This window comes from Megascapheus bottae, chromosome 16, assembly GCF_031878675.1.
Source record: "Megascapheus bottae isolate mThoBot1 chromosome 16, mThoBot2.hap1, whole genome shotgun sequence".
NCBI lineage: Eukaryota > Metazoa > Chordata > Mammalia > Rodentia > Geomyidae > Megascapheus > Megascapheus bottae.
This window is the reverse complement of record NC_143524.1, coordinates 8,885,305-8,946,252: the sequence shown is the minus strand read 5'-3', so window position 1 is coordinate 8,946,252 and position 60,948 is coordinate 8,885,305. Positions and strand designations below refer to the sequence as shown.

The window sequence follows — 60,948 nt, the reverse complement described above, 5'->3', positions numbered from 1 at the left end:
CAAATTTAATTAAAATTAATTTTTTAATTCATTCTAGACTCTTAGACGTTGTTACCACTTGGCATGGTTAAAGGTGGCATAAATCTAGGACAGGGCTGGCAATTGATTTCATGTAAATGTGAGTAAATCACTCAACATTTTGTACTTCATAACATGTTAATCATCTGAGAGGGACAGTAAATGCACATCTAAATGTCTACAGCCACTATTGGCATGCATGTAACTTGCGAATGTCAGTTTGCTGAGCTCAGGAGAAGTGAATTGGAAGATAGATTCAATTACACAAGTCCCTTTTTCATGAGTTTTCCAAATTTTCTACATTATCACTTCAAAAATGTATGAAAAGTTTAAACTGATTAAATGATCCATTAAGATTCAGTGATATGTAACCCTATATACGATTAATCTACCCACTTGGATTTCAAGCCCAGAGAAACTCAAAGTTCAGCTTGTTAAGAATATGATAAAAATAATTGCGCATGTACTCACGCAATACTGATGGACAACAGGACAGACGTGAGTCAGTTCACTGTGCTGGGACTGACCAGTGACCCGGACCTGCAGGTCCCTCTCTTTATCACCTTTCTCATCATCTACATCGTCAGCCATCACTGGAGACCAGGTCATTTCCCACAATGCTTGTGCCACTCAGATGTTCTGCTTTTCAGGCTTTGTTACTGTAGAAAATTACCTGTTGGTCTCAACGGCCTATGATCGCTACACTGCAGTGTGCAAGCCTCTCCATTACACCACCACCATGACAACCAGTAGGTGTGCATTTCTGGTCATGAGCTCTTATGCTTGTGGCTGTCTGAATGCCACCATTTACAGTGGGAACACATTCAGCCTCTCCTTCTGTAATTCCAGTGTGGTCCATTATCTCTTCTGTGATATGCCAGCAGTTATGTTTCCATCTTGCTCTGATACAGGGGGTCCATGAGTTCATTCTTATCTATGTGGCCACCTTCAATGACCTTTTTTTTTTGTTCTACTAGTAATCTTAATCTTCTGCACTATCATTTTCTCAAACCATCTGAAAAATGTGTTCTGTTTTAGGACGTCAAAAAACCATCTCCCCCTGTGCGTCTCACCTCACGGCTGTCTCCATATTCTATGCAACGCTCATATTCATGTACTTAAGGCCCAGTTCCAATTACTCCATGGACACTGACAAATTTCCATCTGTGTTTTATACCACAATTGTCCTCGTGCTGAACCCTATGGTCTACTGTCTAAGGAACAAGGAGGAAAAGAGGGCCCTCACAAAGCTTATGTTTAAAGCAGTTATTCTTGTGATTTTAGATGGTTTACATGGTTGTAGATGGACAGTATCTGAGAGTCTTCCATGGCCTTCTCTGTACTGGGACACATTTAACTATGACATTATATTATCAGTCTTCTATAGTAATAGCTTACTGTTGCAATCTATCTCTAAGGTAATAACATGTCCAGAAACATAATACCTGAAAGCAGAAAGTATATGATATCTTTGAGCCTCTTAGTAGACTGTCTTATTATTAACTACCTCGATGCATTCAGCCAATTTCCCTGCCACTTTTTCTATCACATTCAATACAATTTTTAAAGCAGTACCTAACATGCCCATGAACATAATAATTCCATGCAGGTGTCTTATGGGGACACATCCATCCATGGAGTCAGCACCCAGGCCCTGAATTCAAGCCCCAGGGCTGGCAAAAAAAGAGAACTGAAATAAAAGTGGAAAACACAGGAAAAGGAAGAATTCACTTTATTTATCAAGAGTTGGTAAGGAAAAGTAGGTGGAAGGGACTAATACTTCATATTGCAAAGGTCAAGCAACTTTTGGGGACCCTTCTTTTTGTATTTAATTTGATTTTGTTGTAAAGGTGATGTTTAGAGGGGTTACAGTTACACAAGTAAGGTACTAAGTGCATTTCTTGTCACACTGCATTCTCTTTCTTGCCTTTTGACTTAATATCCAGTATAATTTGTGATGTTCAATACAGAATGAAAGGAGGCATGAAAATATAGCTGTGTACTTTTTTGGGGGTGGCATTTCAGACACTGCTTTAATGTAATGTATCCAAATAATCGATCCTTTATGTTCTGGCGTGACTGGACCAGGAGAGGTTGTTAAGGGAGCCATCCACCAGGAAATTGCTTTCTCCTCTAATATTTCCTTGAAATGGGAGGCATTTTAAATCTATTGTTAAATCCTAAGCTATAGCCAGAATGACGAAGAAGAGTGTGTCATTCTTCTCCTTACCCCCCCTGTGAAATCAGCTTGAAAATTGAAATCGTATGAAAAGAAGTTTTGAAACAAAAAAGAATAAACCAAAGAGTAGGTCTGAAAGTAGGTATAACCCCAAAAGTGGATTTAAGCTGTGATGATGGGAGGTTTATGAGCCAAGTAAATCTACATGAATTTCATATGTTTTTCCATATATTTTATTGTAATTAATAGAAAGGTTACATTATAGTCACCAGATAGAAGGTACATTACTTCACATAAATTGATACCCTTTCTCATGTCTTGGTCCCCATTTCCCTCCACCCACCACTGCCCCTCATCTTGTTTTCCCCCCTTCCCTATCCTATTTCAAATAACCAAATACACATATATCCAATATATCAGCTAACAAGGTGAAATACTGTAACAATATGAGATAACCAAGGAACAGCGAAAGAGATGAGAGATAACATAGTCCATTAAGGACAACAATCACTCATTATATGGCTTTTGTTTTAATATCCTAGAGGTCATTTCATTTAGTGTCATACTATGGCCTTATGTTGTCTAGGTTTTGTTCTATTGTAAATGTCTGCTAGGAGAGCCCAAGATTTCTACTGATTATGACAAATGAGGGAAACCATTGAGCCTATGTTCCTTTGAGTCTGGCTGACTTCACTTAATATGATTTTTTTTCTAAGTCTTTCCATTTCCTTACAAATGGAGCGATGTCATTCTTTCTGACAGCAGCATAGAATTCCATTCTTGTCTGATGATAAGAAGAGAGTCTTACTTTAGGAAATATGCAGAATTCACCAATGAATAAAGAAGAAAAACAAGGCCGGGCACAGCGGCTAACGTCTGTAATCCTAGCTACTCAGGAAGCTGAGATCTGAGGATGGAGGTTCAAAGCCAGCCTGGACACTGAATTCCATGAGACACTTATCTCCAGTTATCCACCAGAATACCAAGTGATGCTGAAGCTCAAGGAGTAGGATGGTAGCCTTGAGCTGAAGAGCTCAGAAACAGCGCCCAGGCCTAGAGTTCAAGCCCCCCGACTGACAGGAAAAAAAAAAAGAAAAATATTTAAAATCCATAATCATACAAATTACTGGTACTCTTTCTATTATAATTCCCACGTATGTACACATATACAGGTTTATTAAATTGGGTGACTGGTACTGGAGTATTTATGGTCAATGGTAGAGAACTTGCTAATCATGGATAAGGCTCTGACTTCTAACCCTAACAAGGAAAAAATGCAAACAAATATGAGGTTGTATTATAAATGCAAATTTGAATCCTGACTTTGTGGCTTACATCGATCCCTCTTAATCAGCAACTATTTTAAGTAATACCGCACATCTGTAGTGCTAATGGCTGGGTTCATTTCTTAGAGCTCAGCTTTGAGTGACTTTTCACCCTGTGGGTTGAGAGACTGCCTCATGTTCTCAGGTTTGTCTGTTAATTTTCTGAGACCTTTGCCATTTTGACTCTTACGGAGTTTGGAAGGGTTGTGCTAGACTCTTAGGTCAGCTTCAATATCCACACGAGACAATTTTGATCTCTTTCCCTGTGGTTTACTGCTATCAGTTTATGGGCTGGACCCAGCAGCCTTCCATAGCTGTTCTAGGAGAGGTAAGCATTTTGGTAACAATGCTCTCCGAAGCTTTCTTCGCCTGGCTGTTTCTGAGGGTACAGAAGGATGAACAGCAGAGTGTGTGTTGACAACACCGCAGAGGGAAGTGGATTCCATCAGGTGGCTTACCTGGCACTGGGACGCAATGACGTTGAGGTCCTGTGGCAGCACAATCCTGAGATGGGAGGCATCTACCACCACCTGCTGGATGCATTTCGTAACAGCAGGCATCAAGAAGGCTTGGGTGGTCTAGAGAAATGAAGTGTGAAGGAAGGCCGCTGTGGTGCTCTGTACACACTGTGGTGAATATGAACTACACAACCTGCCTTTATAATAACAATTTAAAAACAAAGAATAACGTGACATTAGCACCAGGGTGTCATGTGGTTGGTGCTGGCAATGCCAGTTCTAGGTAACTTAGGGCGTTTGTCACATAGGTGTACTCAATAGAGCTAATTCCTATCCTTTTCCTGGATCTGTAGAATGAAAGAAAATGGTGGGAATCCATTTGAAGGAAATGGGGGTGGGATGCAGACATAATTTTCAATTTTACCTATGTGAAAATGGACCTAGGTACAATGGGTGGAGTTGGAAGAGATGGAAGAGAATGGTGATCAAGGCAGATTCTATTCACAAACTCACATGTTGAACTGAAATCCTTCTGCATTTAAGGATAATAATAAAATTATATGTATACATATAAATAACAAATCCCCAGTACTGTTAAGTAAGTAAAATAATGAAAATAACAATTGACTGATTAAAAACAGTTGGAGGGGGGGAAGGAGTTTGGCCTAGTGGTAGAGGGCTTGCCTAGCATACATGAAGACCCAGGTTTGATTCCTTGGTACCACATACATAGAAAAAAGCTGGAAATGGTGTTGAGGCTCAAGTGGTAGAGCTCTATCCTCGAGAAAGTCCAAGGACAGTGCTTAGGCCCTGAGCTCAAGCCCAGGACTGGCAAAAAAAAGTTGGAGGCTGAAGCATTAAAAACTTAGGGATCACTATATTAAACACGGGAAAGTAGGCTCCTTCCAGTAAATATACGTGTTAATGAATTTCCCTTACTTAAGGCATTGGTCAAAGGACACATCACAATCACTGCGTGCCTCCTTAAGGGACTGCTACAGACTTAGAGGTGTTGATCTTTGCTCACAGCAATGCAGAAGGGGCCTAATAGAGCACGAATCCTAAGAAGAGCTAAGTAGAATGACTATATCGAAAATCACGCTCACAACTTTTCTGAAAACTAATTTTATTACTATTGTAAAGGTGATGTACAGAGGGGTTACGGTTACATAAGCCAGGGAATATGACTTATAAGCACGTTTCTTTTTCAACAATGTCACCCTTCCTCCCCTCTCTCCCAGGTTTTCTCTCCCCTCCCTACCGATACGTTATATTGTCGAGTTTGCACACAAGGTCCAGTGAGTACCATTGCTACAGGTGTTCATCCTTTGTCCTCCATTCCCGTGTCCCCTCCTAACTCCCCCAAAGACAGACAAAGAAAACAACAGCAACACAAACCTCTCTTGTTCCTCTTTCCTGGAGCTCATGTCAGTAATGTTCACATTCTTAAGACTTCCTCAAAGCAGTCAAAAAGAAAAGGGATGTGGATGAGGACAATGCAAAGTCTGGGAAATTAATCGCCTTCATCTCTTAGAGGTCATTGACTTAACAACCGATGGGCCTCTCTCTCCCCTTTCCCGTCCCCCAGGCTCGGGCTTTTTTCCCTCTGTCTCCCCCAGTGTGGAAGCCCTGGCCAGACAGATGCCTCTTTACTGGAGACCCCAGGCCTAGGACAGCCTTGACATCCTTGTTCCTGGGGGTGTAAATCAAGGGGTTGAGTAAGTGCGTGACGAGCACAGGCGGGGGGGGGGGTACTGTCATCTTGGTGGATGCCTACCACGTCGAGCAGCGCCTGTGTGCTCTGGTGTCCACGCATGCCAGGAGCAGCACGGGTGGCACATGACAGAGGAAGTGGTGGATTTCCCGCAGGCACCAGCAGAAGGCAAGTGAGCTACAGGGCCAAGAAGATGGCCAGGCCCAGGGAGCCCCCCCCTACCCCCCCCAACCCTCTGCACACACAGCTTCTGGGTCATGATGAGGCTGTGGAGAGAGAGTGCCAGGTGCACCACCAATGAGGTGTAGCAGATTTCCAGGAAAGAGAGGAACTCTGAGCTTCAGTGTGGATTTGGAATTACCTGAGGAGGGTTCAGTTTTCAGGCACAACGCTTGAATCTGACTTCTAGCAAGCGGTCTGGCATGTTTCCCCCTGGCTTTCATTATGGATGGATAGTCATTCATTGAAGAATTCTTCAGAAATAAAATGGGTAGATGTTCCTAACGAAATGTGCCTTTTCAATTCTAGAGTGTTTTGCTTTTTGTTTGTATGTATGCCTGCATTGGGACATGCACTGGGGTTCTGGTGGCACTCTCCACCATGTATCCAGTCTCAATTTTGTTGGTAAATTGTTTTTTTTTTTACAATGTCCACTATAGGTAGCTTATTTATTTATTTTTCATATATTTTTATTGTAACTAATAGAAGGGTTACATTATATTCACCAGATAGAAGGTGCATTACTTCAAATACATTGATACTCTTTCTTATGTCTTGGTCCCCATTTCCCTCCCCCACTCCCCGCCCCTCATCTTGTTTTCCCCCCTTCCCTATCCGATTTCAAATAACCAAATACACATATATCTAATATATCAGATAAAGTGAAATACTGTAACAATATGAGATAACTAAGGGACAGAAAAAGAGATGAGAGATGACATAGTACATTAAGGACAACAATCACTCATTATATGGCTTTTGTTTCTATATCCTGGAGGTCCTTTCATTTAGTGTCATTCTATATGGATTTATGTATCTAGGTTTTGTTCTATTGTAAATGTCTGCTAGGAGAGCCCAAGGTTTCTACTGATTATGATAAATGAGGGAAACCATTGAGCCTACGTTCCTTTGAGTCTGGCTTACTTCACTTAATATGATTTTTTTCTAAGTCTTTCCATTTCCTAACAAATGGGGTGATGTAGTGATAGCAGCATAGAATTCCATTGTGTACAAATACCACATCTTGTTGATCCACTCATCAACTGAGGGGCATCTGGGTTGGTTCCATATCTTTGCTATGGTGAATAGTGCTGCAATGAACATCATTGTGCTAGTGGATTTAGTATGTCCTTGTTTCTGGACGACTGGGTAAATGCCAAGTAGTGGAATTGCTGGGTCATAGGGGAGCTCTATGTTTAGTCTTTTGAAGCACTGCCATACTGCTTTCCACAGTAGTTGAACGAGTTTGCACTCCCACCAACAGTGTAGTAGTGATCCCTCCTGGCCACATCCCCACCAGATCTGTTTTTATTATATCTCTTGATCCTGGCCATTCTAACTGGAGTGAGGTGGAATCTTAGTTGTTTGATTTGCATTTCTTTTATGGCCAGAGATGTCGAGTATTTCGTGTGTCTGTAGTCCATTCTTATTTCTTGTTCAGAGAAGACTCTCTTTAAGTCTTTGGCCCATCTTTTAATGGGATGGAGATTAGTTTTGGAGTGATGCAATTTTTCTTAGCTGTTGATATATTTTAGATATGAGGTCTTTGTCTGTTGTATGGTTAGTGAAGATCTTCTCCCATTGTGTAGGCTTTCTAGTTAATTTGTTAGCTATGTCCTTTGCCATACAGAAGCTCTGCAGTTTAATGCAGTTCCACTTATCCAGCCTTTCTCTTATTTGTTGTGTTTCTTGATCCTTATTAAGAAAGTTTCAACCTGTGCCAAGAAGACCTAGTGTATCTCCTATTCCTTCTTGTAAAGTTTTCTTGTAAAGTTTTCAGTGTATCTGCTTTTACCTTGAGGTCTTTGATCCATTTGGAGTTAATCCTGGTGCAGTGTGACAAAGAAGGATCCAACTTTAGTTTTCTGCAGGTGCTTAACCAGTTCTGCCAGCACCACTTGTTGAAGAGGCTATCTTTCTTCCATTCTATTTTTTTGGCTCCCTTATCAAAGATTAGGTGGCTATAGGTCCGTGGATTAATATCTGGGTCTTCAGTTCTATTCCATTGGTCTTCAGGCCAGTTCTGTGCCAGTACCAAGCATTTTGGTCACTATAGCTCTGTAATAGAGTCTATTGAAATCCCTCTTGTGCTGTTCTTTCTGTTAAGAATTGTTTTTGCTAAATGGGGTCTTTTATTATTACATATGAAATTTTGGATTGCCTCTTTTATTTCTTTAAAGAATGACATTGAGATATTGATGGGTATTGCATTAAATTTGTAGATAGCCCTTGGCACGATTGCCATTTTCACAATATTAATTTTTCCAATCCAGAAGCGTGGGAGGTTTTTCCATTTCTTCAGTTCTGCTTTAATTTCCTTTTTCAGGCTTTTAAAGTTTTCATCAAAAAAGTCCTTTACATTCTTAGTTAAGTTAACTCGTAGGTACTTTATTTCTTCAAGGCTATTGCCAAAGGAGTTGCTTTCCTGATTGTTGCCTCGTTCCTCTCACTGTTGGCATATAGGAAGGCAGTTAATTTTTGAGGGTTAATTTTATACCCTGCTACCTTGCTAAAGTTTTGAATCAGCTCAAGCAGCTTGGGAGTGGAGTCTATAGGATTCTTTAAATACAGGATCATGTCATCTGCAAAGAGGGAAAGTTTCACTTCTTCTTTCCCTATTTGGATCCCCTTTATGCTTGCTTCTTGCCTTATTGCTCTGGCTAGGAATTCTAATTCTATGTTAAAGAGGAGTGGAGAGAGTGGGCATCCTTGTCTCATTCCTGATTTTAGAGGGAATGGCTTTTTGCTGGTAAATTTTAAGAAAGAATCTTACTGGATATTTGTTCCAAGCTGGCTTTGAACCATGATCCTCAAATCTCAGCTAACTGAGTATATGACAGAATTTCCAATCTAGCCAAGGGTAAATCTAATGACATAAAATGACCAGACAGCTTTTGTTTAGTGGCAAGACGTGGAAAAAGAGAGTCTTACCTTACTAGGAACACAAAAGTATCAAATGAGGAATTGGAATCCACAAGATACTCACAATGGAAAGCTGTCTCACATGAAAAGCAGTGTGGAGTCTCTTAACTAAATTGGGTCAACCACGTTTCCTCATTGAGTCTACTCCATGTTACCGGGAAATACAGCTTCTCTCCAGCATATCGACTGTGTTTCCCTACTTACATATTTTGTTCTCTGGGAATAGTATAATTTCATTAAATCTTATTATGAAGTGAAAGGTATTTTGTTAAAACTGCTTGATAATTACAGGTTGCTTCAATTTCTGTGAGCACACTATAAAACAGGGCTTTGTGAAAAACGTTTGATTTTACATTAATATTTGGACGTTATTTCTTTCACTGCAATTAGCAACCCATTTCACAATGGCCTATTGAGAAGGGCTCTTATATTGACATGGGAGGAAACGGAAAAGAGGTGAAGTAGCTTGCCTAAGATCACCCTTAATGCATTACAATGGAAATTTAAATTTAGATAGAGTCTCTTGTCTCACTCTCTTTATGAGGTGAATATGGAACTGTCTATTATATGCACCAGTTTCATTAAATGTGAAATGAAACTGAAAGAGGGTTTTGGGGGATAAGACTTGAAGCAGTGATTCTGTGGACAGAAAACTTTTGACACAGAATATACATTCAATGTAAATTAACTATCATTATTGTTCCAAATCAGTTATAAAGAATCAATTTTCTAACATGGTTTTAGGACATCATCATTTTTGTGATTATTTTCCTAATGCAAACAGGAAGGTTTCCTTCTCAGGGATTTCCCAAACAAACATTTTGAAAAGTGGAAGAAAATTCCAAAATAGCAAACCTGATAAATTCACAAGTCTCTCAGTAAATATTTACAACCAAGTGATCAAAAGTCAGCATCTATATAAACATTGATGTTTTGGAAAAATTATCCTGTGGCTGAAAAAAAACAAGCACATTGAATATGAAAGCACCTTTTACAATTTAGCAAAATGCTTGATTAGAAAAAACAATAAAGTAGATTCAAAAATAAAAGCAAGGAAATGTGTAAAAATAAAATTTGTTTAGTATTGAAAGAAATATTTGAGCATGGTAGGAGACTCCTCTCTGTTTATAAACTAACAGTGAAGGTAAAAAGGTAAATTCTTGGTATTGTTAATGTTGCAATGGTATTAATGTTTCAGATTCTAGTGGAAGTATAAATTGTGATAAAAATCTGTGGAATGTAATTTCCTAATGGAAAATGCCTGTAGTTTGATTTGGCAATACTGATGAAAATTGTGAATAAAATCATTCATTGAAGAAATGTGTCTGTCAGTTTGTAACGTAGTGGTGAAAGGTTGTATCAATGAAATCTCACAGTAGAATGCTTATTAATTGAGGTCTATCCCTGTGATATTATGCTGTAAAATCCTTAAAAAATGATACCACGGAAACATTTAGCAAAATTTTGAAGACATGATAAAGAAGAGTATAAGATAGTATCATAATTTCATTAAAGATAATAATATCCATTCATACAAATAAAGGAACATACCTAGAGATATTAACAATGGGTATTGTTAAATTGGTGTGATTATGTACCTTTCTGTCTGTGGCTTATTTACCTGTATATAAAGTTTTACAATGAACATACAAAACTTGCATTATGACTTGGAGTTTGGCCTAGTGGTAGAGTGCTTGCATCACATGCTCAAAGACCCAGGTTTGATTCCTCAGTATCATATACATAGAAAAAAGCTGGAAGTGGTGCTTTGGCTCAAGTGGTAGATAGAGCACTAGCTTTGAAAAAGCCCAAGGACAATGCTTAGGCCCTGAGTTCAAGCCCCAGCGCTGGAAAAGTGTTATTGAAATTGTATAGTTACTAATGTTCCTGTATTGTTTGATATTTCATTAAAACATTAGGAGACAAGGATGATAAAGCATTGCTTACATGGATTTTGCTGATTTAATTATCCCAATGATAATCTCACTTGACATAATGTGTGCTTGGATATGTTAATATGGTGTTGTATAATGAATTGACCAAGATCAAATATTTGTAATTAATAATGATCCCAAGCCTCACATAGGTATACCTAGTGCAATGCACTTGCTTGGCTGTTTTTTAAGTTATTTTTTATATATTTTATTCCATAGAAAATTATGCAGAATGAATCTAGGAGGGAAATTGACATATAAATGCAAAAAATATAGTAAAAAATAAATAAACTGACACATTTGCAACCTAGTTGACTAGATCAAAATTAACATAAACACAATTTCCTTTTGCTAAGAACAGTTTGTTCAGTTTTTAACATTGGGAAAACTGAATATTCATTTACAGAAGAATAAACCTAGGTTCTTGTGACCACATTAAAATTCACCTCAACATTTACTAAAGAGTGCAAATGTGAGACTCAAACCTAAAGTACCACCATACTAAGAAGAGAGGGAGGTTTTCAAGGCATTTTTCTGATTAGATAATTCTAAGGGTGAAACCTTAAGAGCCCATGAGAAAAATAAAAATTATAAGTGTAATCATACTTAAAACAGTTTCTCCATAGCAAATAAGTAATTAATAGTCAAGAAACAAGCAATAGAATGAGAGAAAACATTTACAAACTCTGTCTCAGGGGTGCTTAGAGGCTAGTTGACAAGAAGAATTCAAAAAATTCAATTGCACAAAATCAAATCATCTAATACAAATTAATACATCCAAAGAAAAATTTTATAAGAAAAGCTATACAATGGTAAATATACATGAAGTAATAGTATATAATCAGGGAAAGAAATTTAAGAGTACAGTGAGATAACCCTGAATCCCAATAGAGTGGCTATTATCAAAAAGACAAAACTAAAAACATCTTTGGCTGGTTTTTATTGAGATAGTGCATTGCCCTTGGATACTTACTGTTCCGTTGTTGTCTGAAGTAGAGAGTGAGGTTTCTTTCTGCATCCTTCCGAATCATGCAGTTGCTCTGCTAAACTGAACAATAAGAAAAATACTGTAAGAAAGAAGAGCAAGTACAATACAATGAAATGGAAGAGAGCCAGTAAAATAAGTATAATTATAAAACATTAAAATGGATGTGCTAGAACTTGTTTTAGAAACCTCTTCAGAGAGGATTCTGTCTCACACACGAAGGCAAAGGAGGATAACAGAGGAGTGGTGGGCAAAGGCTTAATAGATGTGTGCAGATGATCATATAAATAATATTTTATGAAATGAACTTCAAGAAAAGGAACCAAGAGATATTTTTAGTTGCTCGTTTAGTTTGTGTTTCCTCTTACTTTTGTCTTGTTTGTTTGTTTGCTTGTATTTGGGAGGGTGAGGGGTCACAGAAGAAGAAGAATAAACAGTGAGTAAATTCAACACTGGTATTCACTAGACACTGGGTGGAAAATGAACTGTTCATCTTGTGAATGAGGATGGGGGAATATTTGGGTGGAAGTGAGCATTGTTCAAAAAGAATTATGCTCATTGTCTTTTTAAGACATGAACACCAAAAGAGTAACACTGTACCTACACAGAGCAGTCTAAATATGGTACAAAATTGATTCCCAGTGTGTGGACCAAGCAAGACATAGTGCTGGGGGGCCAGATATTGGTCAGAACAAATAATTAACGGTAATTCTTAAGGAAAGAAATAGCACATATCTTCAGTGTAAGGATCTAATCCTCAAAAAGAAATGCCTTATAATCAAGATTTATATTTACAAACTAGTATTTTCTTTTAAGGTTGCCAATTTTGAAAGGCTTTTGACTTATTTTTGTGACTTGCTCTATGATTTTTCTTCTATAAAGCTATTTTTCCTTGGAACTCCTTTTTTTAGTATATCAGTTATAGCACATAGTCACACTGGGATAGTCTTTTTCCTTAATAGAAAATAATTTAAAACACACAGAGAGGAAATAGAGGATTATATTAATAAACCAGAGGATTGTACTTTTCATTACGGGATTTGGTCAAAGTAGGCGCTGGTGAGGTTAGTTATTGTGCAGCAGAAACATCCAGTTCCCCCAGCTTTAGAGAAATATAGGAATAAATATAATCATTTGTATTGGATTTATTATTCAAAATGTACTTGTGAGGCATAATTTTTTTTGAGAATTTCTCAAGTTTAACAGTAGATTCTATCATTTATGTTCTACCATCCAACTCATTTGGCCACTCATCTTGAAGTATTCTACCCATTGGCAAAAATGGAATTTCTCACCATTCCAGCATGTCTGGCCAAAGATCAAGAGGCTGATTGAATGTTCATAAGAGAAGCGTTCTATTCAATGAACATTCTATTCGTGTCTTCAAGAACGTGGTTCAAATTGTTTTCTATTCTGGCTCTGCTGATCCAAAAGAAGATGCACTCAATGCTTAATTTCTTCGTCACCTAATGGCTCATGAAACTCTATAAGAGGCATTTATTCTTCTAACAGTCAATTGTGCTCCATAAGCTTGTTCTCAGAGTCCTTCTCAACCCTGCCCTGGTCTTTATGTATCGAACACTTTTGATTTCTGGATGACCATATTGTCCGCAAGGAGCGTTGATGAAGAAAAACACCAAACTCCTAGAAAAGCAGGTTTGATAAGCATTTCAAGTTTATTTCAATTAAAAATTACACTATATTTAAACTTACCAAAATCAAGAATGATGGTTTTGCTCATTCCCTTATCCCCTTTTGAACAGAATGGAATTAATTTGTGATTCAATTTCATGTCCTTTAAGCTTTTTTCCAATGCATATATTTGGTGTCTCTTTCTACTGACCCAGTTACATGATAATTACTTTAGTCCTACATAGACTGCTGCTTTCGTATGCCCAAAGATTATTTGTATATATTTGATTGCAACCTAGAATAAATAAGAACTTGGATTAGGTGGTTGCAGCCTATTTGCAGGACCTGATAAGTGTTGTAATACTGTAGTGGTTTTCCCTCAGAAATCTCTCAGGGAAAGTGGAAAATATGAATGAAGCATGAATGCATGATGTATGCCTATGCACACCTATGTGAATGCATAATCACTGTCTGTGGAAACAAACCTGTAGATGTGGAGGAGTGGCACAAATGGTAGAGCGGGAGTCTTGAACACAAAATCTGAGCTGAAGAGTAAGGTCCTAAAGTCAAGCCACAGGACCAACACACACAGCCAAACAGCAACCACAACAAACACCAAAACATTCTTGAAAATGTCTGGGAAATCATGGAACCATAGAATATTTCATTCAAATGTGTGTTCCTCTAACTGAGTCTTTATGGTGGGGAAAGTCTGAGGCATGCAAGAGAAATCCAGCCTCATCTTTTCCTATATGACATACAAAAACTGAGTTCCCAGATATAAAGCCTTATCCAAAGGCATTTGGTAGATACTTGGAATGCCTGAGCCAGGTTCTACAGTCTACTGGATAAGTTGGCAGAGTGGCTTCCATATAAAAAGTAAGTTTTATAACCTCTTCTCTAAGATCTCCTACAGAAAGAATATTGAGAAAAAGGCAGAAGATTTTAATTTCTTCCTGGCTAGCTACTTATAAAGTGCTGGGCAATTTGACCATTTATCAGATCTTCCTCTTCTGCATGTGCAAAAATGGATAGTAATACATTAACAATTCATTTTCTTGCCTACCATACAACTCAATATTGCCATTTAAGATTATTTCTCTTACTATAAAGCATTATGGGAAGTAGTGAGCTGTAACTCTTATCAGAAGAAAATAGAAATCAAATGAAAGAGATAAAGTGTCTTAAGATGTATTCTTACAGATCTGAAATTTGCTTCTTTCTATTAGCCATGTAAGAAAATGCACTAAAGTGCAAGTTCACCTTTCTGCTGAAATATTCAGAGTTCCTGCCACGAGGAGGGAGCCCTCTCAGGGAGACCCTGTCTATCTTCCTCATAAGGTAAGGAAGAATGAAGGTCCATGTGCTTTGTGTAGCATCATCCAGGGTGAACAAATAGGCAGCATAATATGTCATCATAATACCAGATCACAGTGGGAGAGTGTCCTTTGTATGTTGACACTCAGGAGAGATACATAGAAGATAGTGAGTAAGGCAGTGTGAGAAGGACATCCTTAAGAATAGCATTAGAATGGAACAATCCAAAGTTGATTCATGGCAGAGAAAGATCTGAATTCTCCTCATCTCAGTAGTCCTAAATAGATTCCATTACATTTATCTAGAGTCCAGTCTTACTTGGCCTAGCCAGAGTATTTAGTATCCGTTAAGAAAAATCCTTAAAATTAATGAGTCCCTCAAGAGGAGGAGTTTTCCCAGTGGATCTCATTTAACAAAATCCAAATAGAGAAAATACTTGAATAAAAAAATATCAACTAAGTCTGGCCTGGTGGGTCATGCCTGTGATCCTAGCTATTCAGGAAGCTGAGATGTGAGGATCAAGGTTCAAAGCCAGCCAGGGCACAAAAGGACCCGAGACTCCAATTAACCTCTAGAAAATGGGAAGTGGAACTTGGCTCAAGGGTAGGGTGGTGGCCTTGAGCTGAAGAACTCAGGGACAGCTCCCAGGCCGAGTTTAAGCCCCATGACACCCCCCAACACCCGCCCAAAATCATCAATGAAGACAATGAGTTGGTCGCTGTGGAAAGTTCTTGCCTGGAGATTCCAGGAAAGTATCCTCATAATTTTCTCTACTCAACAGGGACTCATTAACATTATGTTACAGAAAGAATCTTCAATGAGAGATACTGTCAGGAAATTGCACATTGAAGATAAAGTTAAGCATGTGGCTAGATAATACTTTGCCAGTGGTTTGGAAAAATGAAATGACCAGGACATTTATTTACTTAGAGGGATTCTTGGAAAAATTAAGGTGTGTAAGCCATAGAATTGCTGAGCCTTCTTCATAGGAACTAAAGTTATAGATTGGATTATCCAAGAAAGATTTGTGTAGGACCCTATTATGATAGTAATTATTATGCTGAAGGTGGAAAATCTGTGATGTTTTTGAGAATATAAAGTTGACAGAAGTGTTGTCAGCATGTACTGAGAGAAACCAAGAAAAGAAACGAAAGACTGTTTATAGACTCACTGAAGGTCTACTAACAGAAATTAGTCTGCTAGAACTGCTCAGATGAGTATATTTTCTGTCTTCCATACAAATGGAGGATTTTCTCTGGAGGCAAAGTCATGAACCTGCTTAACACTGTGACTTCTTTGATCACTGAAGGAGCAGTGTGTGTGTGTGTGTGTGTGTGTGTAAAAGAGAGACAGAGGCACAGAGAGAGACACAGAGAGAGACAGAGACAGAGAGAGACTGGGGGTTTGAACCTAATGATCTATGAGGGAGTCAGCCCAGCCATTTCTTACTTAGGTACTCAACTGGACCTAATTTGTAAACCAAATGCAGTAGAACAACATTAAAAAAGAGATTATAGGAAGGATAATTGTTTCTAGAATTTTAGAAAAGAATTCTTTAAGTTAAAATGTGAGAGAGTACTTAAAAATGTAAAAGTATGTTTTCCATCCAACTAAAAAAATTCTATCTCTGATGAAATTCATGGATGACTTATAGCTTGGAAAATAAGATCCCCAAAATGGAAGGAATATAAATGAGATCACGTTCTTGAAAGCTCTGTACATATTTGCTGTAGTTGCTTCCCAAAGATTTATAATAGATGATAAAATTCCAGCCATGAAAACAATTCAAAAGATACACTTAAAAGTAAATGCTTTAGAAATCCAAAAAACAGGGCCGGGAGTTTGACCTAGTGGTAGAGTGCTTGCCTAGCATTCACAAAGACCCAGATTCAATTCCTCAGTATCACATACATTTAAAAAAAAAGGCAGAAGTGGGGCTGTGGCTCAAGTGATAGAGCTGTAGCCTTGAGAAAGCCCAAGGACAGTGCTCAGGCTCTGAGTTTAACCACCTGGACTGGCAAAAAAAAGTCAAAAGTGTTTGAAAAGTGAAATTACACAACAAAGATGATGAGAGATAAACAAGAAAACAGAGAAGATGGTATATATAACTTTCCACTCATGCTGGATTAAAAATGGGGGGGAAATAAATTATATTTTCTTCAGAAGAGGCACATTTTACATACGATGAAGCAGGTAGAAATTGTAGGAAAAACATGTATCATGAAAATATCAGTCACAGAAGAGACAATGTGATAGACAAGCTCAGACAAGAATTCTGGGTCAAAAATTAAAAAAAGGAATTCTGGGTCAGGGATATTGCCAGCATCAGAAAAGAATGCTGCTTTGTGACAAAAATGATTAATTAATCAGCAATATATGACAATGCCAATCATTTTTACATTTGATAACAAGGCTCCAAAATAAAGAAAACAAAGACCGCTAAAACAAACACGAGAGATGAACAAATCTATCACTACAAGTATGGATTTTAACCCTCTTTCATGAGTAATTGATAACACACACAGGCAAAAATCTATGCAAAGATATTGAATGTTAAACTTGTACTGTTTGTACACTAAACCTTATTGACTTCACTTGTCACGTATAGGGTTCACATTCTTTCCAAAAGCACATGGGGACATTACACTAAAACACATGCTACATTATGAACCAAATTTTGGTGGTAAAAATGATAATCCAGGCTCAAAATCCAGGATTTTATCATTAGAATCAGCCTGTGTGTAGATCATAAAAGTTTTACCCAAAAGGCAAAGAAGTAGAAGCACATTGCAGCCATTTGGTCAGAACCCATTGCAAACCTGTCCACCTGGACATATTGACAGCGTCCTCTGGAGCAGTAGCCAAGAACACTTCTTTACTTCTATTTCAGCCCAGTTATGGTCCCTAGAATTTATTTCTTGATCCATTATTATCTGCTAATACTGACTCCCTCTTGGTTTTTCATCTTAGAAACACCTCCATTTCTGTAAAGAAATGTAGACATTTTCCATCTTGATTTATATGCATGCATTACCAATTAGGTGCATGATGTATATATTCGGGCACAAAGTAACCATATGAACCAGAAAAATATGTATGTTTATTAGCATGTATATGTTATCTGTATTATATACATGTGTGGTGGACAGCAAGCAGTTATTAATGTTAATTATTGCAATCGCTAGTATTGGAAAGCAAATGTAAAGCCAAATCACACTTTAAATCTACAGGAATTGTTTAGCCAATGCTTTTCATGTAGAAATTGGGCTGTTAATATTCTCATGGTTACAGGTAATGCCACAATAAACTTCAACTTGTCCTTGACTCTCTTGGTGCTTTTCTGCTATTCCCTATACCCCCCAGAAACAGACTTTAGTAGACAGATCCATACCTATCTCTAGCCTTCTGGCTTCTGGATGGGTGTAGCCAATGGCAGACAGGGCAAGAAAGAAACATTTTGATCAGAAAGAGGTTATGGCGTTTGTCTCCCAGCCCTTTGCTCTCTACCTCCCTGCCTAATTCCAGAAGTAGTGGCCACAGTTCTGTCAAGCTCTGTGCTTTGACCTCAAGCTGCATCCTTTTTCCCCATGGATTCACTCCCCCAGAACCCAAGCTCTTCTTGGGTTCTGAGAAATAGTGTGCCTATTTTTCTCTTTTAAATGTAAAAGAGAGAACAGCTTTCCGCCACGGTTACTGCACAATGGCTGCAGATAAACACTCGATTGTATTTTGAGCTAAAGTCTGCTGAGGGAAGCGTCCCTCTGAAGATGGGAAGCGTCCATATCATCTTCTACCTGTCCCTTTAGAAACTGTCTCCTAAGAGAGCAATCGCTCAGTCCGATAGTGGCACAGTTAAAGAGTCTTCGGTGTGCAAGAGTAAACTGTGTGTATATGATTTGATCTAGGTGATCCACTCACTGGAGCATCAGTGGCTCGTGGCGTGGCGTGGGAATCAAGCCTTGCGTGCGCCACGCCCTTGGGTGCTAGCTGTTCTGGGAGAGACAATTTCTGCTCACAACTCTCCCTACGACGTCCTTCATCTCCCTGTTCCTAAGCGTGTAGATGAGGGGGTTCAGCACGGGGGTCCCCAGTGTGTACACCAGGGAGAGGAGCTGATCTCGCTGGGGGCGGTAGCTGGAGCTGGGGCGCAGGTACATGAAGGCGCAGCAGCCATACTGCAGCAGCACCACGGCCAGGTGTGCGGAGCAGGTGGAGAAGGCCCTGCGGCGGCCAGCTGCGGAGCGGCCCCGGAGCACCGCGCGCGCTATGGACACGTAGGAGGCGGCGACGAAGAAGAAAGGCACCGCGATGGCCAGTGTGGCCGCTGCCAGCACGGACTGCTCATGGACGTGGCTCTGGGCACACACGAGGCGCAGGAGCGGGGGGACATCACAGAAGAAGTGCTGGATGCCTCGCGCCCGGCAGAAGGGCAGAGAGAAGATGAAAGCCACCAGCTGGAAGGCCAGAAGCAAGCCAAGGAGCACAGAAGCCACCACCAGGCGGGCACAAAGAGCGAACGTCATGATGAGTGGGTAGTGCAGAGGGTGACAAATGGCGACGTATCGATCATAGGCCATGGCGGCTAAGAGGAAGCAGTCGGCACTGCCAAGTCCAATGAAGAAGGCCATCTGAGCCGCGCAGCCCAGCAGCGGGATGGTCTTCTCGGACTGTAGAGTGCAGGCCAGCATGTGCGGGACCACCACCGCTGTGTAGCATATCTCCACCCCGGAGAGGCTGCCCAGGAAATAGTACATGGGTGTGTGCAGGCGAGCTTCCATTTGCACCGACGCCACGATGAGGACATTCCCCACGAGGACGCACGAGTACACCAGGCTGATTCCCAGGAAGCACAGGGCGCGCAGCCCCACGCGGGACGGGTAGGCCAGGAACACCAGCTCCATCCACACGGAGCGATTCTCCCAGCGCATGGGGCTCCCGGCTCGGCTGCTTCAAGAGTCAGGAGCTCACCAGGAGCGATCCGATTGGTGGTAACAGGACCAGCTTGGTGAAAGAGGGATTCCTACTCCGGGCCCCACAATTGAATTCTGTTCATCAAGGTGGAAGTTAGAAACAAAGATGGGGGGATATACGTGTTACTTGTTTGTTCACGAAGTCACATGCGTGTCTCCAGCTTGATTTCTAGGTGCTGATAATCGGGACAGAGAGCTATGTGTAGACTGTGAAGGCCACACTCAGAAGCTCATGACACGATGGAAAGAGAAGAAGGAAGAGGGAAGTTAAATTAACTTCCATTTAATATCCTCCATTGAAACCTATCAATGAACAGACATAACACATCAAAGACATTCTAATTCTTTTCACAAACTAACTCAAGTTCAAGAAAGCAGAAAAATATTAAGTGAAGTAAGCCAGACCCAAAGGAACATAGGCTCAATGGTTTCCCTCATTTGTAATAATTAGCAAAAAATTTGGATCTCCTAGCAGAGGATTACAATAGCCAAAAACCCTAGATATATAAGGCCATACAGGATGAGGCCAAATTAATGGACCTCCAGGACATGGAAACAAGAGCTTAATTGTGAGTGACTTGATCTTAATGTACTATGCTATTTCTCTTCTCTTGTGTTGCTTGCTCTTTGGTTAATCTCATATTGTTATAGTATTTGACTTTGTTACCCTGTATCATATATATATATATGTTTATTTGTTTATTTGAAATAGGAGGGGGAAAAAGATGAGGGGAGGGGGTGGGAGGAGGGAAATGGGGACAAAAAATGAGAAGGGGTAGCAATGTGTGAGAAGTAATGCACCTTCTATCTGGCAGATATAACTATAGCCTCTCTACACATTAACATAAGGAAAAAGAAAGCAGAAAAGAAAAAGGTAACATGAGACCTTCTTTAACTTTTCTGAATTTCAGGACTTCCTGTAATTCAATATGATCTTTTAAGAAAAACTTCTATCCTGAAATATCACTTCCCGTAAAAAAATCACTCACATAAACCTACTTCAGTGTCACTCTGTGGACAAGTGCAAATGGATGGTAAAAGCATCTGGAACATGAATGCCTTTCTGGACCTAACTTGTGGTCTCTATGTCATTCATTTTCCTTTCCTCCTCTGAACTTCAATCATGTTTTAAGTTATTTATGATAATCCTTAGCATATTGTGCATTTACTCTAAGGTGTGGAGGAATGGTAGCATGTCAGTATGAAATCGGCTTGATTGTTATATGATGCAGTTTGAATGATTTCATCTTCTTACTGGGTGATGCTATAAATTCAGAGACTGTTTTACCTGGCAGATGGCAATAATAATACACAATTCAAAGAGATATTGTGAGTTTAAATGTGATGGTGATGTAAGATATTTATCACCATGACTAATCCAAAGCAATAGTAACCTAATAAAAGATAGCCATCATTATTACTTGAAAGTTCAGGGTGACCATTTATCTTCCTTATATTTGTATCTTTCAATTTCACTAAGCCAAATGTTCAATAAATTTCAGGTACTCAATAATTACATGATGAATGGAAAAATATACTCTGAAAATGACAATCCACTTTGCATTTCCACTTTTTTTCATATATTTTTATTGTAATTAATAGAAGGGTTACATGATATTTGCCAGATAGATGGTGCATTAATTCCCATACATTGATACCTTTTCACATGTCTCGGTCCCCATTTCCCTCCCCCCCCCACCCCTCATCTTGTTTTCCTCTCTTCCCTATCCAATTTCAAATAACCAAATACAAATATATCCGATATATCAGGTAACAAAGTGAGATACTGTAACAATATGAGATAACCAAGGGACAGCAAAAGAGATGAGAGATAACATAGTACCTTAAGAATAACAATCATTCATTATATGGCTTATGTTTCTATATCCTAGACCCAATCATCCAGAAACAAAGACATACTAAATCCACCAGCACAACAATGTTCATTGCAGCACTATTTACCATAGCAAAGATATGGAACCAACCTAGATGTCCCTCAGTTGATGAGTGGATCAACAAGATGTGGTATTTGTACAAAATGGAATTCTATGCTGCTGTCAGAAAGAATGACATTGTCCCATTTGTTAGGAAATGGAAAGACTTAGAAAAGATTATATTAAGTGAAGTAAGCCAGACTCAAAGGAACTTAGGCTCAATGGTTTCCCTCATTTGTCATAATCAGTAGAAACCTTGGGCTCTCCTAGCAGAGATTTGCAATAGTGCATTTCCACTTTTAAGGGATTATTTCACACTAAAATTATTTACTTATAGAAAATTACTCACTCATCGAAAAATTACTAACTCATAGAGAACAACATGCACCCAAATATTTGAGTTGCACTGTGGGAAAAGCACTAATGTTCTGTTATCATGTAGCATGCTGGCACCCACCCCAAACAACATGCAAAGGCTAGCTTACCACCCACACGAGGAAGAAGGACTTGGAGATTCATGCCACAATAATGACTTCTGAGGATTTTATGAAAGAGCACCAGTGATCATATCATCTTCTGAAATTTGTTGGGCCTCCCATTTGCTCAAGCTTCCTTACTTACCGAGTGGCCTCCACCACTGGAGTCATTTGCCCAGCCCTCCGTTTAGCTGGTTATTTTGGAGATGGGTCTCCAATATAATATCTGATCAGGCTGGCTGTAAACCATAGCACTCTAGATCTCAACCTCCTGAGTAGCTAGGATTGCAGGCACGAGCCATTGGAGCTTGGCAAAACTGCAATCCTAATGATGCTCTCTACTGCCTATAATGAACTATTTCCCTTGGAATTTCCATGAGATATGAATGGGTGCTGGAAGAGATCTCAGACGTTACCTTGCCCAGTCTCAGACAGTGTCTAGAAATCAGGAAGAGTCCTGGTGTTTCCTGGCCTAGGACTGAAGTGAGGTATGAGCACTTTAGCATCCACCCCACAGGTCTTCCCTCACTCCCACCAGATCTCACTGCATCCTGGCTGAGTGCATCCTCTTTCTTCTCACCTCTCTAGGAAGTTTAGCCACAGTGAGCAAGATGGTCGTGAGAAAGAATTTTTTCTACTTGTTCTATGGATATCCAGATAAGTCTGTGCTAGTGAAGCTGTGAGTGTCTAGTAGGTATTTTGTGTAAAAAAGAGACAGTAGATTTGGCACTAAGCAGACCTGTATTAGACTGAGTAGGGGCATATCACTTCATGTACATTTCCTTGTATTTAAATGATATTAAAAACATTATAGCTACCGAATGGGGCTGTGATGATGTTAAATGAGATCAGGTGTTTGGAACCCTTAGGTGATGTATGAAATCGATTAAGTTGCCTAGTAGATGTTTTTTTTCCTCTCTCTTTTCTTTGAATCTGCATGGGTAGCATATTAGCCATACAGATATACTTCCTAGTATTATATAAAATACTATATACAGACAGGGTTTCTACTGACTTTTAATCCCATCCAAATTTACATTATTCGATTCCTCAGCTTTTCTGAGATTAGTTATGAACAGCTTAGAATAAGTGGAATGCCCACTGAATTCAGATGGAACCCTTGATTCATGGGCTGAACTAGTTCCAAAATCCTTTAGTCTTTATCTGTAAAGCCACCACTGACTTTCCTAATGTCACCAACTACAAACCAGGATCATGTGAATTTAGAAGAGAGAGAAAAAGAGTTGCTCTTACCGTCAATGTTAGAATAGAGAGGGATACACTGAGAGGCTCTCCAAGGCCAGACTTCAAAAGTGATGATTGAGTGCTCCAGTCCATCAAGGAAGGAAGACAGTGATCTTAGAGAGACTCTCCAATGGCCTGAACCTTATGATCACCCCAACAGAACCCATAGAAAGAGTGAGTTTCTTTGCCACCTAAGCCCTGCCTCATCTTCTATTTCTCAGAAGAAGGTGATTTAGTCATTGCCAGTCTCCTTCCCTGTTACCAGACAATTAGACATTGTAAATTTCCCTCTGCTCCCGTCCTTGCATCACACAGACATTCTACAGTATGTGTGTCAACATAAAACTAGGTATAAATTCTTTAGCTGTATTTTTAGTGCCTGAAATAATTTCCTGAGAAATACAAAGTCTCAATCAAGGTCACTTAAGCCTTCTTAAATGATCTAAAAATGATGAGATTATGCCCAGCAGATTGTCATAGCTATGTTTGTTTCTAGTCTCAAGTTATTATCACCCTGGAGAATTAAGATAATATTTTATATGCTGCCTCTTTTCCATGGGGGACTATCATAGTGCCATATTATTAATAGTGTCTCAATTAATACAAAGTGAATAAGTGACCTTTTCCATGTCATATTTGTTTAATTATCTGTGAACAGAGATACTCCAGTGGGTTTTAGCAAATTAGCTTAATTCTTTTGAATTAAATGGACATATTCATTTAAAATATTTGTGTGGGTTGATGTAGAGACAAGAAAACAGAGTTCAAGATCAGTTTGGTTTATACAGTGAGAAACTAAAAAAAATGCACACTTAAATATCCCATTTAACTAAAGCCAACTCTTCTTCCTAGACTTAGAATGATAAGTATTGTTCGTGTGTGTGTGTGTGTGTGTGTGTGTGTGTGTGTGTGTGTGTGTGTGTGCATGTGCAAAGGAGGGAGAGTCACATCTGAAAAGCAAGCTGTGCTGAGACACCTAAAGTATCCAGTGGTTTCTGGAGTTATCTTCAGTGGCAACCAAAGAGGAAAGAGAGATTGGAGGTGATAGGGAGCTAACTATATTTTGTTGACTACCACGGTCTTCCTTTTGCTACACTCATGACATTTTATGGTACATGGAATTAATGCTAAGAAGGCTCAACTGGCATCTGATTTATAGTTTATATCACTTAATTTGCACAGGAACTCTGAAGAATGCTGTTCTTATTGTAAAAATAGTATTTAAAAGTTAAGAATGTATAGAATTTGAGTCATCGGTACAAGAATAGATGCAGCAAGTAGCCTACATAAAGTTTTCTTCATCTTAAATCAGGTTCATCTTAAATCAGGCTCATCCAATCTTGTTGCCCTCACTTCTTAGTGACAGTAAAATCTAGTGTGTATTATAAAGATAAACCCTCATATGGCTTAAAAGACCATACCATATGAGGCTTCTTCTTCCAAATTTCTCATCTACTTATTAATATTTTCTTCAGTGAGTTTTTCTTTCTTTCAATTCCCTTCTTCTCACCATCCTTCATCCTAGTACCACCTTTTGCTGTTCTGGGAATTCATCCCTTCTCTCTTTTTTTCTTTATCTAAATCCACTATAACATTCTCTTGGAAGATTTCCATGATCTTGATCTTGTTAAGGTCAATCAAACATTCTTTTGGTATGTTCCTCTTGAGATACCATATACATTTTCCTTTATTGGAACCATTGTAGCTGCTTTTCCAGCTTTTCAATTTGATTAATTTTTAATTGTCCTGGTGGTATACAAGCTCAGTGAAAACAATGGTCACATTCCTTTCCTTCACTTGTGTGAATGTTGTACGAATGATGAGAGGCTAGGCTTTCATGCCTAGTTTTTATCGACAGGGTGATGTTTGTTTCAGAGATGTGGTCCTGTTCACTGTTGGATATTTCCCAGCATCCTGGTTTCCATTCACGAGGTGACAGAAGAATGCTCAGCCTCTTCCCTCCATGGTGCTTATCAAGGATTTCACCAGTAGTATATACAAATGTATCACAAAAAACCAACCCTGGCAAATTCAAGGGAGAGCTCAAATTGTGTAATTCCTTAGAAAGCCAAAACCAAAGTCCAGCAAAATACAATATCTGCAAAAGGGGTAGGATAGGGAGAAGGGTAAAAGAGTAGATGAGTCAAGAGGGGAAGAGGGAAAAAATTCAGACAAGAATCTAATATATATCCTATGAAACTAAGAAGAGAGAGGCATGGGGTAGGTAGGGGAGGGATGGGTGAGAATCTTGAAAGGGGTGATTGATCAAGATATACTGTATTCATAATCTGCTTTGTTAAATGGCAACTTCTTTCTGAAGATAACACACACACACACACACACACACAGAGGCATATAAACAGATGTCGCCAAATGTTTCTCTGGAGTCAAAATAGAAGTCCAGCAAAAGAATGAATCTTTTACCTCCAGATAAAACTGAGAAGGCTGACATTTGAAGATACAATTGCGGCCAACAGGGCTGTATGCTTTCACACCTTTCCAGCCATCCATGACAAGATTGAGTTTCCTTTCTTGACATGGTTGTTTAGATATTTTAAAGGATGTTTAAATATTTAAGAGTGATTACCTTGAACAAGGCCACCATTTCCTCTGATCATTTTTTAAGGCAAAAACTCTCCGTCTGGAGTGATGAAGACTCATGGCTATGTGAAAATCTTGTTCAGGAGCAAGTTGTGTGGATCACAACTTGCTAGGAAGGAAGAACAGAGAGTAAATGGCTGTGTAGTTCAAGCCATGATATATGAAATGGAGAAGAAAGTGCTAAGGACAAGGCATTGACAACCGTGAAGATAAGTACATATGAATTTTATGGATTTATATGATATGTAAATATATAAGAAACTTTTACTTAGTTGACTACTTTCTCAATGTGGTCTGATACTTGGATAAGTATACAGAAATCATGCTGTTAAGCCTCCATGTGCTATTTTCTGACCTCAAGGAAGTGCCTACTGAATTTATTGTTGAATAGGAAATTGTATAGCATAATTGAAAATTATGCTATTACCAATCACCAGAGGGTCATTGGAAAAGAATGATGTTCCTACGTGTGTGAAAAATACAGCATGCTCAATGTCTCTGCATGCTGAATGTTAAAAACATTGTCCAGTGTACTGGTGTGTGTGTGTGTGTGTGTGTGTGTGTGTGTGTGTGTGTGTGTGCAGGGGTTGAACTCAGCGCTTTGTGTTCGTGCTTAGCTTTTTTCCATAAGACTGCACTCTATCATCTGAGCCATGCCTCCACGTTCAATATTTTATTCTCTAGGTTATATTAGTGAGAGATGATCTGAAAAGGTGTATATGTATATATATAGATGAATTGGTTAGGGCTACCATTAAAATACAACCAACTGGGTTACTTAAATAATAGAAATGTGTTTCATCACAACTCCAGAGGTCACAGTATGAGGTCAAAGTATTGGCAAGGTTGATTTTTCTTAGGTCTGTCTCCTTAGCAAAGAAATTACTGTATTGTTCTTTGGTTGTCCAGCACACTGTGTATGTCTATGTCTTAGTCATCCTGGAGTGAATGGTCTCATTACACTAATGATCTCATTGTAGCTTAGGATTTTTCTTCCCTTCCCCCCTCTCCCCCCTCCCTTCCTTTCTTCCTTCCTTCCTTTCCTGTTGTGGGACTTAAACTCAGGACCTGAGGACTGTCCCTTAGCTCAAGGCTAATACTCTGGCCACAGTGCCATTTCTGGTTTTCTGGTGATTAATTGGAGATAAGAATCTTGTGGACTTTCCTGATGGAGTGGCTTTGAACCTCAATCATCAGATCTCAGCCTACTGAGTAGCTAGAATTGCAAGTGTGAGCCACCAGTACCCAGCTTTTCTTATTCTTTTCTTCTTTTTTGCCTTCCTTCCCTCCCTCCCTCCCTTCCTTCCTTCCTTCCTTCCTTCCTTCCTTCCTTCCTTCCTTCCTTCCTTCCTTTCTTTCTTCCTTCCTTCCTTCCTTTTGTTCTGGTCTGAGGGTTGGAACTCAGCACCTGGGCATTGTTTCTGAGACTTTTTGCTCAGGGCTAGCTTTCTACCACTTGAGGAATCACAACTCCACTTTCTTACTGTAGCTTAAATACCTCCCCAATAATGATCTCCAAACATAGTTACATTCTGAAATACTGAGGGGTTGGGTTTCCATATATACATATAATGTAGCTCCTAACAGTTTATATGCATTAAAATGGAATAAAATGTTATACCAGGGAGACTCCACTTCAGCTCTTCATCATCAAATTGCACATCTATCCCCAAGTATTTCTATCTTCCATGTTACATACTCACAGAGATATATAATTTACTCATTCACTCATACATACATGCACATGCAAAATACTAGAGTATAGTAAAATAGAATGTGCTGAAACTTTGCGATGGCCTTGTTCTGGTTATGTATTCTGATTCTCACTGTTGCCACTTCTAGGTGCATGTGTCTGTTGCTCGAGCTGGTGCTCTCAGTCTTGTAAGTATTCATGTTTCTAGCCATAGATTTCAAGGGGAGAAACCTACACAAGTGGATGAAGCAGGCTGAGACATGCAATCTACCAACCATGTCTTTCTTGTCTCCCAAATTGTATAAATCAACTACTCAGAATTACCATAGCAATGGGTTAAACCTTTTAAGTAATAAACCATTTGTTGCTATTTCCACTTGCTTATTTACCAGGGAATGCATTTAATTAATCCCAGAGGGGATTTGGGTGGGAAAAATAAAGGAGCCTACTGAGGTACTTTTCTTTAAGAAAGTTGGTATTTTAAAAGATCTAACTTAAAAAAATGAATAAGTTGAGAAATGTGAGTGGAGTGCACAATTATCAATGCAGACAGCCTCCTGCAGGAGTTCCTATAAATCCCATCATCTCAGGAATTTTAAAAAACAAAAAGAATTTCATAGAGAGAGGCTGTGCAGAGGGTCACTGGGGATGCAGCATAAGCAGATGGATTATCAACAGCATTCCAAGAAGATCAGTGAAAAGAAAGATTAATAAACTTTGGTATCTTAATGTGGGTCAATGTGAAAAGAAGTTCTGGTTCACCAATGTTTGATGTGTAAACTTTGATTCTGCCTTGGCAGGGGTTTGAATAGGATAATACTGAGTAGAATTGCCACTGTTTTCCCAAATGCTGCCAGGGATTCTGATACTGGAAGTTAGGTGATAGCCTTCCAGACATTTAATTTTTTAGGATTCAGGTGTTTGTTCACCTTATTATTTTGTATTGGGTTACCTCATGGTGCTTTCTCATGGCTGAAATCCGTAGGCATCAGAAATTCAAGGAATTCGAGGCAGCTACTATAAAGAATTCTTCCTGATACTGCCTGAACACATCTATGTATTCCATGACCTCATGGCAAAGGAAAATTAATACATAATATAAAGTAAATTAGTAATAAAACAGTTACATTGCTGAAATGAACCCTGTACATATCTACATAAATGATGCTTATTAAGTTGGCTTTACAAAAACATTTTTGTTGATATTTTTGGGTCCTCTCTAAGGCCCAAACTCTTAGCTCTTCTCAATCCTCTCTGTATAAAGATTTATAGCTGTGTTTATGTCAGTTCTATCATTGCTTATGAAGACCACTCATATCTATATCTAAATGTATTTTCATGTGCATGGAGGGAGTTTGTATATGTGCGTGTGCCTATGAGTGCATGGACATGGCTGGGGAAGTTATATATCAGCTAATTTTGTTTAATAGAAATGTCTAACTAGAAAGTATTGAATTCACACCTTATGTATGTGGAGTAGTTACTTCTTGTTTATTGCAAACAAGATGTTTCAGATCAAACAGGTTTCATCACAGGGAGGCAAAGCTGGTTCAACATATTTTCAATACATCAACAGGAGCAGGAACAAAAATCACATGATTGTCTCAATAGATGCAGAAAAGGCATTTGACAAGATCCAACATCCCTCTATGTTAGAAGCTCTGGAGAAACTAGGAATCCATGGAACTTTCCTCAATATAATAAAGGCTGTGTATGACAAACCCACAGCTAGTATTATCTTCATGGCAAAAAGCTAAAACCATTCCCTCTAAAATCAGGAATGAGACAAGGATGTCCACTCTCTCCACTCCTCTTTAACATAGTATTAGAATTCCTAGCCAGTGCAATAAGGCAAGAAGCAAGCATAAAGGGGATCCAAATAGGGAAAGAGGAAGTAAAACTATCCCTCTTTGCAGATGACATGATCCTGTATTTAAAGAATCCTATAGACTACTCCCAAGCTCCTTGAGCTGATTCAAAATTTTGGAAGGGTAGCAGGGTATAAAATTAACCCTCAAAAATCAACTGCCTTCCTCTACACCAACAGTGAGAGAAATGAGGCAACAATCAGGAAAGCAACTCCTTTTGCAATAGCTTCAAAGAAAATAAAGTACCTAGGAATTACCTTAACTAAGAATGTAAAGGACCTTTTTGTTGAAAACGTCAAAACCCTGAAAAAGGAAATTAAAGCAGAACTGAGGAAATGGAAAAACCTCCCATGCTCCTGGATTGGAAGAATCAATATCGTGAAAATGACAATCTCGCCAAGGGCTATCTACAAATTCAACGCAATACCCATCAATATCCCAATGTCATTCTTAAAAGAAATAGAAGAGGCAATTCAAAATTTCATATGGAATAATAAAAGACCCCAGATAGCAAAAAACACTTCTTAGCAGAAAGAACAGCACAGGAGGAATTTCAATATCAAACTTTAGACTCTATTACAGAGCTATACTAATCAAAACAGCTTGGTACTGGCACAACAACAGGCCTGAAGACCAATGGAACAGAACTGAAGACACAGACCTGTGGCCACCTAATCTTTGATAAGGGAGCCAAATAAATAGAATGGAAGAAAGACAGCCTCTTCAACAAGTGGTGCTGGCAGAACTGGTTAAGCACCTGCAGAAAACTAAAGTTGGAACCTTCTTTGTCACCCTGCACTAGAATTAACTCCAAATGGATCAAAGACCTGGAGGTAAAAGCCAACACTATGAAAACTTTACAAGAAGGAATAGGAAATACACTAGGTCTCCTTGGAACAGGTTGAAACTTTCTTAATAAGGACCAAGAATCACAACAAATCAGAGAAAGGATGGATGAGTGGGATTGCATTAAACTGCAGAGCTTTTGTATGGCAAAGGACATAGCTAGTAAACTAATTAGGAAGCCTACAGAGTGGGAGAAGATCTTTACCAAACATACAACAGACAAAGGCCTCATATCTAAAATATATCAACAACTAAGAAAAATTGCATCACTCCAAAACTAATCCCCATCCCATTAAAAGATGGGCCAAAGACTTAAAGAGAGTCTTCTCTGAACAAGAAATAAGAATGGACTACAGACACACGAAATACTCGACATCTCTGGCCATAAAAGAAATGCAAATCAAACAATTAAGATTCCACCTCACTCCAGTTAGAATGGCCAGGATCAAGAGATATAATAAAAACAGATCTGGTGGGGATGTGGCCAGGAGGGATCACTACTACACTGTTGGTGGGAGTGCAAACTCGTTCAACTACTGTGGAAAGCAGTATGGCAGTGCCTCAAAAGACTAAACATAGAGCTACCCTATGACCCAGCAATTCCACTACTTGGCATTTACCCAATCATCCAGAAACAAGGACATACTAAATCCACCAGCACAACAATGTTCATTGCAGCATTATTCACCATAGCAAAGATATGGAACCAACCCAGATGCCCCTCAGTTGATGAGTGGATCAACAAGATGTGGTATTTGTACACAATGGAATTCTATGCTGCTGTCAGAAAGAATGACATTGCCCCATTTGTTAGGAAATGGAAAGAATTAGAAAAAATCATATTAAGTGAAGTAAGCCAGACTCAAAGGAACTTAGGCTCAATGGTTTCCCTCATTCGTCATAATCAGTAGAAACCTTGGGCTCTACTAGCAGAGATTTGCAATAGAGCAAAACCTTGATGCAAAAGGCCATATAGTAGGACGCTAAATGAAAGGATCTCTAGGATATAGAAACATAAACCATATAATGAATGATTGGTGTTCTTAAGGTACTATGTTATTTCTCATCTCTTTTGCTGTCCCTTGATTATCTCATATTGTTTCAATATCTCACTTTGTTACCTGATATATTGGATATATTTGTATTTGGTTATTTAAAATTGGATAGGGAACGGGGGAAAACAAGATGAGGGGTGGGGTTGAGGGGGAGGGAAATGGGGACCTAGACATGTGAAAGGGTATCAATGTATGGGAATCAATGCATCATTTCTCTGGCAAATATCATGTAACCCTTCTATTAATTACAATAAAATATATGAAAAAAAGAATGAATTCGGTCACCTGGGAGGTGTTCTCCATCACGGCCCCCTGGGACTCACCAGGCCAGGCTCCTTGTGCACTGCCATGAGCTGAGGGGCGGCCAAGGTCTCTTGCTCTGTGTCAGCTTCCTGTGCGGGGCAGGGTCTGTGGAAGGAGCTGGCCTGGGTGCTGTGGGTGGCAGAGATTGAGTGAGGGCATGCACCTGGGCCCTGGAGCGTCTTTGCTGCCCACAGCTGTCACAGGCCAAGCGTCGTGTGACTCTGGGGCTCATTTGGGTTTGCTTGGTGTGTGGTGATCCATGAAATCATCCAACATTCCTTCCCAGTCTTTGCCATATCATACAAGCACCCGGGTCTAACTCACGCACAGAGAGCTAACGAGCAGAAAGCACCGTGGGGAACCTGTGCTCACACTTTTGTACACGATGGTGACAGATCTGTGGCAGATCTTCACCTTTCTAGCTGAAGGTGTTTAACAATTCCAGCTCTAGGGACACTCGGGATTCAGTCTCTAACTAGATGCTGTTGTCAGAAACTTCATGACACATAGGCAACATTCTTCTTAATAACCTGCATGTGTTCAGTGCCTTAAACATAAAGAAAGCTTTTTCCAAATAGTTGAATCAAACACTTAGCTCTTTCCTCTTCTTGTTGCAAAGTTTATTTTGCAGAGGGGCTGTGTTCTGTTTCTTACTAGCATCCAGGTCTGGGTTTTGGTAGAGACAATAGGAGAATCAGAAAATATTATTTTATTAAGTCCTGGGCTAGAGACTATGCCTTCAACTCAGCTGAATGAGCAATATGGGCGCACTTATCTCCAATGTGGCTCAGGTTACAGGTGAATCTGTAATTGTGAAAAATATTCCTTTCCTCTGGACTAAAACTGTTCATATCCAAGGATTGAGATGGCATAGTATTTGCCTTAAAGATAGCTAAGGAGAATTGATTCGAGAATTCACTGTATTTGGACTACAAAATTACAAAATGTAAGGGATAGGGTGAGTCCAAGGAGGATGTGATTGTTGAAAAAGATGACATGGATCAAGATGCCTTGGATTGCACTGCATTGTTAAATGACATACCCATTGTATAAAAATAATAAACACATAAATGAGAACCTGGGAAAGACTAGAGAAAATGTATTACAATTCCCCAAATTAATTTTTGAATATCTGTATGACATAAAATGTAGATCAGATGACACCAACATCATTTAATAGAAACAATCATTTCCATGGATGGAATTCTCAGGAATAAAGAAATCATTTCCAAAATAGAAAATCTTTCTTCCTCTTCCTTACAAGTTTTCCCCACCCTTATGTGATAATGATTGAAAAACTTTTGTGAATGTGTTCAAATAATGAAATCAAGCATTTGAAATCATTACTTTTTAGGCTGTCTCATAGTGTGACTTTGATATGCCCAAGTAGATGTAGTAAGTACTATAATTCCTGATATTCAAAAAGGGAGTTACAATCCTTTATTTTATATTTAGAATATATAAGAAAAATAAGAAATTGGGGTTCAATTAGTGTGTGTGTGTGTGTGTTGGCTCCAGAGTTTGAATTCAGGCTGAATCCCTAAGCCTTTGTGGAATTAGTATCCATAGCATTGTACCACTTGAGCCACAGTTCCCTTCTGCTTTTTTGATAGTTAATTGGAAATATGTCTCATGGATTTTTATGCCAGGGCTGGCTTCCAAAGGTGAGGCTTAGATCCCAGCCTCTTGAGTACCTAGGATTACAGGTACAAGCCACCAGCTTTGGACCCATTATATCAGGTATCTGATGGTAAGAAATGTGGATTTCTGGGGATGGTAGAGCAGTACACAGTGTGGAAAAACCTGTGTACCAAGAGTACGAAGATGAATCATTTAATGTGTCTTGCTGTAGCTGTGTGTAGCCTTCTTGGTTTTTTCCATTGTTTTTGTTCTCAAATGTAAAATATGGTAGTATTTGCCCATTTTTTAAATACTTACTATTGACCAGGAGCAGCCAAGCACAGGTGTGAAGGAGGAGGCGAGGAAACCCATCCTGTCCACACCACTGGCTGGAGGTCCACACCCTGGAAAGCCTCCTGCTGGAGAAGGGCTTTTCCCTCCTGAGGAGTTGCATGTTCTGGACAGAGTCTGGGCCTAGGCCTTGTAAATATCAAGGCAGAGATGGCAGTCTTTGAACACATGTCCCAGGGGGAGCCGTGCTGTGTGAGAGGCTCTCCCTGAGGTGCTTTCTGCCACAGTGACTCCTCCATCCTGACCTTGACAGAGAGACAAGGTCAAAGTCCTTGGAGACAGCCATGTCTGCATTTTGGCTGAGGGTGGTTATGAGGACATGGGGGAATAGAAGGTTAGGGGAAAGAGCCTCTCAGCATCGAGTATGCTGTCTATGTAGGAGAGGAAACAAAAAAAATCTTTTCTGAAATATCTCACTTAGGTTGTATTAGATCCTTACACAAGCTTTTTAATATGTACTATTTTTTTCTTCAATGGTCCAGAGGTCTCCAGTACATTTTTCTTAGTTTTTCTTCAGTCTTGTAAACAAAATAACCATTTGTCTTTTCATTATGGAAGACAGTTTCAAAATATTTCCCTCTCTCATATGGTCAATATTTTATCAACATGTTATATATTTTAGATAGAATAATGAGATGCTTTGATATATGTTTATATTAAGTATTGACAATTGTGGAAATCAGTACACCTCTCATTTTAAGCATTTATCATTTTCTTGTTGTAATATTGTTCAAATTATCCTCTACCAGGTATTTAAGATATACAAAATATTATTTTACCTATACTCATTTACTATGCAAAAATGTCATGGAATTATTTTTCTGAATAAATATTTATTAAATAATAGTTGATTGACATTTCAGTTTAATTGTATGAATATGTCAAATATTTCAACTACTGTTTAGTTTAGTGGGATTCAAGACACACTGCTAACTTTCTGCTCAGTTAAAACTTAAACATATTCTCACTTTCTTTTCTTTTTTTCTTTTTGGCCAGTCTGGGGCTTGAACTCAGGACCTGAGCACTGTCCTTGGATTTTCTCAAGGCTAGCACTCTACCACTTGAGCCACAGCACCACTTCCAACTTTTTCTGTGTATGTGGTACCAAGGAATGGAACCCAGGTCTTCATCCATGCTAGGCTGGCACTCTAGGCAACACTCACTTTATAGGATAAAAAAATTTCCTGGAAAAATCCCAGAAATATATATATATAATTCTAAAACATAATTTAAATTATTATAATATAATTTAATAATTATTACTATATGGTTTATAAATTTCCATGTAGAATGTAAACATGACAAGCTTATTTTTACAAGCTCATTTCCTCAAGAGGAAATGTGAGGTAAATTCAATAAGCTTTTTTGTTCATGTTGATACTGGGATTTGAACTCAGGGCTTAGCTTTTTGCTCAAAGCTAGTTTTGAGCCACAGATCTACTAGTTAGCAGTGGATACTAATTCTCATTAGGAATAAAAAGCTTCTATTGCTTTGAATCTAGAAATAAGACAGATGAAAGGATCTCTAGAATATGGAAATAAGAGTTTTATCTTGATGATTGTTGTTCTTAACGTACTATGTTATTTCTCTTCTCTTTTTCTGCCCTTTGGTTAATATCATATTGTTACTGTAACTGACTTTGTTACCTGGTTGTTGTATATATGTTTATTTGTGTATTTGAAATAGGAAAGGGAAGGGGGAAAATAAGATGATTGGGAGGTGGTGGGGGGGAGGGAAATGGGGACAAAACCAGGAGAAGGGATATCAATGTGTGGGAAGTAATGTACCTACTATATGGTGAATGTAACTGTAACCCCTCTATACATTATCCTGACAATAAAAAAATAAAATAAAAATAAAAAATAATGAACAGACATGTTACATTTGATTTGAACACTGAGCAATGATATGTGCAAGGAATTCATGGTCATAGATTAATGGACACAATTTTCATATATTTCTTTATGAGTTAGAGATAATGTAACTTTTAAAAAGCAGCAGCCATTTTGATCCCTACAGGCAAGGCTAATTGCTTCTTTTCTAGGAAATCAGGATGCAGAGCTTTAGACATTCTCACTGGGGAAATCTCCAGAGCTCTCCAAGACACCATAAGAAGGTCATGAATTTACTTCTAACATGTCAGTATAACTCAAGAATGTAGCAGCTTTGAACAGACTGCCGTGCACGTCATAATGAGATCCTGTATTATCTGAATTATAAAACCTGCTGAATTAAGGGTTTGCCATGAAACTTCAACCAGGGTAAGGGAAAAATATTCCAATAAAAGCATCACATTGCTTCACTTTAAACTTATAACCTTCTCATGATATACTTGTAGATTATTCTTATTTATCAGCAACAATCACAATCTGTGGTTTTCTGGGAGAAATAATCTTATAATTGCTTTTTCTTATTGATGACAATAAGACAATTATATCCATTTCCAGCCTTATTGAAGTTGGAACTTTTTGAGCACTACATGAGAGGGCTCTCCTCTAACAGGACTTATATAGCAAAAGCCTGATGGATTTTATGATTTCAGATCTACTATGATAAATTGAGTGTATTTTCTCAGCAAACTGGTAAACGTATATTTCAAGAACATTTAAGGAAGAAATGTAATTCATGGTAAAGAAGTGGGCAACATGTAACTATTTCAATATTTTAGAAAATGTAATGAATGTTTTTTATTTCTTCATCTACATTTTAACTTATTTTTTATTATTTTAAATGGTTGGACAAAGAAGAAGTTGCCATTTTACAAAGCAATTTATGGTTGCAATGTTTTGATCAGTGTCACAACTTTTACCATTCTCAGTCACCTCTCCCATTCCATTCTTTCCCTTCCATTCTTAATTTTCTAGTATATTCATTGAATTATTGATTGCATTGTCCATTCCTTCTCCTCTTCATTCTTCTACCCTTCTCCCTTTGGCCCTACACACTCTTTCTTGCAAGTATCCAAGTATTTTATTAGGCTTTGAGTTATCTTTCTAAGGAGTTACAATATTTGAGAACTTGCTTGAATCTACTACAATCAGTTAATAGATTTGTACCCATGTACATATCATCCAACCTGTTTTTTTTTATAGGTTTATTGAGCAATGGTATCTTCCCATACAAAGGAAGCCAGGCAACCTTTATCTTTCTGGATCTGACTTACTTCATTTAATATAATTTTCCAAGTCTTTCAAATCTTTTCAAATGGTACAATATTATTTTTTCTAATGGATGAATGAAATTCTCTTGTGTAATTATACCACACTGAGAGACATGTGATTTAGGAAATTTTCATATAATGGACAACTGAATCTGACGAATAAATCCCCCAAACCCATTATACAGACTTTTATGATCTATAATAAATCTTGCTGTTTACTCAAACCATGAACATATGTTGAACAGATTAATGGATTATGCTCTGAATAGTGATTGTATTCATTATGTCTTATTACACTCTTAATAAATATACACAAACAAAAGCCCAGAAAAAGGAAATGACTCTTTTTCAAACTGAAGAATGACCTTAAATAATCATTTCCTGCTTATTCTTGGAAGCTGGCTTTAACTCTTGAATCTTAAGTCTCTCATACTCCCTGAAAAATTTTATTTATAGCAGTACCCAGATTTTTTTGGCTGGTCCTGGGCTTGGGCTCAGAGCTTGAGCATTGTCATTGGGCTTTCTCAGGGCTAGAGCTCTACCACTTGAGTCACAGCACCACTTCTGGCTTTTTTCTATGTAGGTGGTACCGAGGAATCAAATTCGGGTCTTCATGCATGCTGGGTAAGCACTTTAACCATTAGGCCAAACTCCTGGTCCCATCACCTAGATTCTTGAATCTTTAGTTTCCTTCTTGATGAAGTAGGAATAAGTCTCTACATTTTGCATGCACATGTGTGCACATGTGTGCTCTCTCTCTCTCTCTCTCTCTCTCTCTCTCTCTCTCTCTCTCTCTCTCACACACACACACACACACACACACACACACACACACACACACCCCTTTCTATTGACCATACACATTCTAAAATTGACCACTTTTGTTAAAGTTGGCCAGTGTACTATTATCGAGACACAGGCTCATGAGTGAAGTTTCAAAATACTTAGGGACACTAGAGTAGGCAGACATAGTTAGAGTAGGGCAGATATCCTTCCAAAGCTTTCAGGTAAAACATAAATTATAAATACACTTACTGTGGAGAAAGAAATTCAAATATATGTTTGTGTGCTAAAGACAGCATTTAAAATGGGTAAAATCATGCTAAATGAAGTATGTTGGGCCCAGAGAGAGAAAGATGTACTTTTCTCTCATATGTGCAACCTGACAGTAAGGTAAAACTTGTAAATAAACACTTTGGGGCTGTATCTAAGAATACATAAATGTATGAACTGAAATGTGGTAGCTCCCAGGGAAAATTTATATGTTGCAATGCCTTAGAAAGGGTAATTCACAGTTTTAAAAACAAACACCAGGAAAATGGTAGCTGGAATGATGAGTGGGATCAAGGGGAGAGGTGTAGACAAATGAAGAGAGATAGGGGGGAGAATGCAGTGATCAAATTCAATTCACATCCCAGAAAAAGAAGAAAACAGGGTTGGAGTGGAGTTGGGAGGGGTAGGGAAGGAGGAGGAAAGAGATGACATTGATCAAGATGCATTGTATTTATAAAATACTTCATTGAATGGCAACTCCTTTGCACAACTGCTTAAAGATTATTTTAGTGGTGAGTAATTTTAAGCCTTGGCTTTTGTGATTTAGATAGGATATAATGTTAGTGCGAGACTTATGGGCAGTGGACTGTTTTACACAGATTCCAGTTGAGATTTTAGAGAAGACACTTTTACAAAATGGTGCACATGGAATTGCAGGGGACCCAGCATACCTCTGGAGTCGCATAAACTGAAAATGGAGCAGCACAGACGGTCTCGGTACCTGCAGTGCAGCTCACAGGGGACTCACGGGGAGATGAAGACTTCAAAGTCACTGCAACTCATGGGCTGCAGTGAGCATGAGCTGGAGCCACACCAGCCTTCGAGGATTGCCTGCCTGCCCTCTCAATCGCGTGGTAGCTGCCACCATCAGCTGTGCTTGGCACATGGTGTTTTACCTTGTCTGTGTGTCCTGTGTATTTAGCACAGTGAGACATGAGAGTAAGTTCCCCTACAGTCTTCATTTTGCAGCCTGGTGTATGATGTACCTCGATAGCTGTTTAGGACCAGTGGTGAAATAGGAAGCAAATGTTGGTGTTGTTACTCACCTCATCTAGAAACCTAAGCTCTGTGTGAGCTACCTCTGATTATGTGCCACCATTTAACATTGCTTCTGCAGGTGGAACTTACACCCTAAATGCCTGTGACCCCACCTTATCCACCATACACAAAGTTGTATCTTGTGATTCCAGATAAAAGGTTTATGATTTACCTACAGCGTGGACATCAGCATGAGAATGTATGGAAGAGGCCAATATGCAATTCAGAACTTGTTTATTCCTACCTAAGTCTTTTGTGTGTGTGTGTGTGTGTGTGTGTGTGTGTGTGTGTGTGTGTGTGTGTGTGTGGTGGGGGGTCATGGGGCTTGAACTCTGGGACTGGGTGCTGTCCTTGAGCTCTTCAGTTCAAGGCTACCATCCTACCCTTGAGCCAAGCCCCACTTCCCATTTTCTAGAGGTTAACTGGAGATGAGAATCTCAGGTCCTTTTGTGCCGGGGCTGGCTTTGAACCTTGATCTTCAGATCTCAGCCTCCTGAGTAGCCAGGATTACAAGCATGAGCCACCATGCCCGGCTTTCTTACCTAAGTCTTTACACTTGCAAGAAGGTCCTTTCAATGTTTGCAGTTTTTGTTTGATAGTTTGTTTTAGCTCTGATAAAATACATATATTGAACAGTTCACCATGACCCTGGGAAAACTGAGATTGAACCAAAGCAGGGAAGAAATGTTGGTAAACTGAGTCCAATTGAGTTTCTCTTAAATTTGCTTTAGGCATTAGGCTTAGACACCACTTAGCATGAGTGCAGGTTCATGACATAATTACATTGTTGAAATGTTGGTTAATTGTTCTTTTCTCTTGCGCCTTTTAATTTATGTAAAGGTAACAACTCCTAATCTTGAGAGGAAACAATGAATATACATTCAAAATCTCCACAGCGGCTCATACCATGTGTGCAAATGGTTTTGTCATCTTTTCCTGAGCTCAGGAGAAATGAATTGGAAGACAGATGTAACTATACAAGTTGATTTCATGAGGAAATTAAATTTTCTATGTCTTACTTGACAAATGTGCATTTTTTTAATTGGGTAGATGACCCATTCAGATTCAACAGTTTGTAACCCTGTGGATAATCAAGTCAACAGATTTGTTTTCCAAGTCCCTGGTTTCTCAGGGAATTTCAAACCATGAAATGCTAGCACATCACATTGTATGCTTACTTTCCAAAAATGAGTTCTAGTTATTTCTCATCCTGTTTCTTCTCTCTCTCCCCGCTCCCCCATGAACGTGGAACACATAGTGCTTCCCAGGTCACAAGGATGGAGAACCGCACAGCTGTCACACAGTTCGTCCTCCTGGGACTGACCAGCGACCCAGCCCTGCAGATCCCGCTCTTTGTCACCTTCCTCTTCATCTACATCGTCACCCTGGCTGGGAACCTGGGGATGGTCCTGCTGATTCTCCTGGACTCTCGTCTCCACACCCCCATGTACATTTTTCTTGGTAATCTCTCTCTGGTGGATTTTTGTTACTCTTCAGCTGTCACTCCTAAAGTCATGGCGGGGTTACTCAGAGGAGACAAAATCATGACCTTCAATCTTTGTGCCACACAGATGTTTTTCTTCACAGCTTTTGCTACTGTGGAAAACTTCCTCTTGGCCTCCATGGCCTTTGATCGCTATGCAGCAGTGTGTAAGCCCCTCCATTACACCACCACCATGACAGCCAGTGTGTGTGCATGTCTGGTCCTAAGCTGCTATGTTGGTGGTTTCCTGAGTGCTGCAGTTTACACTGGAAACACTTTTGTTCTGTCCTACTGTCAATCCAATGTGGTCCATCATTTTTTCTGTGATATTCCAGCAGTCATGTTTGTATCCTGCTCAGATAGACACATCAATGATTTGGTTCTTCTTTATGTGGCTAGTTTCAATATCTTTTTTGCACTGGTAATAATTTTAATATCCTATATAATTATTTTTACTACTATTCTAAAGATACACGCGGGTGCAGGACACCGGAAAGCTGTATCCACCTGCGCCTCCTACTTCACTGCCGTATCCATCTTCTACGGGACTATTATCTTCATGTACCTACAGCCCAGCTCCAGGCACTCCATGGACACTGACAAAATCTCATCTGTGTTTTACACTATGATTATCCCCATGCTGAACCCTGTGGTGTACAGCCTGAGGAACAAGGAGGTCAAATGTGCATTCGAAAAGACATTTTCCAAAGTAAAATGCTTTGGATGATATGTTTTATTTTAGGAGGATGCACCATGTCTTACTTACTAATTCCTAGTTCCTTTTGAACCAAGTCGTATCTGAACACTCAGTGAATTCAGGTGATGAAGTTATATATTCACCTCTAGAATAGTTCCTAGTTTGGAAATGAAGTTAACTTTCTGGTCAGAAAAATCAATACCCGAGGAAAAGTAAGTATAAACGTTGACTCTACATTCAAAAAACCTTATGAACTGTATCAGCACATTCAGTCCATTGCATATGCCAATAATTTCTAGTGGTTTCCCTTAGTCTTTTCTATAGTAATTTCAAGTTTCAAGTCTTATTTGAAGATCACTGATACATTTTGAATTTGTATTAGTACAGGACAAGATAGAAGGGTTTAGTTTATTCTGTGCATGGAATCCCCTCATTCGCAGTACCATTTGTGGAAGAGACGATCTTTTCTCCAGCTTGATGAGATAGAGAAATACTCCTTCGCTCAGTTCTCTTTTTCTCTCAGTTCTCCTCCTCCTCCTCCTCCTCTTCCTCCTCCTCCTCCTCTTCCTCCTCCTCTTCCTTCACTCCTTCTTCTGGCTTGAACTCAGGGCCTGGGTAGCCTGGGCATTGATTGTCCATGAGCTTTTGCAAGGCTAGCACTCTACCACTAGAGCCACAGCACCTTTCTGGCTTTTTCTGTGTATGTCGTATGGCTTCGTGTATGCTAGGCAAGCACTTTATTACTAGGCCACACTCTTGGCCCTTAATAGGATTCTTATTTCTATAGATTGCTGCTATCTAAAATTTGTTATTATCTTTCTTTCATATTTTAGCCTTACTTTTGTGGCTGAAAGAATGGGAAATTTAAGCCTTGATTTGCATTCCCCTAATGGCTGTTGTGACTTCATGTGCTTACTTTTCATTTAGAGCCATACTATTTCTATGTGTACTGAAATAACCTCCTAAGAGTTGGGTGGATGTGGGTTTTGCATTCGGGATTATATTTTGAGTTAATATTTGTACATGCTACAAAATAATTCAACGTCAACTCTTTTCTTCACAATACTTTTAAAATTAAGGTGCACTCGAAATATTTATTCTCAAGATAAGCCTACCTGAGTGGGCGAGCTTAGTTAAAATATGGTACTCTAGAGAGAGAAACTAAGAACAAACACTATTAATAGGTAACTTGAAGGATCTCACTAACCTTATTAGGTTATAGCATCTGGTTATACTCTGATCCTTGTTCTAATGTCTTGTCTGTAGAGAAACCGGCTCTAGATAAATCTTAATGAAAACAGCTAATAAAACATATCCTTGGACTTGGAAAAAAATCATATTAATTGAAATAAGCCAGACTTAAAGGAACATAGGCTCAATGGTTTCCCTTATTTATAATAATTAGTAGAACACTTGGACTCTCAAAACAGAGGATTACAATAGGGCAAAACCTAGATACATAAAGCCATATAGGATGAGGCTAAATGCAAGGACCATCCAGGATTTGGAAACAGGAGTCATATAATGTGTGTTGTTGGTCTTAATGTACTATGTTATTTCTCATCTCTTTTCTTGTCCCTTGGTTATTTTCATATTGTTAAAGTATCTTACCTTGTTAGATGGTATATTGTATATACCTTTATTTGTTTATTTGTAATAGGATAGGGAAAGGGGGAAAACAAGATGAGGGAGGGGGTGGGGGAGGGAAATTGGGATAAAAACATGAGAAGGGGTATTGTTTGTGAAGTAATGCACCTTCTATCTGGTGAATATAACTGTAACCCTTCTATTAATTACAATAAAAAATGAAAACAAACAAACAAAACATTTCCTTGGACTCAAAAGAGACTTTATTGAAGAAAAATAAATATCTTCTACTGATAGAATTTCCTGTACTAAGTAAATACCTATGAGAAAACATCTAGTAGATTCTCAAACATGTATCACTAAAGTTAATTAAGTTCGTTTGGTCTCTGATGATCACAAACTTCATAGTTGTAAGAGAGATGTGCTTTGTTTATTTTGTCTTCTCTGCTAAAGGAAACTTATAAACATCTCATCTAACTGACTCTCCTTAATTCTTTTCCTTGATTTCACAAACTTAGCCGTCACGGGTATCACCAAACAGTACCCTGTATCACAAACTCATCACCCCAGTTTGAGATGATTGTCTGTTGGTATCTCCTTGAGTTTGAGCCAAGATCTTATCCAAAGGTTCCAGTGACACGAGGAGTCTAGCCCTTTCTGTTCTTCACCTACATTTTTTTTTTGCTAAGACTTCTGTGCACAGAGCAGTGAAAAGAAATGAAAGGCCCTCAACATTAAAAAGGAAGATGTAGAACTGCACTTACGATGACAGTATGTGAACAAAAATGTTAGAGAACATCAGTTCAGCTATCAAAGTTACAGAGTAAGAGCAATAGACAGATGCACACAACAATATACAGATGGATAAGACACTCCAGGAGAAATTGAACTGAATTGATGTAAGACTTGCACACTTAAATTACAATATATTATCAAAGGCGATCTAATGTCTTAGAATATTTATGGTGTGAATACCAGGTACTACTGGGTAGTTTATAAAGAATATGAATTTACTTCTCTGAGCTTTGGAACCTGGCAAATCCATGCTCAAGATGCCAGAATGTTTGGTCTCTGGTGATGGTGCATTCCTTAAACTGGTACCCTCTTCATATCTGTATGTGTCAGCAGAGTGGAAATGAAGGCAAGAAATGCAAGTGAAGCAGCCAATAAACATAGCTGTCAGGCAGGAGAGATTGTGAAGATTGTAGTTCAAGTCCAGCTCAGCCAAAATATTGTTTAGGACGGTCAAGACAGAGGATATTATGCATGCACACTAACACAGCATAATAAAACCATGAAAAAGGGAGGAGGAGGGAGGAAATCTAGGAGGATGGTAGAGGGGTGAATTTGTTCAAAGTACGTGTGTGTGTATGTGTGTGTGTGCGCGTATGTATGTGTGTATGTGTGTGTATGTGCAGAAATATCACAATGAAAGTCCTCATGTTATACACGCGTAGTAATTTTTTTTTTAAAGTGAGACTCGCCACCTTAACACACAAGCTCTCTATAATGGTTCAAATCTGAAATCCAAGCTTTGTGGGAGGGAGGATCATGGCCATAGGATATTGTGGACAAAAATACAAGGGCTTACTGAAAAACAACTCAAGCAGAAAGGACAAGGGGCATGGCTCATGTGTAGAACAGTTGTCTAACAAGCATGGGGCTCTGAGTTCAAACCAAATAAAAAGGAAAACAAAGGCTCTAGCCTGTTCCCTTTAGCTCTTTTAAGAATGGCTAATATGAGGGTAGAGCCTTTATGATTTAGTTTCCTCCCAGGGGTCCCACTTCTGCAGATTACTGTGATGGGAATTATGTTTCAACACATGGCAGAAGGCTCATATCATAGCACCTAAATAAATGAATGCACAGCCTTTATTTCAAAACAGTCTTTATAAAAAAAATTTCAAAGTTCAACTTGCAGAAATGGCCAAACTCACCCCCACAATTCATATGATGATCATGGTGACCCTGCTTGGCCAAACTAACCTCGAAAGGAAAAGTCAAAATAGAATTCATTCTTTTTAAAAATTGCAAGTCCAGGCAGTATTGGAACTGGCTCATGGATACTGATCAAGATCAATGGAGTATTATTCAGAGTCTAGAAATAAAAACCACTTATCTATGACCAATTGGTGTTGGATGGTTACTGCCAAGTCTATTTGATGGGAAAGAAAAATCTCGTCAACAAATGGTGCCAGGACAAATGGTTAGTCACATTAAAAATGAGATTGGATAAGGGCCATAGCTAATATATCTATAATTTTAAAAAATTGAAAGCTTTTCCTCTAAGATCAGGAACAAGGCCAGGCACCTCATACTTGCCCCCTCTTTAACATAATTCAAGAGGTCCTAGTCAAAGCAATCAGATGACAAAAATAAAGTGCATTCAAATCAGAAAGGAAGAAGTGAAAGCTTCTCTGTTCACAGATGGCATCATCTTATATATAGAAAAATACTAAAAAAAAATCCACATGGGTGAATCCGTTAGAACTAATAAGCTCAGTAAAGTTGCAGGAAACCATAATGAGCATGCAAAACCCCTTTGTGCTTCTACATATTAAAGAGGAACCATTCAAACAAGGGATTAGGTAACATTCCCATTAATAGCACTATTAAAAAAAAAAAGACACCCAGACCAAATTTAGCCAAGGAAGCAAAAGACTTATAATTTGGAAACTGAAACATTTCAGAAACCAATGAGGGAAGACACAAGTAAATAGAAAGCTATTTCATGTTCATGATCGGAAATGGAAAGAGATTTAATTTATCTGAGTGAAGAATTTAGAAAAAATAGCCATGGAAGCTGGGTGCCAATGGCTTAGACTGATCATCTCAGCTACCTAGGAGGCTGGGATAGAAAGAATCATGGTTTGAGGCCAGCCTGAGGACATGATAGATGTAGCCATGTCCTGTGGGAGGCTGAGATGGGGAGTGTCACAGTCTCAAGTCAGCTCAGGCAGAAATAGTTGAGAGACTCCATCTACATGGAAAAGTCTGGGCATGCTGACATATATTTATTATCTTAACTCTACAGGCAACTTTGGGTAAGCTAATTATTTGGAATGACACAGTATCAGATGGGAACATTCTGCCCTGTGTTTGAAAACTTTCCCTAAATCTACAATTATCGTAAGATAAAGACCATTATCTTAAAGAATAATTAGAAATGTCACAATGGGTAACACTTCCAAAAAGATAGAAATAAAAAGTTACTTTATTCTCTACTGCTCAAGGTCACCATAGTACATCCAAATCATTTTTATACAAATATTGAGATGTGAATGCAGCTAATTGTATATAGTAAAGGATGATATAGTCAACACACTGTGGGGATAGTCTTTGCATGTTGTAGAGATTCCTGTGGATAAAGATTAAAGCCATAAATATCATACACTGTATAAGCATATTGTATGTGTATTTATTACCAACAGATATTACACTGTTTATATTTTATATTGACACTTAGAATCATTTCGATTCATTATGTAAGTCACACACAGAGAATAATTTTCCAAATAGGATTATACATTAAACATTTATATAATCTCATACTTGGTCGCTTTTCATGATTTACTAAGTAGTATTTATTTAGCCTGTATTTTGCCACTTAATGAGACAACATTTCGAAGTAGAAATTATGGAGTGATTACTTGATGATGGGATTTCCAAGAATTTAGCATTTAAAAGTGGAGAGTGCACACTCCGAATGAGAATATAGATGAAAATTCTTGTGCAAATCAGAAAATGAGTTGTAGTCCTTGAAATGTACTAGATGACTAGAAGGTTTATGTATGGATGGGTGATTATGATTATGACTATCAGTCAATCAGAGACTCATCAATGTTGCTGGATTTATAGCTTCATTTTATTCATTCACATTTAACAAATAATCATTGAGACTCTGTAATGAAACACACAGCTATTTAGGTGCTGAGCAGGGCTGTGTGAATAAAGCCCATAAAATTACTCTTGCTGTGAAGTTTGAATGGTGATTGAGGATGATAAACAAGCAAATGAGTTATAGGGCAGGGAATGGTGATAGGAGCTGGGAGGAACAAGACAGAATGAAGAGACTGTGTGCATTGGCCAGGGGAGGGGATGAGAAGCCAGTTAACCAAAGTAGCCATGCCTGTCAAGAGAGGATAACATTTGGTTAATCAGAGACCTGACTGGAGTGAGGAGGTGTCACTGAGAGGCATCAGTGAGCCCAGAGTCTACAGGTGGAGTCATGAAGAAATGTCAAGGACCTTAGTATGAAAAAAAAAGTACAATGAAAGGCTTAGGCACAGAGAGAAGACTTGATGCAACTTATGGCACACATGCAAAAAAGAAGTAAGAAATGCAATACAGTTCTTGTCTGGGGTGTCAGTCCTAGGAGGTGAGGTGAGGATGAATGGAGAGGTGAAGGAGGTCAAACAGGGTGAAAATTCTACCAATGTTTGTGAAAATGGAACAAAGAAGCTTGTTGAGATTGATTTGGGGAGTGTGTGTGGGATAGAGGTATTGGGGAGAATGACAGAGCGAGTGAATCTTATCAAAGGTACATTACGTACAGAAATGGGAAGGGTCACAATGAAATAACTCCTCCTTGTACAACCAATCAATGCCAATAAAAATGTAAAAACAAAGAATCAATGATCAACTCTAACCATTTCAAGCATTTTAGAGAGAAAATGTGGAACATGATATCTTAGATTTTTCTTGAAAAGAGTGTGATTGTACTCTGATAAGTTTTAAACTTATTTTGCCTTTCTTTTATTTTTTTTTATTTTACTGTGACTATTTTGAGAAGAGAAAAATGGCAACAGAGATTCTACCAAATGAATTAGTTAAGGCATATAATCAATTTATTTTATGATGAAGGTGATATACAGAGAGGCTATGGTTATAAGTAAAGCAATGAATATATTTCTTTTTGAGCAGTATCACCTCTTTCCTCATTTTCTCCTATTTTTCCTTCCGACCTCCTCTCCCACAAGTTGGAAAGTTCATTTTCAACTTAGTGTCTAGTGAGTATCATTGCTACACTTGTACAACCTTTGTCCCACCATTTCTGTGCTTCCCCTTACCCTCACCAAAACAGATACACTTACATACAAGAGAAAAGGTACAGAAATTTAAAAAAGTGTGGAGAGAGAGATAGAGAGATCAATTTCTTGGAGATCATTTCAATAATATCATTTGATACAATCATATTCATATAGTCATTGAGATTTTTGTGATTCTCTCATAAGGATGTCCTTCTTTGGTCTTAGTGTATGAATGCTGAATCCTATATAATTTATCATGTCCAAGTATAATTATGTAATTATTTGTCTTTTACCATCCCCTGTGTTTACTTGTAGGTTTATAGGCACATTCTGATGACCATACATGAAGGAAACCATGTTTCTTTGTGTCTGGCTTACTTTGCTTAATATATATATTCAAGTCTTTCCATTGACTTATGAATGGTGTGATGCCATTCTTTCTGATGGAAGCATAGAATTCCATTGTGTAAATATTAGCTATATAATTTATTTTAGATGCTTTAGCACTGTCTCTCAGTAAAATGCATAACAGTAGGAACATGTGCTTTCATTTAAAATGTGAATTTTTCTCAAAGATTGCATTCTCACGCTAGAACTCTTAGAACAGTTACTCAGCTGATGAAGAAAGTGACAATTTTAAGTGTACGTAATTCTCCAGTGAATTGTCTTAATTAGCCTTGTCATCTGTGTTATATAACCACAATCTCTCTCATAATTTTAATGAAACTGAAGTACAAGACACAAGAAGAGGAAATAGAGCTCTGAGGGGAGGAAATAAAAATGAAAGCTGATGGCATCATAGTCCTTGACTTTAAAACATAAAACAATCCAGGGAACTAAACCCCCAAATGAACACATTGTTCAGAGGCACAGATGATCACCTGAAAGTGAAGGCATGCAGGCAAGGCAATGGATTATTTTTTCATATATTTTATGGTAATTAATAGAAGGGTTACATTATATTCATCAGATAGAAGGTACATTACTTCACAAATATTGATACCCTTTTTCATGTCCTGTTTCCCATTTCCCTCCTCCTCCCCCCTCACAACTTGATTTTCCCCTTCCCTCTTCTATTTCAAACAACCAATTAAGATATATAAAATATATATCAGATAACAAGGTGAAATATTGTAACAATATGAAATAACCAAGGGAGAGCCTAAGAGATGAGAGATAACATAGTACATTAAGGACAACATTCACTCATTATATGGCTTTTGTTTCTATATCCTGGAGGTCCTTACATTTAGCATCATACTATATGGCCTTATGTATCTAGATTTTGTTCTATTGTGAATCTCTGCTAGGATAGCTCAAGGTTTCTACTGATTATGACAAATGAGGGAAACCATTGAGCCTAAGTTCCTTTGAGTCTGGCTTACTTCACTTAATATGATTTTTTCTAAGTCTTTCCATTTCCTTATAAATGGGGCGATGTCATTCTTTCTGACAGCAGCATAGAATTCCATTGTGTACAAATACCACATCTTGTTGATCCACTCATCAACTGAGGGACATCTGGGTTGGTTCCATATCTTTGCTATGGTAAACAGTGCCGCAATGAACATTGTTGTGCTGGTGGATTTAGTATGTCCTTGTTTCTGGATGATTGGGTAAATGCCAAGTAGTGGAATTGCTGGGTCATAGGGGAGCTCTATATTTAGTCTTTTGAGGAACAAGGCAATGGATTTTTGACAAAGATGCAAAGAGCAGACACTGAAAAAGAACAGTCACTTCAATAAGTGATGCACCCAACCACTATTTTTGAATGCACTCTTCACCCCCTTGTTCCTCAGGCTGTACACCACAGGGTTGAGCATGGGAATGACCATAGTGTAAAACACAGATGCGATTTTGTCTGTGTCCATGGAGTGACTGCAGCCGGGCTGTAGGTACATGAAGATAATAGTGCTGTAGAAGATGGAGATGGAGGGGCAATGGGAGGGCCGGTGGACACGGCCTTCCAGTATCCCACAGAGGAGCTCATCTTCAGAAGAGTGAGGAATATGAATATGTACCACACCAGGACAACCAGAAGGGCAAAAAAGACGTTGAGGCTGGTTACATAAACCAGGACCAGCTCATTCACATGTCTGTCAGAGCAAGACAGAGCCATGATGGGTGGAACATCACAGAAAAAGTGATGGATCAGGTTAGACTAGCAGAAGGAGAGACTGAACGTTGCCCCCGTGTGAAAGGAAGCATTCAGCACACCTCCAATATAGCAAGCTACGGCCAGACATGCGCATGTTGTTGATGTCATGGTGGTGGTATAATGCAGGGGTTTGCAAACACCTGAACAGCAGTCATAAGCCATTGTGACCAAGAAGAAATTTTCCACACTGGCAAAGCTTCCGAAGAAGAATAATGCCTGAGTGGCCCAAGCATGATAAGAAATGACTTTGCTTCTTGTAAGGAGGCCAGCCATGGCCTTGGGAGAGACAGCTGAGGAGTACGCCAAGTCCACCAGAGATACGTGTCCCAGGAGGAAGAACATGGGCGTGTGGAGATGAAGTCCAAGAGAATCAGCAGGACCATCCCCACGTTCCCCACCACATTGATGAGGTAGATGAGGGTGATCATGATGAAGACAGGAACGTGTAGTTCTGGGACATTGGTTAAGCCCTGCAGGATGAACTGGGTCACCTCCGTTCTGTTTCCATCAGTGTTATTAGGTTTTGGTTATGATGACTGCAGTGGAATGTCTGGATAGAAATATGCATCATTTTATTGTGGCATTACTGTGTGTTTCAATATTCACCCAGAACAAAAAGCATGAACATAAACAAAATTGTGCATTAGTTATCTACAGAGCCTCTAACTATCAAATGAGAGAATCTTACTGGATCATATCTACATTTGAAACATTCATCTAGCTTCCATTGAGATTTCATAAATTTCATACAATATTCTAAGTGATAATTGTAACATTAATCTGTCATCAATCCATTTTTTTTTCTTTGCCCAGTGAATTCATAGACTTCCTGGCTGTTAAATGTGCCAGGAGCTGTTCTAGGCCCTTTTCTACCTCTATGCTCTCATTTGTTGGCACATTTATGAGGCTGAGTAGTTATTACTTCTGTATGAATTGTGAAGTTGTTTTACAGTTGTGGTCACATAGAAATGCTAGTTTGAAAGTCAAGCTTTGGTTCTAGGCACAGTGGTTAGCAACTACATTTAATGGATTTAGATTAATTTGTAGTTGAACTGAGTTCACCTGCACTTAAATTAATTTTATGGTTACTTGCTTTCTCCATTATTCTAAGGTCACTATTTGAGTTTTCCTGTGAATTCAATGAGGAATACTGAAGAGAGGATATGGTGAAATGGCTGGGGCAGGAAGAACTTAATAACCAGCTGAAGCAGAGCTTGAAAACTAGGAAAGACTCATTTTGGCCTTAAATGTACAACCAAAGACTCATAATTCTAATGTAACACTTTCTTCATCCATTGAATTCAGATGATGGTGACTTAAGGGTATTTTTTTTTTGGTCAGGGGCTTGAACTCAGGGCCTGGGCATTGTCCTTGGGCTTTCCCAAGGTTCTACCACTTGAGCCACGGTGCCACTTCTGACTTTTTATTATTCCTGTGCATGTAGTACCAAGGAATCAAGCCCAGGGCTTTGTGCATGCTAGCCAAACATGGCACTAGGCCATGCTCCCAGCCCCTCAAGGTATTTTTGTAAAAATTAAATAAGAACTAACATGAACTAAAGTGTTGCATGTCTGGTTCAACGAGATGATTGATAGCTGTCCCATCATTGAGTTATGACTATTTCTTAGTGTATGGCTCTAACATTTGGCCAAATGTGGATTCATTAACTCATATATCCAGTCACAGTACATTTACTCAGTCTCTATACCCAATTTAATCTCTTTCTCACAGCTCCTGGAAAACATTATGCATTTATTTTCATGTGCTTTTTCCTTTTGCAATAATGTCCTAGGCTAGAATCCTGGAATGTGTAATCTTTTAACTATATTTATTGCCTTTTAGAAGTTGGACAAAGGGGTGTAAATTAAACATGTCCATTTATGAGTACACTACCTATTGATCTGTGTCTCCCTTTTCCTCCCATTCCCCCATCTTTACCAACCCTACACATCCCCTCAGTTTTACTAGGTCAATTTTCATATGCATACATTGAATATTGTGATGGCACCCACTCACGCAGTCTTTTGTCCCGACACTCATTTTTATCAGACTAGATTTGAAACCCTTCAGTATTGTTACCGAATTCCATAGCAAAGCCTTCTAATTGAGAAGCAATTTCCATTTCTGACTTAAGGAAATTTATGCTGTTTCTACACTTAGTGATGGCAAATAAAATTTATCTTACTCTACTTTTCCTTCCTGTCTGTCTGTCCTCATTCATCAACAAGGCACAGTGTTTCACAAGCATCAACAAACCTCCGGTAGAAAGAGGGCACCACTTCTCATCCACTTTCCCAGCCTTGCACCTTATGCTAGTATTTGCCAGTGAGTTGAAATTTTTGCAGACAGCAAATGGTTTGGACTTGTGCATTAAATGTGATCTGTCTTCTAAGTAGGATTTTTACATGGTAGTTTCTCCCATATATATGTTATTGAGTCCTAGGAGGAACAAAGCTAGTACCACAGGTATTAATCACCTGACCAGATCCCCATCGTTAGAGGACTCTAGTCTAATTCTTTCAGAAAAATATCCATGTCATCTGAACGCATAGAGTTCATGGTAGATGCAGCCTTCTATTTGCATACACTTCTATTTGCATGCACAATGATTCCCGCTGAAAATGTGCATGGTAGGAACATTACTTGGTTCCTTGCAAATAGCAAATTGACAATCTTGACTTCTGAGCCATAGATCAGAAAACTTTGTGTAGAAGAATGAGTAAATACTATTGGAGAGCTGCCTCTTAAATACACGACCAAGAGTTTCCTTGGAATTTTCCATTACCTTTTGCCAACCTCTATTTATTTATTTGTGAAACAGTCATAGACATATCAAGTCTTTTTTCTTCTTTCATCATGACATTGAAAAGACTGATGTGAGGACTATGAAAAGCCAATGAGAACATCTCTAAAGTAAATCTGTAATGGGCTATCGTTTAAGCCACATTAAATATCTTCATTACCTATACTCCTGGAATGGCAGTGATTAGTATTCAGATGGAATGATACTCTGTTAGTGTAGAAAAGTGGTTTCAAAGTGGGACATTGTATAGTTTGCTAGCTTTATTTATTTATTTTATTATATTATTATTTTTTGTCAGTTGTGGGACTTGGACTCTGGGCCTGGGCATTTCCCCTAAGCTCTTCAGCTTAAGGCTACCAGCCTACCTCTTGACCACAATGCCACTTCCTAGCTTCTGTGTTCTCACATTCTATGTTGGTTCAGATCAGTTTCTTGAAGTATTTCTCACTCTTTTTTAAAAATCTCCTATGAATGATGGTGTCAGATGCTCTGATTTAAATGCAGGGATTTCTCCAGCTTAATTTTTATCTGGCAAAGCACATTTTAGCTCTAATCTTTTACCTTACTTAGACTTATTTATGACTCTTATGGTGGTTATATTCTCCTGGCCCTTCCACATGTTATTTGACATATCAGGGCTTCAAAATAATTGTGCTTGCCAAAAGTTTACCCACTTTAGACATGATCTGTTTTAAATTAACTTTTTAGCAACGGTTGTGTTTTTATAAGTACTGTATTGCTCATGTGGGATTGGCCCCCATAATATCATCACAAAACACTCAATTTAATCACTGTGCACCGCTCATTTTACCATGTAATGTGACATAATCTTAGGTATCAGGGATGAGAATGTGGATATATTTGGGGATTAACAGTAAGCCAGCCAATATCAAGCTTTTGCTCATGCTAAGCAGCCACTACTCTTCTTTGTATCCTGCCACGAGCATGCCAGAGAAAATATTCAAACAGATTAAGACTTCAGACATTCACAGAAACTGCAATTTCCTCATTCTTCCAACTACAGATGTTCACTAAAAGCGAATATTGAATATAAAAGCTTACCCGGATGTTGGGAAAGAAGGAAAACTCACTCCTAAATTGTGAGTGTCTGAAATCAGGAATTCGTCATTGGAGCAATCTTTATGTGCTAATTCTTCCAGACATGAAGCAGTAGAGAAAGGTGATGAACATAAGGCCCAGAAGCCTGGGTGCAGGTCTTCTTTGTACTATACATTGCTCCGTGTACTTGAGAGTAATTTGCTTTCACCTGAGCTCAGTTCCTTATTTGTGAAACAAGTGATAGAATCATCTATGCTGTAACCTCATAGAATTGTTTCTGTGGGGAGCAAATGAGGACGTGCCTTGACAGATCTTAGTAAAATGTCATGTCTTCTTCACAAAACACTGAACTGCTTCCTGTGCCTATCAGTGTGAGACTCACAACAAACCCTCCATCAGGAGAAAGCAAGTATGTCTGTGTGTATTTATAGTAATGGCTTAATTTGATTAAATCTCTACACGCGTGAATTTGATTAAGGTATTGTTTATACTTGAAGTGTTACTGATATTTGTAGTATAGTCTTGGTATTTGTTTTAGTTTCTATCATGATTTTACTTATTTTCTCCTTTGTATCTTGCTATGTGTTATAACTTACCACAGAGCTCCTGAAATTTTAGGAGACTGACCAATAGTATTCATGAAACATCATGGTCAGCTAAAATGATACAGATATTAGAATATATTCTGTCATTGATAATTCTTTTCAAACATTTGTTTTCAGATCTGTAAGAAGATGAGATTCTTTTCTATCCTGGTGGTATGTTGGCGTCCTATCTACCTCCTATAGCACACATTGTCCCCATGATGGCTGATACACACACATATTTGCAAACATTAGAAGGCAAAACTATATTCCTATCTCTTTAATGAATGCAGATGCAAAACTTCTTAATAACATACTCACCAAATTTAACAGCTAACCAAAAGAAAATCATATACTACAATCAAATTGCTTTCATCCTAGGGATGCAGGGATAGTTCACTATATGTAAATCTATAACTGCAATATAATAGAACCAAAGGCAAGAATCACATGATCATCTCAATGCACGCAGGAAAAGTCACTGATGTAATCCAACATCCTTTTATGAAAAAAGCTCTGAAGGTGCTACAAATTAAGGGTTACCTATGACAATATCACACAAAATGATGTAAAACTAAAAACATTTCCTCTTCAGGAATAAGACAAAGAGATCCACTTATTCTGCTTCTTTTTATCCTGGTACTGTAATTTCTAGCCAGGGCAACAAGGCAAATAGAGAAACAAAAGTGATCTAAATTGGGAAGGAGGAAGGCAAACTAGCACTATCTGCAGATGATGTGATCCTGTACCTAAAGGATCCTTGAGAATCAACTGCAAGCTCTAAGAGCTCATATGTAACTTTGTCAAGGTAGTAGGATATGAAAGCAATTCCCCAAATTAGTACTCTTTCTCTGTACCAATAATGAGCAAATAAAAAAAATCAGAATAGCCATTCTGTTTGCAATGGTCTCAAAAAACAAACAAACAAACAAACCTCTAAGGAATAAACATAATCAAAGTAGTGAAGAGCCTCTACAATGAAAACTGAAAAACGTTGAAGAAATTGAAGAAGACACGAAGAAAAGGAAAGTCCTCCAATGTTCTCAGATTGACAGAATTATATTGTGAAAATGGCTGTACTGTCAAAGGCAATCTAAATTCAATGCAATCCCCATCAAAATCCCAATGTAATTAATTCTTCAGAGAAAGATAGATAGATAGATAGGTAGATAGATAGATAGATAGAGACAGAGAAACAGAGAGACAGAGAGACACAGAGAGAAATCCAGAACTTCATATGGAACAAAAGGTCCTGAAGCCCCAAAGGAACATTGGAACAGTGGGTGAGGTGAAGGGGATGGAAGAAAACTATACTGGAAGTATCAGAGTTCTAGACTTTTAACTCTACTACAGAGCCATAGTGACAAAACCAACTTGGTACTGGCACAAAAATAGGGCCGCAGATCAATGGAACAGACTCTAAACTCAGAAATACACCCATATATCTACAGTCCCAGCCATCTGATATTAGACAAGGGACACCAAAATACATCTAGGAAAAAAATATCACTGCTTCAGCAAATGGTGTTGGGGAAAACAGATGAGAAGAGTAAAACTGGATCTTAATCTGTCACCATGTACTAAAATCACTTCAAAATAGATAAAAAACCTCAATGTAATGCCTGAAACCTTGAAACTACTGTGACAGGGTAGAGAAAATATTAGAACTTATTGGCAGAGGCAACAACTTTCTGAGTAGAATTCTAGGGACCCTGCAAATAGGCAGGATGGGATTTCATCATCAAGCTGAAAAGTTTCTGCATAGCAATTGACAGTCACTAAGCTAAAAAAAAAAGCCTAAACAATTCATGAAGATTTTTGCTAGTTATATATCTGACAAAGACCTAATATTCAGAATATTCAAGGATCTAAAAAACTGAACACCCAAAAGATAATCCAGTTATCCTATGAGCAAAGGAATTAAACAGAAACTCCCAGAAGAAGGAGTAAAATTGTCCAAAAGACACACAAAAGAAATGCTCAGTATCTATGGCCATAAAGGAAACCCCAATCAAAATATCATTTAGATTCCACTTCATCTTAGCAGAATGACCAATGTTTGGGATCAAAATAACAACTTCCATATATAATAACTTCCTCCCACACAGAGAATACTCTGTCCTACTCTGATAGGCATGTTAATGAGCTGGTTCTTGTTTATAAAGCCTATTTACAAATTATGACTACAGAGGTAAATGTCCATACTGTAAAAGAGGTGAGATCACACTCTCTCCAGCTTGTCTAGGTATTGTTTATCTCCTCTGTTACATTCACACGTATCCATTACCCATGCTGAAGAAAATTTGAAAAAAAATCTCATTTATAGAAGGCAATAATAAAATGTATTCAACAGTAGCCATGTTTAAGTCTTGGTAACTGCATTATGAAGCCAATTAATTCTGGGGGGCGGGTAGGAAAGAGCTCTTCTTAAGACACTAATTTTTTTGTTTTTGTTTTTTATTTTGTTTTTTTTTGGGAGGTTCTCTGGAGAAAACTCCATTTTCAAATTGTTTTCCTGGGACTCTTTCCAATGCTTTGAAAAAAAAAAAACGTTTTTCTCATCCATATTCTCCAATACCACTTTTGAATTGTATAGGATGCAAAACTACCAAATGTAAAGTTTAGAAAGGCAATCATTCATAAACTCAAAGCAAAGAGATCACTTCTTATTTCCTTCACTAAATAAAGAGCTTGTGGATAAGAAATGGTAGAGAAAATTTATTGAGTAAAATGAACAAATACTAAGTCACTATAGAAAACTGTAGTTGTTTTTTTAAAAAATTAAAATTGGTCTTTTGGGATTGGGAGAGATACCCTGATTGGTTACATGTATCAGTTACATGCATCCGTTTTTAAGCTTTGAGGGTAAAATTAAACAGTCTGGAGACTTTTGCGGAGGCAATCTTGTTCCATGTTGGTGGAAAAAAATTTCATTCTGGCAATTTCAGTGAGCACTGATGGCTCATGTAAACCTTGCTGAGATCTGAAGGAACTTAGTTCTAAGCCATCTAGGACAGAAAAGTCTGGGAGATTAGATTGCCTAGTAACTATCAAAATATTGGACCACAAGCATATCTCAAATCATAAAGAATCAGCTGTGAGCAAGAAAGCAAAGCAATCATATGTTCAAAACTGCAACATGAACTGGGCCCAGTGGCTTCCACCTGTAAAACTTACTACTCAGGGGGCTAAGATCTGCTGATTGCAGTCAAAGCCAGCCTGATCAGGAAACTCCACAAGACCATTATATCTAATAAACCACGAAAAAGTCCAAAGTAGAGCTGTGGCTCAAGGGGTCAAGTGTTAGCTTTGAGCAAAAATAGCTCAGTGACAGAGCCCAGGACCTGAGATCAAGCCCGAGAACTGGAACACATACACACAAATGGAAATAGATTAAGGTAAGCAATGCCTATTTTTCCATGTTTATTCTAATATGACTATGTGTTGGAAATATAACCACATTTTCAAAGCCAAATTTCTCCATGACAATAGAAACAATGATTTCTTATTTTTATTGCTATAATTATTTGAACAAGTCCATAAAATCTTACATGTATAATTATTGTCATCATTTTATTTCTGCATGTTGAGAATAGCTTCTTAACCTAAACTATTCACACTAGAGTGAAGCACTCAATGTCTTCTGTTGAGAACACTCTAAGCGGGATGATACAGCTTTATCATGAATTGTACATAACTAAAAGATTAAGCCTAGAGAATGTTTTGCCTTCTCAACCATCTTCTTGAATGCACCTTTCACTTCCTTGTTCCTCAGACTGTAGACCAAAGGGTTCAGCATGGGAATCACCACGGTGTAGAACACAGATACAATTTTGTCAGTGTCCAAAGAATGACCGGAGCTGGGCTGTACATACATGATGATAACTGTTCCATAGAAAATGGAGACTGCAACGAGGTGTGAAGCACAGGTAGATAAAGCCTTCTGGTATCCCTCGCTCGAGTGCATCTTTAAAATTGTTCTAAAGATGAACAGGTAGGAAATCAAGATAACCAGAAGGGCAAACATGACATTAAAGCTTGTCACAAGCATAAGAACCAGATCACTGATGTACTTATCAGAACAAGCCAGCGTCATGACTGCTGGAAGGTCACAGAAGAAGTGATGGACCACATTGGACATACAGAAAGAGAGGCAGAACGTGTCACCAGTCTGCACAGATGCATTCAGAATACCAATGACATAACAGCCTATGGCCAGACGAGTGCAGGCACTTTTTGTCATGATGGTGGTGTAATGGAGGGGTCTGCACACTGCCATGTAGCGATCATAGGCCATGGAGGTTAAGAAGTAGCATTCCATAGTGGCAAAGGCTGCAAAGAAGAACATCTGAGTGGCACATGCATTGTAGGACATGACCTTGTCTCCCAGCAGGAGCCCAGCCATAACCTTGGGAGTGACCGTGGAGGAAGAGCAAAAGTCCACCAGAGATAGGTTAGCGAGGAAAAAGTACATGGGGGTGTGGAGACGGGAGTCCAGCAGGATCACCAGGATCATTCCTAGGTTTCCAATCATGGTGATGAGGTAGATGAGGGTAAATATTACAAAGAGAGGAGCCTGGAGTGTTGGGTCACCAGTCAATCCCAAGAGGACGAATTCACTCACCTCTGTATCATTCTCCATAGGCAGAATTTCAGATCATAAGAACCTCTGTGGCAAAGAAATATGAGCAACATGATTTAAAAAAACATCATTTTTCAAAGACCTTGAGGTAAAAGCAGATACACCAAAAACTTTACAAGAAGGAATAGGAGATACACTAGGTTCCCTCGGCACAGGTCGAACCTTCTTAATAAGGACCCAGAAACACAACAAATCAGAGAAAGTCTGGATAAGTGGGACTGCATTAAACTGCAGTGCTTCTGTATGGCAAAGGACATAGCTAGCGAATTAACTAGAAATCCTACAAAGTGGGAGAAGATCTTCACTAACCATACAACAGACAAAAGCCTCAGACATAAAATATATCCACAGCTCAAAAAATTGAATCGCTCCAAAACTAATCTCCAAAGAAACAACTATCCCATTAAAAGATGGGCCAAAGGCTTAGAGAGAGCCTTCTCTGAAGAAGAAATAAGAATGGCCTATAGACACATGAAGAAATGCTCGGCATCTCTGGCCATAAAAGAAATGCTAATCAAAACAACTCACTCCAGTTAGAATGGCCATGATCAAGAAATCTAATAGCAACAGATGCTGGTGGGGATGTGGTCAGGAGGGATCACTATTACACTGTTGGTGGGAGTGCAAACTCGATCAACCACTATGGAAAGCAGTATGGCAGTTCCTCAAAAGACTAAACGTAGAGCTCCCCTATGACCCAGCAATTTCACTACTTGGCATTTACCCAATCATCCAGAAACAAGGACATACTAAATCCACTAGCACAATGATGTTCATTGCAGCACTATTTACCATAGCAAAGATATGGAACCAACCCAGATGCCCCACAGTTGATCAGTGGATCAACAAGATGTGGTATTTATACACAATGGAATTCTATGCTGCTGTCAGAAAGAATGTCATCGCCCCATTTGTAAGGAAATGGAAAGACTTAGAAAAAATCATATTAAGTGAAATAAGCCAGACTCAAAGGAACATAGGCTCAATGGTTTCCCTCATTTGTTGTAATCAGTAGAAACCTTGAGCTCTCCTAGCAGAGAGTTACAATAGAACAAAATCTAGATACATAAGGCCATATAGTATGTCCCTAAATGAAAGGACCTCAAGGATATAGAAACAAAAGCCATATAGTAAATGATTGTTGTCCTTAATGGACTATGTTATCTCTCATCTCTTTTGCTGTCCCTTGGCTATCTCATATTGCTACAGTATTTTACCTTGATATCTGGTATATTGTATATATGTTTATTTGGTTATTTGAAATAGGATAGGGAAGGGGGGAAAAAAGATGAGGGGTGGGGGAGGGAATTGGGGACCAAGACATGAGAAAGGTATCAATGTTTTTGAAGTAATGCACCTTTTATCTGGTGACAATAATGTAATCCTTTTATTAATTACAATAAAATTTATGGAGAAGAAAAAACATGTAAAATAAAAAAAACATTTTCAAATAAGGTTTAAAAATACATAACACTAATTTGTTTCCAGTAGTAATCAGATCTAAAGTACAAGAATGACCATAATACTTGACTGGACAAGTTTCCTATCTCAAAACCTATTTATATATCTAATGATGATGGCAATAATAGTAGTTATCCCAGATTAACTTACTGAACTATTAATTTTATTTATGAGTAAAGTGAAGTACTAACAAGTGATAATGAGTTGTCCAAGATCAAGTGTCTGGAGGGAGATTGCCTTGTAGGCCAGAACTTTTCAGTGTAATAGCTGACATGTGTAGAGTTGTGACATGTCAGGAACTATAGGCATATATATATATATATGTATATATATATGTATATATATGTCATCTAAAATATTCAGTTGACTCACAGTGCACTGGTCACTTTAACATGTAAGGCACTGGAGTCCTAATTCTAGCCATTAGAATGGGAATATCTTTGTGAATCTGCCTTAAAGCTACCATATTGGGTGTACATTCAGTACGTAATTGTCTACCTATGTTTCAGGTTAGGTATTTTTGATGT

General features: G+C 38.6%; 3 protein-coding genes and 2 pseudogenes across 3 annotated transcripts; 2 read left to right on the top strand and 3 right to left on the bottom strand.

The window, feature by feature from the left end:
• Nucleotides 1–498: 498 nt before the first annotated feature.
• Nucleotides 499–1,460, top strand: LOC150052606 (olfactory receptor 5B3-like; annotated as a pseudogene).
• A 17,226-nt stretch (nucleotides 1,461–18,686) lies between these two features.
• Or10w1 (olfactory receptor family 10 subfamily W member 1) lies at nucleotides 18,687–19,631 on the bottom strand. Its single transcript, XM_090348732.1, has one exon. The coding sequence runs from the start codon at nucleotides 19,629–19,631 to the stop codon at nucleotides 18,687–18,689; it is 945 nt and encodes a 314-aa protein (XP_090204858.1).
• A 20,548-nt stretch (nucleotides 19,632–40,179) lies between these two features.
• On the top strand, nucleotides 40,180–41,127 carry LOC150052604 (olfactory receptor 5B2-like). The gene has a single exon (XM_090349168.1). It carries the CDS (start codon nucleotides 40,195–40,197, stop codon nucleotides 41,125–41,127), a length of 933 nt encoding a protein of 310 aa, XP_090205294.1. The 5' UTR covers nucleotides 40,180–40,194.
• Nucleotides 41,128–49,447: 8,320 nt separating this feature from the next.
• On the bottom strand, nucleotides 49,448–54,538 carry LOC150052603 (olfactory receptor 5B2-like; annotated as a pseudogene).
• A 3,477-nt stretch (nucleotides 54,539–58,015) lies between these two features.
• On the bottom strand, nucleotides 58,016–58,969 carry LOC150052602 (olfactory receptor 5B17-like). The gene has a single exon (XM_090348731.1). It carries the CDS (start codon nucleotides 58,958–58,960, stop codon nucleotides 58,016–58,018), a length of 945 nt encoding a protein of 314 aa, XP_090204857.1. The 5' UTR covers nucleotides 58,961–58,969.
• Nucleotides 58,970–60,948: the final 1,979 nt, after the last annotated feature.

Bases quoted from the DNA above. Each gene is read 5' to 3' on its own strand.
- LOC150052604 (XM_090349168.1), top strand. From the start codon at position 40,195: ATGGAGAACCGCACAGCTGTCACACAGTTCGTCCTCCTGGGACTGACC.
- LOC150052602 (XM_090348731.1), bottom strand. From the start codon at position 58,960: ATGGAGAATGATACAGAGGTGAGTGAATTCGTCCTCTTGGGATTGACT.
- Or10w1 (XM_090348732.1), bottom strand. From the start codon at position 19,631: ATGCGCTGGGAGAATCGCTCCGTGTGGATGGAGCTGGTGTTCCTGGCC.